Source organism: Heteronotia binoei, chromosome 2 (genome assembly GCF_032191835.1).
Source record: "Heteronotia binoei isolate CCM8104 ecotype False Entrance Well chromosome 2, APGP_CSIRO_Hbin_v1, whole genome shotgun sequence".
NCBI classification, from domain to species: domain Eukaryota; kingdom Metazoa; phylum Chordata; class Lepidosauria; order Squamata; family Gekkonidae; genus Heteronotia; species Heteronotia binoei.
In genome coordinates this window covers 203,179,882-203,239,517 of record NC_083224.1, presented here as the reverse complement: position 1 = coordinate 203,239,517, position 59,636 = coordinate 203,179,882, and the positions used below count along the sequence as shown (strand labels likewise).

Sequence of the window (59,636 nt, the reverse complement as noted above, 5' to 3'; positions counted from 1 at the left end):
TTTAGTCGCCTCAGGTTGAACAGGCTGCCATCGGTGCGATAGCGGATGTAGACACCATCGTCCTCATCTAGATCTACTGCGGCTCTTTGAAGCATCATGCTAAAGAAGATCGTAAAGAGAGTTGGCGCGAGAACGCAGCCTTGCTTTACACCTGTGCCTATTGGGAAGGGCTCCGAGAGGTCGTTGCAGTGTCTGACTTGGCCTCGCTGGTCTTCGTGTAGCTGGATGATCATGCTGAGGAACCTTGGGGGACATCCTAAACGTTCCAAGATTTGCCACAGGCCTTTCCTGCTAACGGTATCGAAAGCTTTGGTAAGGTCGACAAAAGTCACATACAGACCCTTGTTCTGTTCCCTGCATTTCTCTTGGAGCTGCCTGAGAACAAATACCATGTCGGTGGTGCTCCTGTTAGCTCTGAAGCCGCACTGGCTCTCTGGGAGGAGTTCTTCTGCAATGGTGGGCACCAGTCTGTTCAGGAGTATTCTGGCAAGGATTTTGCCTGCGATGGAGAGCAGGGTTATCCCCCGGTAGTTGGAGCAGTCTGACTTTTCCCCTTTGTTCTTGTATAGGGTGATGATGATTGCATCGCGAAAGTCCTGTGGTAATTTGCCTTGTTCCCAGCAGGTGACAAGTACTTTGTGAAGTGAGCTATGTAGTACTGTGCCCCCATGCTTCCAGATCTCTGGTGGAATTCCATCAACTCCTGCTGCCTTGCCACTTTTCAGTTGCTTGATGGCTTTAACAGTCTCTTCTAGGGTGGGGATCTCATCCAACTCTGTTTTCACCGGTTGAAGTGGGGTGAGGTGGATTGCTGAATCTTGAACTACGCGGTTGGCACTGAAGAGAACCTGAAAATACTCCGACCACCGGTTCAGTATGGATGCCTTGTCTGTGAGGAGCACTTGGCCGTCTGCACTATGCAAGGGACTCTGAGCCTGATATGATGGACCATATACTGCCTTCAGGGCTTCGTAGAACCCTCTTAAATCACCAGTGTCTGCACACAGCTGGGTTCTCTCTGCAAGCTTGGTCCACCACTCGTTCTGAATGTCTCGAAGCTTGCGCTGGAGGTTGCTACATGCAGCGCGAAAGGTTGCTTTTTTCCCAGGACAGGAGGGCTGAGCAAGATGTGCTTGGTAGGCAGATCTCTTTTTTGCCAGTAATTCTTGGATCTCTTGATTGTTCTCATCAAACCAGTCCTTGTTCTTCCTTGTGGAGAACCCGAGGACTTCTTCAGAGATCTGCAGGACGGTAGTTTTTAGGTGTTCCCAGAGCGCTTCTGGAGAAGGGTCTGTGGGGCAACTGAGGTCCTCAATTCTTGACTGGAGTTTTGCCTGGAAGGCAGCTTTAACTTCGGCTGACTGGAGGCTGCCAACCTGAAACTTCCTCCGAGGGATACCTCCTCTCCTGGGTGTGGGTTTAAAGTGAAGACGGAGATTGCAGCGTACAAGACGATGATCCGTATGACATTCTGCGCTGGGCATTACTCGGGTGTGTAAGACATCTCGAAGGTCTCTCTGGCGCACCAGAATGTAGTCGATAAGGTGCCAATGCTTCCTCAGGTGAGAATCTCTATCTGAAGAGTTGGAACAGATGTAGTTCCAACATGGCTGTATACAATGGCTAAAACAGAACATGGCTGTATACAATGAATTATTGTATCCTAACCTTTCTTATACATTAATATATTAAAGATCACAGCAGTGTTCTACGTCTGGCCTTTATTGATTTCCAGGCTGCATTCGACAAGATACCACATTAAAAAAAAAACATGGTCTAAACTTCAAAGATATACTATGGATCCTAGACTTTGATTTGTACTTCAGTTGATCATATAACACAATGTGACGAAAGTGTGTTGTAATCAGTTTGATCATCTCACTTCAGATGTCCAGAATGTGTAAAGGAGTTCAACAAGATTGTGAGTAGGCTCCCCTGTTATCTAACATGGATTTAAGTGATGTAACAAATATACATACTTCTGCATTGGGCAATATTTAATTTACATAACTCATTTGTACGTCACCTTTCCCCCCAGCAGGGACCCAAAGCAGCTGACATCGTTCTCCTCTCCTCCGTTTTATCCTCACAACAACCCGGTGAGGTAGAGTGAGGCTGAGAGTGTATGACTGGCCCAAGGTCACCCAGCCGACTTCCATGGCAGAAGTGGGGATTCGAACCTGGGGCTTCCCAGAATCCTAGTCCAACATTGTTAACCACTACACCACACTGGCTCATTATTTCATTAACAAATGTGAGACTAAAGAGAGCTTTTCAGGCAATCTTTTAGGTATATTTAAAAGCCCTGTGGTGCAGAGTGTTAAAGCTGTAGTACTGCTCACAACCTGAGTTCAATCCCCGGTGGAAGCTGGGTTTTCAGGTAGCCGGCTTGAGGTTGACTCAGACTTCCATCCTTCTGAGGTCGGTAAAATGAGTCCCCAGCTTGCTGGGGGGAAAGTGTAGATGACTGGGGAAGGCAATGGCAAACCACCCCATAAAAAGTCTGCCCTGAAAACCTTGTGAAAGCAACGTCACCCCAGAGTGGTTCACACAGAGAAGTGTGAGAATGGGAGATGCTTTTAATAGCCTAAATTCCTTAGTAATAAAAGAGATAGTGTTTAGTAACCTTTGAACCCGTGACTCAAATATGCATCTGTAATGTAACCTTTTAAGATATCCTATATAGCAATTGCGTGACCCTATATATGTCATTACTCCCAAGGCTTGTGTCCTTGGTACAACTTCTGAATTTCTAACAATAAAACAGCTTTGATTTGGAACAAAAGACTGCTTATTGAGAAATATCGGCGCTTGATACTGGTGCTTGCACAGGGGACCTTTCCTTTCCTTTAGATATATGGCCTGGGCCCTGCTTCCCCACAAGTGCCTCAGAGAGCACTGCGCTCAGGACCTCAGAATGATCCCTGGACTGAAGGAAGCCCAGCTTCCACCATGAGCAGGGCTTTCTCTAGAGCTGGACCTACCACAGTTCTGCAGGGCTTGCAAAACTGAACTTTTTCGTATGGCATTTAACAAGAAAGGGGAGACAACTGCGACTCTTAAGAGCGACAATATCACCTGAAGCCACAGCACCAGCATTATGAGCGCCATGACCACCAAAGATTAGTTAAATTTATAATTTATTGATTTTATTGAATATTGTTTTACATTTTCTTATTTTATTGGGCAGGATATAAATCAAAAATAAATAAATGTCTTTAACATCCGATCAGGAGACAGCCAAACACAAGAGATTGATCTCTGGATGCAATTTCGAGTAACTGAATCAAGTCTCAATTGTGAGAGAGAAAAAACAGCTTCCACACAGAAAAATCCATGCCCTGGTTAAATCAGGGCAGAACATTTTTTCGCCTTTCTGGCCCATACCTTGCCATCAGCTGTAACCTAATACATTTACCTAGACCAACAACCATATCAGAAGATGTCTGCATGCACACGAAAGCTGATATCCAGAATTTAACTTTGTTGGTATTCAGGCCTTGAATGCAGCAGGAGTGCACAGGAGCACAGCTCCTGAACCTTTCTGATGGGGCCCCCTCCTCCTCCTCACCTTGTCCATTGAATAGGAGGTGCAGCTGCATAACAATCCCTGGATTAGGAGAGCGGGCAGCCAGCCAGCCACCAGGGGCTTTGCCACACCCCCAGCAGCCTTCATTAACCCCTGGAGAAGCCCACACCACCCTTTCTCCGCTCCTTATGTGATTTTGGGCAGCAGGTGGCTTGCTGGCCTTTTGACTGGGGAGGGGAAGCCCAGGAGAGCCCCAGGTGAGCGAGGCCTGCTTGGGCTGCTTAGATCTCTGGCTAGCCCAAGCAGCCCTCACTCATCTGGGGCTCTCCTTTCTTGCATTGGGTTGCTTTTGGCTGGTGGGGGGCAGCATATGCTAATGAGTTATGCTAATGAGCTTCACCACCTATTTTTTTACAAAACAACCTATGTTGGTATTAGAGGTGCAACTGGATTCAAATTGTGTTCTATGGTTCAAGATGGGTGGCTGTGTGAGGCTGCCTGTAGCCATAGAAAAGAGCAAGAGTCCAAGAGCACCTTCAAGACTAAAACAATTTGTGGCAGGGGAGGAGCTCTGTTATCTGAAGAGGAGAGCAGTGAGTCACGAAAGCGCCTGTCCTCCCACATTATAATTTATGGTATGGCAGAGTTACACACAGGAAATATAAAATATGCAATCAACTTGATGCAGCGGGTATACAGAACAATTGGGCAATCTCCCTAAATACAAATATCTAAGCTTTCAATCCACTCTCTGAAACAGCTGGGAAGAGTTCAAAGAGCTCTGTCACATTTCCCTGGAAAGCACGACACTCACATTCCTGGGACAGATGGGAAATGGTATGGCGGGCTGCACCACAGTCACATTTGGGTCCTGATATTTTGCTCCATTGAAACACCAGGTCTGCACAACTGCTAGAGCCTGTTAGTTCCTATTAGCCTTCTTTCTTTCTTTCTTTCTTTCTTTCTTTCTTTCTTTCTTTCTTTCTTTCTTTCTTTCTTTCTTTCTTTCTTTCTTTCTCTCTCTCTTTCTCTCTCTCTTTCTTTCTCTTCCTTTCCTTTCCTTTCCTTTCCCTTCTTTCTTTCTTTCTTTCTTTCTTTCTTTCTTTCTTTCTTTTTCCCTTCCTTTCCCTTCCTTCCTTCCTTCCTTCTTTCTTTCTTTCTCTTTCTCTCTCTCTCTTTCTTTCTTTCTTTTTCTTTCTTTCTCTCTCTCTTTCTCTCTCTCTTCCTTTCTCTCTTCCTTTCCATTCCTTTCCTTCCTTTCTCTCTTCCTTTCCATTCCTTTCCTTCCTTCCTTCCTTCCTTCCTTCCTTCCTTCCTTCCTTCCTTCCTTCCTTCCTTCTTTCTCTCTTTCTTTCTCTTCCTTTCCCTTCCTTCCTTCTTTCTTTCTTAATTTCTTTCTTTCTCTCTTTTTCTCTTCCTTTCCCTTTCTTTCTCTCTTTCTTTCTCTCTTTCTCTCTCTCTCTCTCTTTTCCTTTCCTTTCCTTTCCTTTCCTTTCCTTTCCTTTCCTTTCTTTCTTTCTTTCTTTCTTTCTTTCTTTCTTTCTTTCTTTCTTTCTTTCTTTCTTTCTTTCTTTCTTTCTTTCTTTCTTTCTTTCTTTCGCCTGCCCTTCCCATAGGACAGCCTCAGGGCAGGCTACATCATAAAAACAATCAACAGTAAAAACAATAAAAGACCAATTTAAAATATATAAAATCTAAAACTACAGAGTGACAGTAGAGACTAAAATGGCAGGTTCTGTCTCAGAGACATGGCCTATTGTCCAGGTCCAGCAGATCTCATAGCACTGTGATGGAATGAAGGGAGGCGGTCGATAACAAGTGACATTCACTGCTGGGAAAGACAGAAGGCAAAAGAAGAAGGGGACAGCAAAAGATGAGATGGCTGGGCAGCGTTATTGATGTAACAACCACAAATTTGAGCAGACTTCGGAGGATGGTGGAAGACAGGAGGGATTGGATACATTACATACATCTTCCATACATTACATGACAAGTCAAATCCTGCAGGCCTTTTAGGTTTTCAGGTTATGGATATCAGGTGGAACTAGGGTTGCCAGCCTCCAGGTGGGACCTGCAGATCTGCTTTTATAACTGATCTCCAGTTGGCAGTGATCAGCTCCCCTGGAGAAAATGGCTTTTTTGGAGAATGGACTCTGTGGCATTGTACCATACTGAGGCCCCCACCCTCACCAAACCCCACCCTTTCCCAGCTCCAGGTATTTTCCAACCCAGACCTGGCAACCCTAATCCAGACTAAGATCCCAACACCCAGCAACAAGATCTGCACAAATCTTAAGACCACAGAATTTTGATTGAAGGGAATGAATGGTTGTGAACAGGATGCAAACAGTTCCACCTAATATCCATAATCTGAAAACCTGAGAGGCCTGCAGGATTTGACTTGCCACGTAAAGTAAGGAAAGGAAAGGTCTCCTGTGCAAGCACCAGTCGTTTCCGACTCTGGGGTGACGTTACTTTCACAACGTTTTCACGGCAGACTTTTTACGGGGTGGTTTGCCATTGCCTTCCCCATTATCTACACTTCCCCCCAGCAAGCTGGGTACTCATTTTACTGACCTCAGAAGGATGGAAGGCTGAGTCAACCCTTGGCCCAGCTACCTGAACCAGCTTTCGCTGGGATAGAACTCAAGTCGTGAGCAGAGCGTTCAGACCATAGTACTGCAGTACTGCTGCTTTACCAGTCTGCACCACGGGGCTGCTCACGTAAAGTAAGGAAGATGGCTAATAGGATACAAACAAGCTTCAGCAGTTGTGCAGCCCTGTTGTTTAAATGGAGTAAAATATCACAACCTGAATCTGATTGTGGAGCAGCCTGCCAAACTACTCTCCATCTGTCACAGGAATGCAAGTGCCTTGCTTTCCAGGGAGATGTGACAGAGCTCTTTAACCTCTCCCCAGCTGTGACTGAACTTCTGCTCTTTTGTACTAATACATTTACAGTAGTGCAAGTTTTTAAGAGCTACTGATCACTGGCTCAAATGCACAGGAATAAAAAATGCATTCTCATTTTTTAAAAAGCCCACACTGGCAGAAACAAAGGCGGTGGTGTTGTTCAGTCGCACAGTCGAGTCCAACTCTTTGTGACCCCATGGATCAAGTCATGCCAGGCCCTCCTGTCTTCCACTATCCTCTGAAGCCTGCTCAAATTCATGCTAGTTATATCAGTGATGCTGTCCAGCCATCTCGTCTTTTGCCGTCCCCTTCTTCTTTTGCCTTCTGTCTTTCCCAGCATCAGGATCTCCTCCAGTGAGTGCTCCCTTCTCATTGGGTGGCCAAAGTCTTTGAGCTTCAGCTTCAGCATCTGACCTTCCAGGGAACAGTCTGGGTTGATTTCCCTTAGGACTGACTGATTGATCTTCTTGCAGTCCAAGGGACTCTCAAGTTTCTTCTCCAGCACCACAGCTCAAAAGCATCTAATCTTCTGTGCTCACCCTTCCTTATGGTCCAGCTCTCACAACCATACATTACCACTGGGAATACCATCACTTTGACTATACGGACTTTTGTTGGCAGGGTGATGTCTACTTTTACACTGCCCAAGTTTGGAGCAAACGTCTTTTAATTTCATGGCTGCAGTCACCATCTGCAGTGACCTTGGATCCCAGAAATGTGAAGTCTGTCACTACTTCCATGTCTTCCCCTTCTATTTGCCAAGGTGTGATGGGGTCGTATGCCATGATCTTAGTTTTTTTGATGTTGAGTTTCAAGTCTATTTTTGTGCTCTCCTCTTTCACCCTCAGCAAGAGGTTCTTTAGGTCCTCCTCACTTTCTGCCATCAGAGTGGTGTCATCTGCATATCTGAGGTTGTTGATGTTTTTCCCAGTAATCTTAATTCCAGCTTCTGCTTCATCCAGGCCGGCATTCCGCATGATGTACTCTGCATATAAATTAAATAAGCAGGGTGACAATATACATCCTTGTCAAACTCCTTTTCTATTCTAAACCAATCAGCTGTTCCATATCCCGTTCTGACAGTTGCTTCTTGACCCTTATACAAGTTTCTCAGGAGACATGTGAGGTGGTCTGGTACTCCCATCTCTTTAAGAACTTGCCACAGTTTGTTGTGATCCACACAATCAAAGGTTTTAGAGTAGTCAATGAGGCAGAAATAGACGTTTTTCTGGTACTCCCGTGCTTTCTCCATAATCCAGTGAATGTTGACAATTTGATCTCTAGTACATAGGTGGAATAAGAAGAAACACATGGGATAACAATAGGTGACCCAAAAACCAGATGTGCCCCCTGACCCAGCATAGATGGAATCAAGGTCAGGACAAAAGAGTAATTGATCTAATCACAGAGGGTGTGGCCCTCTCCAAGAGCAAGGATGAATTGGTGAAGGAAGACAACTAGCATGTTAACTTAAGTGGTCTACAGGGAAACAATTAATTCAACCATTCACTGTTGCTATTCATGCCCAAAATGATAGTCCCCAGATATTTCTTGAAATGGACCTGGCAACCCTACCCCAAATCCTTGTTAAAACATTAGAGGAACTCAGCCTAATTCACAGGTCCTGACTGGGTAGAGACTGACTTTGGGAAGAACTCATGCAGAGAAACAACAGGCACTCTTTTCCTCTGCTACCACTCTGCTTGGAATGATCCAGTCAGATCTAGTCCAGTGGTGCTGCCCGCACTGGAGATGGCCCATAACAGAAGTGACGAAGAAGATGACTGCAGATTTATACCCCATCCTTCTTTCCGAATCAGAGACTCAGAGTGGCTTACAATCGCCTATATCTTCTCCCCCCTGTGAGGTGGGTGGGGCTGAGAGAGCTCTCACAGCAGCTGCCCTTTCAAGGACAACTCCTGCAATAGGCTATGGCTGCCCCAAGGCCATTCCAGCAGCTGCAAGTGGAGGAGTGGGGATTCAAACCCGGTTCTCCCAGATAAGAGTCCGCACCCTTCACCACTACACCAAACTGGCTCTCTTGCATGGGGAGCAGAGCAGAGCAGCAAATCCGTCAGGCTCTTGTCAGCAGACTCCTCATAATTATTCAATAGATAAAATTAATTCCTCATTGTGCACAATTTGGAAACAGCTGACTGGATGACAGATGAGCCTGGCTTCCTATTTTCTGGCAAGGGATTCTCCAGTCTCACAGCTGTGCCAGAGCTAGCCTACATCCTCATACCTCCCTCCTGATAGAACTGGTTGCTGCCCTGGCTCAGTGGGGGCCCTGGAGCTCCTTGCCCCCCTCCTCACCCTGCTGACCTACCCCTTTTTGAAGCACACCCACTATGATGTCACAAATCTTCTGACATCACCCCAGTGCAGACCGACATCATCCCTGCAAGGGATTCCAGGGCTTGAGAGGGAATCAGCCTCTGTCTCATGAGTCCATTCATGTCTGTGGTGAAGTCCATTGAGCTGGTGGTGCCACGGGATGTCTACGTGTCTGGGTCAGAGGTGGACGGGCAGGTGGTGCTGAGCCTCCACAGCACCCTGGTCAATCCCCTGGTGAAGGTGGAGTTGATCGGAAGGGGCTACCTGGAGTGGATGGAAGAAACCAATGCCCACAAAGATTATAGCCAGGCCTCCAGCTGCGTCAACCGGGCAGATTACGTCCACAAGACAAAAACATTTGAAATCCAAGGTGAGAGGGGAGGGATCCATTTTGATTGGCATGTTATGGTAATGTGAGAGGTAGCAGAGCAACTCCAGATGGCCCGCCCACCTATGAAATTGGGCTCTGCCCCAAAGACTGTGGCACAAGAAGCAATGATCGGAGCGAGTGTGTCTTTGAGCATGAACTGAGTGCCATTCCTTCATTGATCACAACCAGGTGACAACAGATGCAGGGATGCCAACTCTTTGCCTGGGACAGTCCTTGAAAATTTGAGGGTGGTGCCTGTGGATTTGAGGAGGGATTCTTACCTGGCATCTATAGTATACTATAAAGTTTGCCCCGTGACCTGCCATTTTGTTCAGGGGGACTCATCTTGCATGGAAATCAGTTGTAATTCTGGGAGATCTCCCGGCCCCACCTGGGGGTTGGTCCTACAGTAGAGAGAAGAGCTTTCAGAAACATCCAAAATTCTCAGCTGAATTCGATTCCAGTAATTCAGGTCTCTGTTATGCATATCTCAAGGTGAATTGGACTGGATGCCATTAAGTTAAGGACAGCAGAGATCTGGCCCATTAGATGCTCTCTGTCTGACAAATATTGCTTTTTCTCCGGAATCTGACCATCTAAGGTCTTTCACATGTATGGTTTATTTCAGAAATTTCCACAGAATAAGTAGGAAGAAATGACCTTTTGGGTTACCTCAAGCAATATAATATTTTGGGTCAGGTTCTGGATTATTATTGATTGGATTTTTAAAAAAAAATATCTCCCATTAAGTAGTTCTAGAGAATGGAAATTTAGGGTCCTTCAGAATTTGATTATAAAACAATATTAAGAAAGCTAGTGTTGTATAGTTGCTGGAGTGCTGGATGAATCCAGGAGACACAAGTTCAAATCTGTACCTTGCCATAGAAGCTTTCTGGGCAACCTTGGGCTAGTCACACATTCTCAACCTAGCCTACCTCACAGGGCTGTTGTGAGGATAATATGGAGGAAAATTGTGTAAGCTGTGTTGGGTTCTCATTGGAGATAAAGACGAGGTATAGATGAAGTGAAATATTTTTAGAAGACGATGACATTGGATTTATATCCTGCCCTCCACTCTGAATCTCAGAGTCTCAGAGTGGCTCACAATCTCCTTTCCCTTCCTCCCCCACAACAGGCACCCTGTTAGGTGGGTGGGGCTAAGAGAGCTCTCCCAGAAGCTGCCTTTTCAAGGACAACTCCTATGAGAGCAATGGCTGACCCAAGGCCATTCCAGCAGCTGCAAGTGGAGGAGTGGGGCATCAAATCCGGTTCTTCCAGATAAGAGTCCACACACTTAACCACTACATCAAACTGGCTTACAATTATGAAAACAATTTTAAACAATTTAAAAAACAGTTATGTCTTTTCCCAACAGTGTTCTATTTTGAGGAATTGAGCACCTGACTTTTCATACAAAACCCCCCAGAATTCATCTCCAGTTCAAAGTGTCTTAGGTGCAGTCGCTGAAGCAGAATCACTAAGGCAATGACTTAGAATGACTAAGGCAAGAAGTCCTGGGTTCAAATCTCTTCTCTGCCAAGTGTGCCCCGAGGCGGCCTTGTTAACCTCACTAGGCTGGGCTTTCACACTGTTTATGTTGTACATCATGTTAATTTGGGTGCTTCCGAAATAATAACTATGACAAAGATGATTAACAAAGATTCCTGGGGCACCTTAAAGTGGTATTCATCATTCCAGGACCAAGAAAGCACATTACGTGGCCACTGGCCACAAGTTCCCACAAGGCTCCATTGCTCTGGCTGCAAAGGACTAGGACAGCTAGCCCTTTGGAAAACACTGCAGTGTCACCATTGTTGTTATATGTTCAGTTTCTAGTGCCAGGGGCAGAATCTTCTCTAGTGTGCAAGTGCAGAATCATCTGTGCATGGGCATTATGGGATGGGCTGCCTGAGGGGATCAGGAGGGGCCCCATTCTCCTGACTTTCTGCAAACTGAATCATTCCAGAGGGCATTTCTGCCCAGGTAACAGGGCTCTACTGGACAAAATGATTCACAAACCGACTTGGATAAATGATCAGTAGCTGTAGTTTACTCTGCTGTGTACAGCGTGCTGTAAGTAAGATCTCATTATGTAAATTCTGCACCACTTAATGCCTCGTGTTCATACTTAAGCTGTGCTTCAGTTTCTTCTGGTTGGTTCCCAACTTCTACAACCCTAATGCTCTTGGTTACTGAAAGTCCCATTTTGTTGACTCACTCTGCTATCCGCCTCGAGTTCTTGGGAGAAAGCCAGCAAGCCTAGGGTTGCCAAGTCCAATTCAAGAAATATCTGGGGACTTTGGGGGTGGAGCCAGGAGACATTGGGGTGGAGCCAGGAGTAAGGGTGGGACAAGCCCAATTGAACTCCAAAGGGAGTTCTGGCCATCACATCTAAAAGGACCATGCTCCTTTTAAATGCTTTCCCTCTATTGGAAATAATGGAGAATAGGGGCACCTTCCTTTGGGGCTCATAGAATTGGACCCCATGGTCCAATCTTTTTGAAACTTGAAGGGTATTTTGCAGAGAGGCACCAGATGCTATGCTGCAAATTTGGTGCCTCTACCTAAAAAAACAACCTCCCCCTCCCAAAGCCCCAGATACCCACAGATCAGTTCTCCATTATAGCCTGATTCTTCTTCTGGCTGCAGCTTAGATCAGATTTATCTGTATTTGTTTAAGACTTTATTCATTGTGTATTATGTACAAAGAGGAGAGCTTCAACAGCTAGTAATTAGATGCATGGTTACCTGCAGCTGAGGCTTTAGTGGAAAGAATACGTAAGTAGAGACGCTGCGCAGTAGTGACTTGAGAACTGATCGTGCCGATGGATTGACTGGGAGTCCAATTCTATGAGCCCCAAAGGAAGGTGCCCCTATTCTCCATTATTTCCAATAGAGGGAAGGCATTTAAAAGGAGCATGGTCCTTTTAGATGTGATGGCCAGAACTCCCTTTGGAGTTCAATTGGGCTTGTCACACCCTTACTCCTGGCTCCACCCCAATGTCTCCTGGCTCCACCCCCAAAGTCCCCAGATATTTCCTGAGTCGGACGTGGCAACCCTAGGCTTATTCCAGGGCTCTAGAAGTATGGGAAGTAAGAGGCATCTCCTTCTGGCTCACAGGGAACTGGCTGGGCCCCGGCGTCCACAGGTTCAACTTCAGCTTCATCCTGCCTCCCAGAATCCCCTCAACCTTCACCAGTCGGGTCGGGCGCATCTGCTACTTTTTGGAAGCCGTCTGTGCTACACGTGAGCTCATCCTAGCCAAACAGAAGAAATACTTGATGGTGCAAGGGACCTCTGTCTACAGACAAGACACCATAGAATCTAAAGTAAGTGTTGGGTCTCAGTATTAGGGCTGCCAACCTCTGCCAACCTGGTGGCTGGAGATCTCCTGCCATTACAACTGATCTCCAAGCAACAGAAATCAGTTCAGCTGGAGAAAATGGCCACTTTGGAAGGTGGACCCCATGGCTTTATACCCCACTGAAGTCTCTCTCCTCCACAAACCCCACCCTCCTCAGGCTCCACCCCCCAAATCTCTAAGTCTCTGCATGAGTTCCTGTTCTTGGATTCTCTCCTTCTATGTAGCAGGCACATCCCAATTGTGTTTGATTTTTTAAACTAAATGTTTGATTTTATTTAAAAAAGCAAAAAAGACAGACAAACAATACAAACTTAAAAAATACCACCACATCTTGCCATAGAATCATAGTGTTGGAAGGTGTCTCCAGGGTCATCTAGTCCAACCCCCTGCACATGATGAAAGCCTCATCCGAAAGTATTTGAGCTTCAGCATCTGACCTTCCAGGGAACAGTCAGGGTTGATTTGCCTTAGGACTGACTGATTTGATCTTCTTGCAGTCCAAGGGACTCTCAAGAGTCTTCTCCAGCACCACAATTTGAAAGCATCTATTCTTCTGTGCTCAGCGTTCCAGCTCTCACAGCCATGCATTACTACTGGGAATACCATTGCTTTGACTATATGGACTTTGGTTGGCAGGGTGATGTCTCTGCTTTTCATTATATTGCCTAGGTTTACCATAACCACTACCCACTAGCTATAGGGGTGTCAAACATGTAGTTTGGAGGCCGCATCAAGCCCCCAGAGGGCTCCTATCAGGCCCCTGAGCAACTAACTGTCATCTGCTTCCTTCTCCCTCTCTCTTGCTTCCTTCTGCATAACAGCTTGCTTTGCCAGGCTTGCTCAATTGCACAGGAGCTACAGAGCAAAACCTCTATTTTCTCCATTGGCTGAGGCTCCTCCCTTGGGGAGGAAGGGGGGAGGGAGAGCTTGCTTTGCCAGGCTCTCTCAATCGCACAGCACAGCTACTGAGCCAAACCTCTCTTCCTTCTATTGACTGAGGCTTCTCACCCACTCCAGTCCCTGGGGAAGGAAGGAAAGAGCCAGAGCTTCCTTTGCCCAGTTCCCTGGATCCCATGGGTGAAATACAAAGAAAGCACTTTAAAGTCCAATGAATGCTAATGTTTTAAGCATGTTTTAAGTTTTTTTAAAAATATATATTTGTGTTTGTCTGTGTTCTTTATAAAATTTACGGTATATCTCTGCTACCTAATCATAAATAGATTAGGCCCAGCCCAACATGGCTTGGCCCAACCCGACATGTCCCGACCCCTCAAAGTCTCATTTATGTCAGATCCGGCCCTCATAACAAATGAGTTCGACACCCCTGAGCTATATGAAAGTTCTACTCACTTTACCCTGTTCCCTCGTCTAAAGAAGTCTGCCTGCATACGGAAGCTTACATTCTGAATAAAACTTTGTTGGTCTTAAAGGTGCTACTGGACTCCTACTTTGTTTCTCATCCCACTTGCAAGAGAATTTAGCAGATTCAGTAACGTTTCAATCAGACTACATAATTTTAAGAGAGATTATTCCTGATGCTGTATAATTAGATTTTCAAAGCCATTCAGTTGCCTTAAAGGGTAATTGTTTTACGAGGAAGATTCTCATCTGCATATAACCAAAGCAAGATATTTGATCATTAGTGATTGTTCTCACCTTATCAAAATGAGTGATATCGCTCTGGGAAATCAAGTTCATATAACAGTCTAAATTACTGGTTTCCCATTTGCCTAGAGCAGAAAACTGAAACTTTTGACACAACATCTAAGCCTCTCACAGCTGATCCCAGGGTGTATCTGGAACCTGCATATCTCAGGGACCTTCTCTCCCCACATGTGCCCCACTGAGCCTTGCGCTCGACCAGTATCTTCTGGTTCTCCCTGGCCCAAAAGATGTCCAGCTAGTAGATTCCCAGCCTGTTGAGATGAGGGCCCTGTGGTACTTACTGCAGTTCTGCAGGGCCTGTAAAATGGAGCTATTCCACTGGGCTTTTCATTGAGGCAGTGGGGTCCAAAGTTCCTTCTCAGCCTTCCCTGCTGATAACCGTAGCCTAGTGGTCAGTGGCTCAATACTCCACGGCACCACGGCTTTTTTGTAGCAGGAACTCCTTTGCATATTAGGCCCTGATGTAGAGCTTACAAGGGCTGTTAGTACAGGGCCTACTTTAAGCTCCAGGAGGATTGGCTACATCTGGGGTGTGTGGCCTAATATGCAAAGGAGTTCTTGCTACAAAAAAAGCCCTGCAGGCCGCTACTTTGGTCCTTGTTATAGGAAATTTCTGAAACATTTTAATTGTTTAAAGTTTTCTATTTTAAATTTTTAACTGAATTTTGTATTATTTTGTCACAATACCTGTGTGACCTTGTAAGCTACCCTGAGCCCACTCATGGGTAGGGCAGGATATAAATAGAAGAAAGCAGGGCTTTTTTTGTAGCAGGAACTCCTTTGCATATTAGGCCACACACCCCTGATGTAGCCAATCCTCCTGGAGCTCACAGTAGGCCCTGTAAGAAGAGCCCTGTAAGCTCTTGGAGGATTGGCTACATCTAGGCTTCCCAATCCCCAGGTCCCAGCGGGGGATCCCCTGGTTTTACAGGCTTCCCCCCTCCCCCAGCCAGCTGGCCGGCGGGGGAAGCTCCACCCCCACAGCCATTATGCACCTCCAGGAACGATTCCCATAGGGAATGATGAGGAATTGATCCGCGGGTGTCAGGGGCTCTGAGGGGGCTGTTCTTTGAGGTAGAGGTGCCAAATTTTCCATATAGCATCTACTGCCTCTCCCCAAAATACCTCCCAAGTTTCAAAAGGATTGGACCAGGGGGTCCCATTCTATGAGCCCCAAAAGAAGGTGCCCCTATCCTTCATTATTTTCTATAGAAGGAAGGCATTCTAAAAGGTGTGCTGTCCCTTTAAATGTGATGGCCAGAACTCCCTTGGAGTTCAATTATGCTTTTCACACCCTTGCTACTGGCTCCGCCCCAGGTGTCTCCTGGCTCCACCCCCAAAGTCTCCTGGCTCCACCCCCAAAGTCCCCAGATATTTCTTGAATTGGACTTGGCAACCCTAGCTACATCAGGGGTGTGTGGCCTAATATGCAAAGGAGTTCCTGCTACAAAAAACAGCCCTGGAAGAAAAGAAAAGAAAACACCTAGAATTTCCTTTTATACTTATCCCAAGCTAGCAATACATTAGTAATTGCAACATTATCACTTTTTATGAATTCTCTTCCTTGTGACGTTTACCAGAGAAAAGTTCTAAGTGGAATTTTAAAGATGCTTTGCTCAGTTATTGGTTCTGATGACCTGCTATCAACATTTAACTATTGACAGATTGGTATTAGTTTAGCAGCGTCATGGAAAGCTTTGATATTAGGAATAGCAACAGCCTGTTACTTAAGTTTGTTTTACTTCCAAATGAATTCATGAAACATTCCTTGCCACTTTTTAAGAATCTTCTTGCTAATAGCATGCAGAACATTCACCAAAGGATACATGGACACAAATCTGACATCAGGAACCACAAGACTGAGAAACCTGTAGGAGAACACTTCACCCTTCCAGGACATTCAATGGGTGATCTCAAAGTAGCTAATTTATTGCAAAGGAACTTCGGGAACGGACTGGAAAGGAAAATGGCTGAACTATAAGTTATTGCAAAATTTGGAACAATCTTGCCCCCCAACTTAACAGGAATATTGGTTTCTTATCTCATTGCATATGCTAAACTCATTCAATCCTTACAAAAAGGGCTAAACAACCTTTGTATGTTGTTATATTTCTTTTTTGGAATAGTATATTGGAACAGTGAATGTATTATAATGTGATGAATACTGGAATGCATTCTTCTTGACATAAGACAGCACCCCACCTTAAAGGAAAGAATGCTGTTAGCTAACTCTGTGCTTGAGAGGAGATGAATGGAACATAACAACAGTCTCAATTACTCTTTAACAATTAAGTAGGATACTTTTACATGTTAGTCTCCTACTTTGACATATTTATTGCTCCACTGTTTGTTCCCTGTAATTAAATCCAAACATAATGTGACCTATAAACTTAGGTTGTTATTACTATTTAGTCTTTGCATACGTCAAAACATCCTCGTTAAGTTGTATGCTAATTTGCTGTTTGCCTTTGTAGAGGAAACCACAATTTTCTGGTTAGGCTTAGAGAGAAAGCCACCTCAATACTCCTTTATACTGACAACACACTACTTATATCCCATTCACAAGTTGGTCCCAGAAGGCTTTTAAAACAGTTTAGCCTTTCTTGTAAAAACAATTTCTTAAAAGTCAATTATGATAAAACTAAAACAATCATTTTTAGCAAAAGGCCTCAATTTCATGAATAGACAATGGACGGGAAATTATTAGAGCAAGTGTTCTCATTTAGATATCTTGGGTTAAATTTTCATAGCTCTGGTTAGCACATATTAAACATACGAAGAGGAAATCTGAAGAGGTTATATTTGGTATCTTCAGGTTCTACAGAACCAGGGGAGGCTGTTTGGTACCTCCAGTATTAGAAACAGATAGGACCAAGGTATTGCTGCAACTGGCAATATTAAGGCTTTTTTATAGTCAGAGTTGTGCAGCATTGGAATCAGCTCCTGAGGGAGGTGGGGAGCTCCCCCTGACCGGCAGCCTTCAAGCAGCAGCTGGACAAACCCGGTCAGGGATGCTCTCGGCTGATCCTGCACTGAGCAGGGGGTATGGACTAGATGACCTCTATGGACCTTCCAACTCCATGATTCTAGGATTCTAAGAGATCGTTATAATTGGATCCCATACAAAGAACATGTCTGCACTTGTGACCAGAAATCTATAGAGGAACTGGTCATGTGGCCCTCTATCGTCTACGATTTGCATTAGAGCATGAAAGATATCTCAGGAATATTTTCTTACAATATCCAGGGAGAGTGGACAGTGATGGACGAATTATATTGCTTGTTGATTAAAAAAATGGGTGACACTGCAAATGGCAAAGTTTGTTGCACAGGTGATAAAGACCTTGTCAAACACAACCACTGTTAATGCAGCCGATGGATTAATCTTTGTATTATGTCTGAATGATTGAATTCTTATTGGTTTTAACATGATTTTAAAGCTGTAACAGATATTAAGAATTTAATTGTTGTGATTGCTGTATTGTGGTTTTTATGTTGCTTCTGGCATTTTGGTGATATTTGCTAAGGCTTTGGGCCAATGCAATAAAATTTACAGCAGATGGTTAACTTCCATTTCTATGGATCTAAGGAAGTGTGGGTGCACATGAAAGCTCTAACCCAAAAAAAGGTAGTTCCCTATGCAAGCACCAGTCGTTTCTGAGTCTGAGGTTACGTTGCTTTTTATGGAGTGGTTTGCCATTGCCTTCCCCAGTCATCTACACTTCCCCACCCCACCCCAGCAAGCACCTCATTTTGCCGACCTTGGAAGGATGGAAGGCTGAGTCAACCTTGAGCCGGCTATCAGAACCAGCTTCTGCTGGGATCAAACTCAGGTTGTGAGCAGAGCTTAGGACTGCAGTACTGCAACTTTACCACTCTGCATCACGGGGCTCTCCTGAGTAAACTTTAGTTGGTCTTAAAAATGCCACTGGACTCAAAATTTGTTATGCAGAATATTCAATAGCAGACAAATCAGTTTTGGTATTAGCATTATCTTAATGGCATTGATACGCCCTCAAATAGAAAAATTGAATGATTTCCAAAGGGCAATAAAACAAAGTTTATAAGGAAGATGAAAATTATTACTAAAACATTAGCTGTTTGGGCTTAAAGATAAATCAAGACAATGTCAGTGTCTTAGAGGATAATGTCAAACCAATGATACTTGCATTAAACAAAAACTTGCCCTTTAAAAATAGATTCAGTTGGGCTGAAGCAGCAGAACGAAGTTTGAGTCCAGTGGCACCTTCAAGACCAACAAAGTTTAATTCTGGGTAGAAGCTTTCTTCTTCAAAGAAGTGTGGCTGCACATGAGAGCTGATTTTCACCTTCCTTATAAATTTGATAAATCAGTTTCTTGCAAGGCATTATTGAAAGGCAATAAAACTTTTTTTTTCAACATTTAGCTCAAGGATCTCTAACCTTTTTGAGCCTATAGGACTTCTGACAGCATGGTTGGCACAGGCACAAAATGGCTGCCATAAAATGGCTGCCATGGGAGTTGGAGTCAGATGCAACCTTCAGTTGGGGACTCCTCATTTATCCTGACCAGGGGTGGAATTCTAGCAGGAGCTTCTTTGCATATTAGGCCACACCACCTCTGATGTAGACAATCCTCCAAGAACTTACTAAAAAGAGCCTTGTTAGCTCTTTAAGGATTGGCTACATCAGAGGTGTGTGGCCTAATATGCAAAGGAGCTCCTGCTAGAATTCCACCCCTAATCCTGACATTAATGAAAAAGACTGAAGACACTGTTCTTGGAGAGGCACCCTGATTGTGTCTGATGCAGAAACACAGGCTGTGGAATCCAGAAAGGATGACTAAACCTTAACTTGTTTGGGGTCTTAGAGTGTTGCATAGACTTTGGTCTGTGCTCAGTGGACTAACGCCATGATGGGAGTCCTTCTGTCTCTTAAACTCTCACCCTGTGACCTCTCTCCCCTCTCCCGCCTCATTCCAGTACCCTTTGGTGGTAGAAGTAGAGAAGGAACTCAATCACAGCTGCTGCTTCAAGAGCGCTCCCATCACATTACGCCTCTCTCTGTGCAAGAATATCTTCTCACCAGGGGACAACATTGCCTTCACCACCGAGATCACAAACCAGACAGGCAAGTCTATCAGGAAAGTGGTCTTCATCCTCCACTCGGTCGTCCTGTACAAGGGCTTCAACCTGAGGGCCGAGCACCGCACCTTGGAAGAGCGTAATGACTTGCTGCGCTTGGAGTCGCACCTGGAGGCGGGGTCCTGCGTGGACACCAAGATCCACAGCACCCTCCTGCTGCCCAAGGTCATGATGGTCACCAGCTCTCACAAGTCCGATGACATCATGGACATAGGGTACGACTTGACAGGAACCGTCTACTTCCCCTGCATGAGCTCTGTGGAAGCCCGGATCCCCATCATTATACGGAACGAAATTCAAGACTGAAAAGCATAGGAAAGAGAGCAGTTCACCCCACCCCACCCCACTCCATCCTTTTATCCAAAGTTGTTCATAGTTTTTTCCAGTGGATCTTGTATATAAAGAAATACATCCTTTTGTGTGCAAGAGTCCGGTTCCCTTAAAGGTTACCTCTAAACACATCGGCAACTTTTTCTCCTCCAGTTCCATCACCTGTGGTCATCCAGAGACCTCTGTACTTTCTCCTGTGCTGGCCCTTACACCTAGAATTCTGCCCCACAGACACAAAAACCACCACAAACAACAATAAAGCCCCTCACACAATCCCTCTCCTCCATCAAATCCCTCCTCAAATCCATCTTTTCCAGGAAGCCTTTTGGCTCAAACCCTTAGTCCACACCCCCCCCCCCCCCACACACACACTGAATCAGGGAATTTTAAAAGGAAACTATGGAACTGCACCCTGGTACCTGGCTTGGAGGTATCCATGGATTTTTTTTCTTTTGTAGCAGGAACTCCTTTGCATATTAGGTGACACACCCTGGGGCCTGATGTAGCCAATCCTCCAAGAGCTTACAGTAGGCCCTGTACTAAAAGCCCCATAAGCTCTTGGAAGAACTCCATGGCACAGAGTGGTAAAGCTGCAGTACTGCACTCGGAACCCTCTGCTCACGACCTGAGTTCGATCCCAGCGGAAACTGGTTCAGGTATCCGGCTCCAGGTTGACTCAGCCTTCCATCCTTCCGAGGTCTGTCAAATGAGTACCCAGCTTGCTGGGGGGGAAATGTAGATGACTGGGGAAGGCAATGGCAAACCACCCCATAAAAAGTCTGCCGTGAAAACATTGTGAAAGCAACGTCACCCCAGAGTCGAAAACAACTGGTGCTTGCACAGGGGACTATCTTTACCTTTTTAAGCTCTTGGAGGATTGGCAACATCAGGAGTGTGTGGCCTAATATGCAAAGGAGTTCCTGCTACAAAGAAAGCCCTGGAAGTATCCATCACTGCAATATGCTTATGTGCTTCTCTTGTGTGTTCCGAAACACTTTGTGTCACATTCCACAATACTGAGGAGGGGAAAATCCTCAGAAGTGGGAATTTGACAGCTCTTTGTGCAGAGATTGTTCTGTTCAAAATAACACAGTACAAACGTTGTGTGGCTTGAATTTCTGATCTGTGCAATGCTGTGTTCCTAGCTGCATGTCTTTTGGTCCCCAAGCAGCCGTGGATCTAAAGCTTGATTGAAATGTGACGCAGATGAGGCATTTCAGGAGGGTGTCATTTCACCAGCAGCCTCCTCCCTGTGTGATGAGCATCAGCTCAAGGAACTAGAATGAAACTCTATTCCTTCCTCAGTCACCTATTGTTACCTTTTAAATATCCCATTTTAGATGGTGAACTCCTTGGGGAATTAGTCCTTTCCTAGAGAGCCATGAACGTCAGAGGCACTGCATAAAGAATATAAAGACATGGTTGTTACTTTTATAACAAATAGCAATACCCTCACTTCACACTGTCAGCCAAGGTTGCCCTGTTTGCTCTGTCTTCGGCCTCACATGTTTTCTCCCACAATTGCTTCCCTCAACAGAAGAAACCTGCATTTTCACCTTTGCTACTCCATGAGAGCCTGGCACGGCTTTACAAAGGTGACCAACATTGATCATAATGATGCTTATTGTAATATCCTGGGTTCGGAGACGTTCAACCGGAGCCAGGCTTGATTCAAGAACAACTAACAAGACAACGTGGCGGGGTCGGGTCCCCGCTTAGATGCATTTCCCAGATCAAGCTCCCCCCAGCCCAATCCTGGTGCTTAGGAATCCATGTGCTAGTCGCCCATTGGTTTTTAGGTACAGTACAGTCCGTGTCAGGTGACCAGCAGTTTCCCACGGTTCCTCCAAGTGCACGAAGCCATATGGAGCTGTAAATTCAGTGCATCAAATGCAATACACAACACTTATCATCAGGTCTTGACTTCAGCAGGAGCTCACAGGAGCACAGCTCCTGAACCTGAGGGTTTCCCCTCTTCCTCTCCACTTACCTTGTCCATTGAATAATCCCAAGATAAGGAGAGCGGGCAGCCAGCTTTGCCACACCCCCAGCAACCCTCATTAACCTCTGGAGAAGCCCACACCACCCTTTCTCCACTTCTTATGTGATTTTGGGGGTGGGTGGCTTGCTGGCCTTTTGACTGGGGTGGGGGGACCAAGGAGAGTCCCAAGTGAATGAGGCCTGCTTGGGCTGGTTGGATCTCTAGCTAGCCCAAGCAGGTCTCACACACCTGGGGCTCTCCTTTCTTGCGCTTGGTTGTAGGGGGGGCAGCATATGCTAATGAGTTATGCTAATGAGCTCCACCACGTATTTTTCTACAAAATGACCCCTGCTTATCATGACATTCTTATGCAAGAATGGATGCCTGAATAATGAGAGAAATATTATACCATCCTTAGCAGTTGCCAATCTCCAGGTAGGGCCTGAAGACCTGCTATTACAACTGATCTCCACACTATTGAGATCTGTCCCCTGGAGAAAATGATTGCTTTGGAGGGTGGATTCTATGGTGTTATATGCCACTGAGGTCCCTCCCCTTCCCAGCCTTTCCAGGTCCCCCCCCCCCCACCAAAAAAACCCCCAACAACCTGATCTAAGAATTCTCAGCCCAGAGTTGGCAATTCTGTGTGCTCCGGTATCCCATTCGGGACTCAGACTTCTGGGCTTGAAACTCAACTCTTGTTTCAACCATGTGTATGTGTGATCTCCCCCTGCTGGCAACTAGCAAGGATGACACCTTGCCTCTCACCTAGTTCCAGGTAGCAGGTAATCACCAGTGCAGTAGATAGCTGAGCTTGTGGAACAACAGGTTACGGTTCCTGAGGATTGCAACAGGCCGCCCATGCAGTGCTCTGCGATTGGAGAACTTCTTGGCTAAGATTCCTCCTGTCACATGTTTGGCAGTTCCCTATATTAGAAGGCAAGCCAAGTAATATTTGTACCGAAGCGTCTCCAGGAGCCCAGGGAAGGATTGCAAAGAGATCAGAAGGGGAAGGATGAGTGAAGGTAAGTCTAGCAGGACTTGTCTTGGGACACAGCAGAAGGGGATCAGTTTTGATTGCTCCAAAGCTCAAGCAGGTGTACTCAAGGGCCAAGATGCTGCTGTTCCCTGTGAAAAACCGAGAGGAGCACCATCGTCTGGTTGGGATCAGCTGCTCCCATTTGGTGACTTGCTAGCCATTTTGGTGTAGTGGTGAAGTGCGCAGACTCTTATCTGGGAGAACCGGGTTTGATTCCCCACTCCTCTGCTTGCAGCTGCTGGAATGGCCTTGGGTCAGCCATAGTTCTTGCAAGAGTTGTCCTTGAAAGGGCAGCTTCTGGGAGAGCTCTCCCAGCTCCACCCACCTCACAGGGTGTCTGTTGTGGGGGGAGAAGATATAGGAGATTGTGAGCCGCTCTGAGTCTCTGATTCAGAGAGAAGGGCGGGGTATAAATCTGCAATCTTCTTCTCCTTCTTCTGTTCTGACTTTGTCAATCTGACCTTTCTCTGCCTGCCCTTCCGACTCCTTAGTGCTTGGTTTGTTTGGGGTTTGTAAGCCAGAGATCAAAACCTGAGTCTTAGTTTCATTTCTATGTAGTGCCAGAAACTGATCCACATCGATAGCAGCTTTGGTTTTGTCTAGAAACCAGATAAAAACTGCAATCAGCCCACGCACAGCAATTTAACTTCTAGAGACCCCCCAAGGGGGGAAAGCTGAAAGTTTGAAGAAATTAAATATGTTGGGGGGGGGGAATGCTAACAAACATTAGGGAAATCCTTAAAAGTCTCCCCCAAAGGGCCACTGGGACACAGCAATGGGTACCATAAGCAAACAGGACCAAGGCAGCCAATGATGCCCACATTCTGAAACTGCTCTCTGGCACAAAGGCTCAGGTGGGAGGACAGGTGATGCCCACGACTTCCGAAGCCATCTCTGCATTCTGATCTTGGCAGCCGACTCCCATCTTTGCAAGCTGTCATTATCCTGCCAGAGCAAACACAGAGATGACTCAACTTGTTTGTAGTAATCTGAGAAGAATGTTTCAAAATTGCGTTATCCATTCCACTGTTCAAAGCTCTGGGTTGCTTTGTCTTCTTGCCATCAAGTCACAGCTGACTTTGACAAGGATTTACAAGGGATGGTGGCTCAGTGGAATAGCATCTGCTTGGTAAGCAGAAGGTCCAAGGTTCAATCCTCAGCATCTCCAACTAAAAGGGGTCCAGACAAATAGGTGTGAAAAACCTCAGCTTGAGGCCCCAGAGAGCCGCCGCCAGTCTGAGTAGACAAGACTGACTTTGATGGACCGAGGGTCTGATTCAGTAGAAGGCAGCTTCATATGTTCAAGAGAGGAGCAGAGGAGGTTGGCCATCGCCTGCCTCTGTGGATCAGCTCTGGAATTCCTTGGTGGTCCCCCATCCAAAGACGAAGCAGGGCCAGTCCTGCTTAGCTTTTGAGAGCTAAACCCAAGGCGGGGCCATGAAGAATATTGGGAGATCCCCCCCCCCAGCTCAAATCTCCCCTTCCAAGAAGCAAACCTGTTTTCTTTCCCCTAACTAACTCCCCTCTGCATTTTGTGTCTCCTAAAGCATGCTCAGGCTGCTTTAATTTTTTGGGGGGAGGGGGGGGGGAGGCAGGCCCCGATTAACCATTAGGCAAAGTAGACACTGGCCTATGGGCCCCCATGCCAGCTTTTCCCCGTGGTTTCTCCCTGCTTGCAGCCCTCCCAGCCTGCACACACAGCCAGCAACTGAGCCGCTCTTTGTCCAACTTGAATGGTGGAGCTGCTGCTGGCGTTGTTGCCAAGTTTGCCTCTCTCTGCCTCTCCCCTGCAGCTTTGTCAAAGGGGCTTTTGAGAAGGTGCCTGAAGGCTGCAGTGGGGGCCGTGGGCAGTGGGGTGGGTTGACTCTGAGATAATTTGTGAGGAGGTCCCCAAGATTATGACTGCCTAGGGGCCTCCACAGAGTTTCGTACCGCACTGGGGAGCAGTGGTTGGGTTTTTTTTAAATTACAAAGTAATTTTCCACATCCCTAGATAGTTGCTCAGCTGCACAGACACCCTCAGAGTCCCTAAGAACTGTCAAACCTGCTATTCCCAAGAGTGGCTCTGTGGATGGAGGGGTCCTCTACATGACAACGGCAGAATTTGAACAAGGGACTTTAGAGGGTTCTTTTCTGTATCCTTCCCGGACAGAAGGAATAGGATGCTTTGCTGAATCAGGCAGTGGGGTGGTTATAAAATCATAGAATTGGAAGGGACCCCCAGGGCCATCTAGTCCAACCCCCTGAACAATGCAGGAAATTCATAAATACCCCCCCACACACCCCCAGTGACACTTGCTCCATCCCCAGAAGATGGCAAAAGACTCCTCCGGACTGGCCTGGAGAAAACTTGCTGACTGACCCCAAAGCGGTGATCAGCATTTCCCTGGGTGTGAAAGAACTAAGCACTGATGCAGCCCTTCCTGCCTCTCATGATCTGCCTGAGTTCACACAATCAGCATTGCTGGAAACTGCCCCAAAAGCCCATCTCCTCCTGATAGGGTGGCCAAGTCCAATTCAAGGAATACCTGGAGACACTGGAGGTGGAGCCAGGAGACACTGGAGGTGGAGCCAGGAGACACTGGAGGCGGATCCAGGAGCAAGGTTGTGACAAGCACAACTGATCTCCAAAGGGAGCTGTGGCCATCACATTTAAAGGGACCGCACACCTTTTAAATGCCTTCCCTCCATTTGGAAATAATGAAGGATAGGGGCACTTTCTTTGGGGGCTCACAGAATTGGACACCTTGGTCCAATCCTTTTGAAACTTGGAGGGTGTTTTGAGGAGAGACATTGGATGCTATGCTGAAAAGGTGGTGCCTCTACCTCAAAAAACAGCACCCCCAAGCCCCAGATACCTGCAAATGATTTTACTCTATGGGAATCAGTCTCCATAGGGAATAATGGAGTGGCCAGCAGACATTTCCCTCCCTCCCCCGCTTTCTGATGACCCTGAAGCAGGGGGAGGGCCTCCGAATTGGGAGATCCCCTGCCTCCACCTGGGGATTGGCAGCCCTACCTCCTGACTCAGCCTTCCAGCCTTCCGAGGTTAGTAAAATGAGTACCCAACTTGCTGCAGCGGAAATGTAGATGACTGGGGAAGGCAATGGCAAACCACCCTGTAAAAAGTTGCCGTGAAAATGTTGTGATGCAGGTCACTTCAGGGTCAGAAACGACTGGGGCTTGCACAGGGGATGACTTTTTTTAAAAAAAAATGGGACTACCAAGTTAAAAGACAATTTGCCTCTGGATGTTGAGAGTTGAGTGGCAGAGGGGTCTTACCTTCATGTTTTGTGTGTGAGATGGCTACTGTAGAACTGGCCTATTAGCCATAGTGACTTTCTCAAAGCCTTCATGGTCAGAGGCCGTATACCTTTAACACCAGTTCTTGTGGGTTTCCTATTGGACCAACTGGCCGCTGGCTACTTGTTGGAGACAGAGTCAAGGGACGGAAAGAGGTCTGTCTATTATATTTGGTCTTCCTCCCAGATGTTCAGCAATGTACACACAGTTTTCCTTCCCCTTTATGTCCTCCCAATAGCCCTGTGAGGTAAATTAGGTTAATTAATTTTCATATGGCATTGTGCGTAGTATAGCCAGGAGATCCTAAGATTGTCTAGCAGTCAGAAGTTCTAGCTCCTATAGCGTTATGAACCAGTCAGTTTGGTGTAGTGGTTAAGTGCATGGACTCTTATCTGGAAGAACCGGGTTTGATTCCCCACTCCTTTGCATGCAACTGCTGGAGTGACCTTGGGTCAGTCATAAATCTCTCAAAGCTGTTCCTCTCGAGAGCAGTTTCTACCAGAGCTCTCTCAGCCCCACCTACCTCTCAGGGTGTCTGTTGTGGGGAGGGAAAGGAGACTGTAAGCTGCTGAGACTCCGGTAGTGAAGGGTAGAGGATAAATCTAATTGTTCTGCCGGCTATTTTGTTCATCTGAATACTGTAATTGACTTTTATTATAATATGATTTTATTGCGATTTTATTATTATGTTGTGCTCTGCCCTAAGCCCCTACGGGGGAATGGGCGGAATATAAACCAATCAATAATAATAATCTCCTCTTCATGGCAAGGGACTTTTCAAGTGCTGGTTTGCTATTGCCTGCCTCTGCGTCCCCACCCTGGTATTCCTTGGAGGTCGCGCTTCCAGATACCAGCCAGGGCTGACCTTGTTTCGCTTCCGAGGTCTGATGGGATCCGGCCAGCCTGAGCTGTCAGGGCTGAAAGAGAGGCTGGCTCAAGCCCAGACAAACCATCACCCTCCCGGCTTATAAATCACGGTGTGGATGTCACGTGACTTCGAGTCACCTCTGGCTTATGGAGACCTCAAAAACGTCCTCTTGTTAACAGCCTTGCTCAGGTCTTGCAAACGGGGAGCCCTCGTGGCTTCCCTGGCTGAGTTGGTCCTTCCACTTTCCTAGCATTATTGTCTTTTCCAGTCAGCCTTGTCTTCTCATAATGTGACCAAAGTAGCCTCAGTTGAGGTCATTTTAGCTTCTAGGGGGAGCTCAGGGCTGACTTGATCTAGAGCAGGAGTGGCCAGACTTCCCTAACATAAGAGCCACGTAAAATAAATATCAGATATTTGAGAGCCACAAGAAGGCAGGCAGGCAGGCAGGAAGGAAGGAAGGAAGGAAGGAAAAAAGGAAGGAAGGAAGGAAGGAAGGAAGGAAGGAAGGAAGGAAGGAAGGAAGGAAGGAAGGAAGGAAGGAAGGAAGGAAGGAAGGAAGGAAGGAAGGAAGGAAGGAAGGAAAATAGATGGGGAGAGAGAGGTGGAAAGAAAGCAACTTTAACTGTAAATGCATTTTCCAAGCGCTGGCTGGCTTAGTGAAGTGGTTTAAAGAGGCAAATGCCTTCTCCAAGTTCGCCAACCGGGTGGTGGAGGCTTCGAGAGCCACACAACATGTGTGAAAGAGCCACATGTGGCTCCCAAGCCACAGTTTGGCCTTCACTTATCTAGAGCCTACTTCTTTGTCTTTTTGGCCCTCCATGGTATTCGTAAAACTCTCCACATTTCAAAGGAATCCACTACAGGGCCAGGGCTTGTGTGTGGCAGGGAGGTGTGGCTCAACGATTCATGCTCCCCAGGACCACTGGGAGTTTCACACGCAGCTTTTCTGCCCACCAAGTATTGCAAGACCTGCTGTACTTGATCAAAAGTCTACCTGGCCTAGAAAATGAGATCTTTGCACCATCCTGTTCACTGGAGTGCTGCTGTGGGAGTCTTGCAGGGGTGGAGAGCCAAACGTTGCCACAGGTTGAATGTTGCGACGGCAACGCCTACTTTCCCTCTGCCCACCTTTTCCATGCTGATGGCAAAAACCTCATTAACACAATTAGGTTACACAACAAGGGAGCCTCTTGCACTGCCTGTATTGCCAAATATCAAACTGGGAGGTGGAGACCAAATCTCAAAGAGAAGGTGAGGGATGTCCAGAGCACTGCTGGATTAAACCCTGGGGAGGCCCCTAGGCAGTCAAAATCTTGGGGGCCCCCTCGCAAATTATCTCAGAGTCGGAGCACCTGCCACCTGCAGGCTTCTCAGCAGCCCCTTTGACAAAGCTGCAGGGGAGAGGCAGAGAGAGGCAAACTTGGCGACTACACCAGCAGCCACTGCACCAGGCAGGTCAGGCATAGAGCAGCACAGTTGCTGGCTGTGTGTGCAGGCTGGGAGGGCTGCAAGCAGGGGGGAAACAGGGGGCAGCCAACCCTAAAGGCATAGGGACCCATAGGCCGGTGTCTACTTGGCCTAATTGTTAATCTGGTCCTGGTCCAGGGTGGATAATCTGTGAGTCAGAGACAAGGTAGTGCCATGGGTACCAAGCCAAACTGGCAGCGACTCTCCGTGGTCCACAGCAGAGATCTAGCCAGCTTTACTAAAACTTGCAATGACAAAACTTGAAATTATTTCCTTTCATCAAAAACACAGAGTGGGTGAGTTCCAGAGAGCGGCCAGGTCTGCCAATTAAATTGGAGTCCGTAGAGTCTGAGAAGAGTTTCAGGGTGTCGGCTCCCACTTGACTCTCAGACGTTTACACCCTGAAATGCCTGCTGGGCTCTGCTCCTGGACTCAAGTCTATCAGGATAAGTGATTTACATGCAAATAGAATTCGGTCTCTCAAGTACATGAATATCCCACCCTTTGTCCGAGGATGGTAATATGACCACCATCTTCAAGTACCTGAAGGCCTGTCATCTAGAGGATGGTGTGGAATTATTTTCTGTGGCCCCAGAAGGTAGGACTAGAACCAAAGGGTTGAAATTAAATCAAAAGTGGTTTTGGGGCTCAACATTAGGAAGAACTTCCTGACCGTTAGAGCGGTTCCTCAGTGGAACAGGCTTCCTCGGAAGGTGGTGGGCTTTCCTTCCTTGGGTTTTTTTAAACAGATGGCCATCTGACAGCAATGAGGATCCTGTAAATTTAGGGGGAGGTATTTCTGAGTTTCCTGCATTGTGCAGGGGTTGGACTAGATGACCTGGAGGTCCCTTCCAACTCTAGTATGATTCTATGATCTCAGGACAGTATATCTGGTTTCCCTTTTCCTCTGTTTTATTCTCACAACAGCCCTAAGAGATGGGTTAGAGGCTGAATGACAGTGACCAGCCAAAGGTCACCCTTGGGTTGCCATGTCTGTGTTGGAAAATACCTGGAGACTTTGGGGGTGGAGCCAGGAGAGGGTGGGGTTTGGGGAGGGGAGGGCCCTCAGCAGGGTACAAGGCCATAGAGTCCCCCCTTCCAAGCAGCCATTTTCTCCAGGGGAGCTGATCTCTGCCATCTGGGGATCAGTTGTAAAAGCAGGGCATCTCCAGGCTCCACCTGGAGGCTGGCAACCCTGTGCCACCCAGAGAGATTCATGGTGGAATAAGGATTTGGACTCACCACACTGGCTTGGAACACTAGTTCATAAAATGAAAAAAAAATCTTGTTCTTTAATAACATAAAAACACACCTTTGTTAGTCTGATGTAGTACAGTATTGATATGTAGTACACTAGCTATACACACTACCAAAAAATAGATCCATAAACCATTTCTCAATCAGTGTTAATCTGAGATTTAAAACATCATCCTGATCGAATCCCATGAAGATGTCCACTTGAGCAACCGTCTTTGGGCAAAGGGAAGCACCGAAATTATCCCTGCTGTCACGAAGTGAAAGCAACTATATCCCCCTATTCTTTCAGTGTGCGCAAGAGACAGCATAAGATATTCCTTCTGACACAGTTTCAAAACCAAATCATATGCAGCCCTGTGTTCCTTCTGCAGGGCATTCAGTTGCTCCAGAGACACATTGTGATTTCATTAAAAACTGTAGGAAAGCATTCCTTGTGCTGCTGCATGTGCTTGTGCAAACTGCCTGGCACGTTTTCCTTGCTGCTCCCACATTGCTGGATCCAACCCCCCCTCGTCCCATATAGGAGGACTGGCATTAAAAATGGCCTGTGCTAGTTTTAGAAGACAGTCAAGAAACAGCTCACAGCATTGTCGGTTCTAAAACTGCAGAATGACAGATGCACTAAGCATTATAATTCCACAGGAGTACAATAAAGCCCACAGGGCAGTCTTGTGGCTAGGGTTGCCGATCCCCAGGTGGGGGCAGGGGATCCCCCGGTTTGGAGACCCTCCCCCGCTTCAGGGTCATCAGAAAGCGGGGGGGGAGGGGAATGTCTTCTGGGCACTCCATTATTCCCTATGGGGAGCAATTCCCATGGGCTATAATGGAGAATTGATCTCTGGATATCTGGGACTCTGTGGATATCTGGGGGGTCTGTTTTTAGAGACAGAGGCACTGAATTTGCAGTATAGCATCCAATGCCTCTTCTCAAAACACTCACCAAGTTTCAAAAAGATTGGACCAAACAAGAAGGTGCCCCTACCCTTCATTATTTCCTATGGAGGGAAGGCATTTAAAAGTTGTGCGGTCCCTTTAAACATGATGGCCAGAACTTCCTCTGGAGTTCAATTCTGCTTGTCACACCCTTGCTCCTGGCTCCGCCCCCAAAGTCTCCTGGCTCCACTCCCAAAGTCCCCAGATATGTCTTCAATTGGACCTGGCAACCCTTCTTGTGACAAGATCTTATTCCGTAGGGCTCTAACTAACAAGAACTCTCGCTCAAAAGAAATCTTATTAGTCTGCGCAGTCCTAAAAGGCTCCTCTTCGTTGAGGGTTGTTAGTAGGGTTGCCAAGTCCAATTCAAGAAATATCTGGGGACTTTGGGGGTGGAGCCAGGAGACTTTGGGGGTGGAGCCAGGAGACATTGGGGGCGGAGCCAGGAGCAAGGGTGTGACAAGCATAATTGAACTCTAAGGGAGTTCTGGCCATCACATTGAAAGGGACAGCACACCTTTTAGAATGCCTTCCTTCCATAGAAAATAATGAAGGATAGGGGCACCTTCTTTTGGGGCTCATAAAAATGGACCCCCTGGTCCAATCCTTTTGAAACTTGGGAGGTATTTTGGGGAGAGGCACTAGATGCTATACAGAAAATTTGGCACCTCTACCTCAAAAAACAGCCCCCCCCCAGAGCCCCAGACACCTGCAGATCAATTCCCCATCATTCCCTATGGGAATCGTTCCTGGAGGTGCACAATGGCTGTGGGGGTGGAGCTTCCCCCGCCGGGCAGCTGGCTGGGGGAGGGGGGAAGCCTGTAAAACCAGGGGATCCCCCGCTGGGACCTGGGGATTGGGAAGCCTAGTTGTTAGATCCAGGCGGGCAGCCGCTTTGGTCTGAAGCAGTAGAACAAAGTAGGAGTCAAGTGCACCTTTAAGACCAACAAAGTTTTATTCAGAATGTAAGTTTTCGTGTGAGAGTTGTGTTTGTCATTAATATAGTTTGGAAATCATGATAGCAAATAGCAAGCCTTTATTGGCATAAAACAGATTTAGCAATAGAATAGCAATATAAATAATATAAAATCCTAGATTATAAAGTACATAGGGAGCTAAAATACATAAAATAAGTAAAATATATATGAGTCGAGTTTAGCCAAATTAAATAATTAAAAGATAAAATGTGGTCATTCAAGAACCATTCTCTGTCGTATTTCCATGGCCTGTTGGAGAAATCTAGCCACCATTAAAGTTACCTCAGCGCAAGTGTCATTTAAACGTTTGTGGACTTTGCCTGAATCAGCACAGCCCAACATATCTGCTAAGGTATCATAAAGAGGACAGTTCAGTAGTACATGGGAAATAGTTTCAATACCCTTGGAATTACAAAGACAATGTCTATTAGAGTACTCAATCCTGTTAAATCTACCAAATAGGATAGCAGATGGTAATGCATTACATCTCATTAACGAGAACGCACGCCGTTGCTGTGGAGCTTGCAGAGAGGAGAAATACGACGCTAATTTCCCTACTGAAGGAGGAAGTTTGAAATTCAGCGGGGAGCAGGACTTGTTGGCCAGGCTATATAACGTTTGCATTTCAATATCTAAAATTCTGAGGTTAAGTTTCAAAAAAGCTTCTTTTAAGGATAGCATAAGAAGTGAATCTAAATCAATGCCCATAGATTTTATTTTCCTCTCAATAAATACTAGCCAATTTGACAAATTAGATTCTGAGAACAGTTGATATAAAAGGCTCTCTGAGTCAGAGTGGAAATGTAGCCGAAGCCAGTATTTAAGTGACATTAGCCATGCTTGTGTTTCCACAAGATTCGTCTCTGTTTCTAAACATAAAACTGCATATGGTACGCACTTTGGAAATCCCAGAATTTTCCGTAGGAATTTTGATTGGACACCTTCAATGTTATTATCCAAGGCTGTGATCCACACTGGGACCCCATATAAAAGCTGCGGTGTCACTTTAGCCTTAAAGATTTTTAGCGCGGCTGGGATAAACTGATTGCCTCTGCTGTAAAAGAAGCGCTGGATAGCTGCAACGCTAACATTGACTGACTTAATTATTCAGTTACGATGATTAGTCCAAAGTGTGTTATATTGAAAATGAATTCCTAGGTATTTGTAGTATTTTACCTGTTCTATCTCTTTGCCGCCTATTGACCATTTAGTTGGTTTCCAAGATTTGGAAAAAACAACAATTTTAGATTTGTCATAGTTCAATAGGAGCTTATTGTTATCAAGGAAGGTGATACAGCGAACAAGCAAACGCTTTAATCGAATTCTGGAACAAGATAGTAAGACTGTATCGTCCGCATATAACAGTAAGGGAACGTGTCTGGCACCAAGTTTTGGACTATGATGGTCAGTATCTGACAAAAAGGGAGCAAGATCATTAAGAAAGAGGTTAAACAAAAAGGGGGCCAACACACAACCTTGTTTAACCCCCTTTCTTAACGGGATTTTTGACGTAAGATTGCCTGATAAAGAGCATTTGACTTGACAAAAGTTGAAAGTATATAATTTTTTAATGAGCATAAGGAGTCTTTTATCAATACTTGTTTGTTCCAGTTTATCCCACAACAGGTCTCTGTCAATTGAATCAAATGCTCCCTTTACGTCTAAAAAGGCTACATACAATTTCATCTTTTCCCCAATAGTGTATTTAGAAATTAGATGGGACAAAGTATTGCAATGATCGAGAGTAGTTTTGCCTTTGTGGAACTCTATGCAACTATCCAAATCATGAAATGCAAGACAGAATAGACAGCGGGCATCGCAACTGGAATTGCACTTCCTGAGCTCCATCCCCAGGCTACCAGTTTAGGCCAGTAAGGGGGCTGCTACACCCTCCTCTAAGAGCCCCATGACACAGGGTGGTAAAGTTGCAGTACCACAGTCCAAGTTCTCTGCTCACAACCTAAGTTCAATCCCAGCGGAAGCTGGGTTGAGATAGCTAGCTCCAGGTTGATTCAGCCTTCCATCCTTCCAAGGTCAGTAAAATGAGTACCCAGCTCACTGGGGGGAAAGTGTAGACAACTGGGGAAGGCAAGGGCAAACCACCCCATTAAAAGTCTGCCAAGAAAGCATCCTGATGCGACATCACCCCAGAGTCGGAAATGACTGGTGCTTTACCTTTTTATACCTTCCTCTGAATTCCAGTGGCATTCCGCCTTGTCTGGATGTGAGAGGAGATGCCTTCGGGCTCCCTTTTCCAAGCAGATGTCCATCCTTCTGGAGTTGCTGCCCAAAATTCAGGTGGGGGGGGGGAGGGAATGAATCTCCTTTGTGAGGGAGGCCCCTGACTTAAGAGCCATTGTTGAGCAGCGCCTGGCTCTGGTGGTTGCCCTCTGCCTCTGCCTCCCACAGGAGTCCGCAATGCCCCTGCAACACCTTTCCCGGCACCACCTTTGGGAACTGGAGAGTGCCAAGTGGGGTCTTTGCCCAGCAAGGCTTCTGATTGGCCACTGGATTTGGTGCAGATTTTTAAAAATGTTGCTTTGGCAGCAGCTGCCACAAAAGAACAGAGTTGCCAAGTCCAGTTCAAGATACCGTATATCTGAGGATTTTGGGGGTGGAGCTAGGAGACTTTGGGGGTGGAACCAGGAAATGTTGGGGTGGAGCCAGGAGACATTGGGCGTGGAGTCAGGAGCAAGCATAATTGAACTCCATAGGGAGTTCTGTCCATCCAGAGAGCAAGGTTGTGACAAGCACAACTGATCTCCAAAGGGAGCTGTGGCCATCACATTTAAAGGGACTGCACAACTTTTAAATGACTTCCCTCCATTGGAAATAATGAAGGATAGGGGCACCTTCTTTTGGGGCTCATAGAATTGGTCCAAACTTTTTGAAACTTGGAGGGTGTTTTGAGGAGAGGCACTGGATGCTATGCTGCAAATTTGGTGCCTCTACCTCAAAGAACAGCCCCCCAGAACCCCAGATACTCATGGATCAATTCTCCATTATACCCTATGGGAATCGGTCTCCACGGGAAATAATGGAGTGTCCAGCAGACCCCCTCCTGCTTTCTGATGACACTAAAGTGGGGGGAGGGCCTCCAAACTGGGGGATTCCCCTGCCCCCACCTGGGGATTGGCAACCCTACAACAGAAGTCTGCTTGGAGGTAAGCTGCAGCAGCCATTTTGTGGCTGGCTCCATCTCCTGCAACAGCCATTTTGAGGCTGTGCCCACCAGAATTCCAAAGGTGCCCCCAGGCTGAAAAAGGTTGGCCTCCATGATGTTCTGAGAGACGGACTGGCTTTTCTGCTAAATGCCCTGCCAGATATTTCAGTATCTGGAGTGTGTGGGAGTAAAAAGTGGGGCACAAAACCAGTTTGGCACTCTCTGTCAAAACAAATGGGTGCACCAAGACCTTGCAATACGCACGGGGTGCAAACAGGTTGCCAAACAACCTGTGTGGGCAATTCAAGCCACGATCAGTTCATGAGATACGAAGTGTAGGAAGGCGGACCTTTGTCAGCCAGTGGCCTTTGTCTGTTCCCATGGGACTTCCCACAGTCTACAGGTGAAAAGATGAACATGGCCTGAAGCAGCTTACGGGAAGCACAAGAATCATTTGTGAAAGAGCATCGTCCTCTCCATACCCAAAAGCACTAAATGGAGCCTCCTTGTGCAGAGGCAGTATATTTCTAAACCCTAGAATACTCGAAATGCTTTATTAATTAAACATATATGAACATATGAAGCTGCCTTATACTGAATCAGCCCCTTGGTCCATCAAAGTCAGTATTGTCTACTCAGACTGGCAGCAGCTCTCCAGGGTCTCAAGCTGAGGTTTTTCATACCAATTTGCCTGGAGCCTTTTTTAGTGGAGATGCCAGGGATTGAACCTGGGGCCTTCTGCTTACCAAGCAGGGTGAAAGCAAGGGAAATGGTCATGCATGAAGGGCGATAGAGAACTTTTTCTCCCTCCCTTTACACAGTCAGTAATAAAAATATAGAATTTGTTGCCAGAGGTTACAGTAATGGTCACGGCCACAGATGGCTTTCATAAGGGATTAGACAGATTCATGGAGGACAAGTCCACTGGTGGCTACTAGCTATGGTGACTAAGGTGAACCTCCACATTCAGAGGCAGTCAACCTCTGAATATCAGTGTGAGGAGACAATATCAGGGGAAGGCCTTGGCTTCTCTGTCCTGGTGCTGGCTATCTAGAGGTACTGGCTGGCCATTGTGTGAAACAGGATGTTGGACTAGATGGACCACTGGTCGGACCCATCAGGGCTCTTCCTGGTTGCCAAGTCCCCTGCCACTGCCAGAGGGGGACTTTTTTCCACACACAGCATGATGACATCACTTGGAAGTGATGTATCATGCCGGGCACGTTGCACAGGGACACTCTAGGAATTCGCAGGAAACTCTATGGTTTCACACGAGGGACGCTCTAGTAATGTGGGAGGAACTATAGAGTTTTTCCCCACATTGCTAGAGCATCCCTTGCATAAAACCATAGAGTTTCCCACAGATTCTTATAGCGTCCCTGTGTGATGCGCCCAGCACGATATGTCACTTCTTGCCGCCTCACAATCTGCATGGCAACAGGACTCTTTGGAGGAGGAAGATTCCCCCAGTAGCCTCCTCCCAGCTGGTGGGTTAGGGCCCGCCAAAGCGGGGGATCCCCTGCCCCCCAGTGGGAACTTGACAGCCCCACCACGTACCTCTCATATCTTTAATGAGAAACTCAGCCATTTTCTCCCATGCAGGTGAGAAGCAACAGGGGCAAAGAGCTTTTAATCTGAGCTTCTCTTCACAGACATTAGCAAAAGAGGGTTTGAGATTTCAGTTTATATATGTTAGCTGCTCACTGGCCTGTACCAGAAAGGAGTCACAGAAACACTAGAAGGGCTCCCAGAAGGGCTCCCACGAAACCTCCGCTGCTGATCACACTGGGCAGGAAGGGGTTAAACAGCCCTTTGCTTGGACATCCCAAGTGGGCCGTAATTATGGAAGGGCCAAAGGGCTAGCTCCTCAAAACTACCTCTCTTAGGGTTGCCAGCCTCCAGGTGGGGCTTGGAGGTCTCCCAGTTTTACAACTGATCTCCAGCTGGCAGAGATCAGCTCCCCTGGAGAAAATGGCTGCTTTCAAGGGTGGGCTCTATGGCCTTGTACCCTGCTGAGGCCCCTCCCCTCCCCAAACCCCACCCTCTCCTGGATCTGCCCCCAAAGTCTCCAGGTATTTTCCAACCCAGACCTGCCAAACCTAGCCTCTCTGAATGAATATTACTGACCAACATCCCGTTTTCTTGCTCCCCCTCTCATTACAGACACGTCCACCAGTGAGGCAGCCACGGATGTCAAAGGAGACAATCCTGAAGTGCTCATGAAGGAGGTAGGTAAACCCATGCACTGCACTCATGACCATCTGGCCCCCAAATGCAGGAAGTGCTGCTATCCGGACAGGTCCAGGTTTCAGGATTAAGTGGGAGAGAAGGGGCTCCACCCCCCGCCCCGGGAATAGGGCTGCCAGGTTCCCCCAGCCACCGATGGGAGATGGAGGGTGGGGCTGCCAGATCCAGGTTGGGAGACTCCTGGAGATTTGGAGGTGGAGCCAGCGGGGGAAGACAGTGGAGTACAGTGCTACAGAGTTCACCCTCCAGAGCACTTTCTCCGGGGAACTGATCTCCGTTTTAAGGTTGTCAAGTCCAATTCAAGAAAAATCTGGGGACTTTGGGGGTGGAGCCAGGAGAAAGATTGTGACAAGCATGATTGAACTCCAAAGGGAATTCTGGCCATCACATTTAAAGGGCCGCACACATTTTAAATGCCCTCCCTCCGCTGGAAATTATGAAGGATAGGGGAACCTTCTTTTAGGGCTCATACCCCAGGGGGTACAATTCTTTTGAAACTTGGAGGGTATTTTGGAGAGAGGCACCAGTTGCTATATTGCTATTCTCAAAAAACAGGCCCCCCAGAGCCCCAGATACCCACAGATCAATTCTCCATTATACTCTATGGGAATTGATCTCCATAGGGAATAATGGAGTGTGCAGCAGACATTTTCCTCCCCCCCCCTTTCTGATGACCCTGAAATGGAGGGGGAGCCTCCAAACTGGGGGATCCCCTGCCCCCACCTGGGGACTGCCAACCCTACTCCGTTTTCTGGAGATGCCGTGTAATTCTGGGGGATCCCCAGCTTTCTCCTGAAGGTTGCTATCCATACCTGGGAAGCAGATGATGCATGCCCTTGTGAAATACACAAGGCCAGCATATTTCCTAAGAATCTTTTAAAAATCAAGTTTCTGGTCAATAACAGTATGCAGGCGGAAGTGTGAGGGAATTCCCTGGAGAAATCCAGCTGCCATTAGATGAAGAGCAAAAAGAACTATCAGTTTTATGGGATTTTCAGTGAGATTTATAAATCCCCCCCCCAAAAAAAATTAAATTTGACTCCTGGAAGTCTCTTTGAGACCCAATTTTTGGCAGCAAATTTGGATTAAGATCAAGAATATGTATAATATATATTTTAGAAATCTCAAGCTGGCTGGTGGTGCATAGGGCTGGCATATGGCTTCGCGGCCTCCAGAATCGGAATGCACAGTACATGTAAATGTGCTTTATTTACAGATGGGCTTCATTTCTTTTGTATAAATACTCCAGGAAGTGCAGACCACTCTGCCACTCCACACCTAGGATTACCAGCTCTGGGTTGAGAAATACCTGGAGACTTTGGGGGTGGATCTGGGAGAGGGATGGGTTTGGGGAGGGGAGGGATACACCAAAGAGAGGACATCTGGTAACCAATACTCCTTCTAAACCAGTGATCCCCAACCTTTTTGGCACCAGGGACTGGTTTTGTGGAAGACAATTTTTTCACGGACTGGGGGGCAAGATGGTACAATTGTGCACTTTATTTCTATTAGTTTGGTGTGGTGGTTAAGTGCACAAACTCTTCTGGAAGAACCAGGTTTGATTCCCCACTCCTTCACTTGCAGCTGCTGGAATGGCCTTGGGTCAGCCATAGCTCTCGCAGAGTTGTCCTTGGAAGGGCAGCTTCTGTCAGAGCTCTCTCAGCCCCACCTACCTCACAGGTTGTCTGTTGTGGGGGAGGAAGATAAAGGAGATTGTGAGCCACTCTGAGACTCTGAAATTCAGAGTGGAGGGCAGGTATAAATCCAATGTTGTTGTTTTTGCCATTATTATTATTATTATCTTGTAATGTATAATGAATAATTATACAACTCAAAGCCCTGTTGCTAACAGGCCACAGACTGCTCTACATTGTGGAATCTTGTGAGCAAAAATTCTATTTTGCGAGCTGCTGGCATCAAAGTTGTGAGCTACTGCATCAATTACTTTGCTCTGGGGTCATTTTTCCTGAGCTCAGACAAAAATGTGTGAGCCAGTGGCTAAAAATCAGCCAGCTCACACTAACTCACCCTAGTTCTTATGACCTGGATGCCCCAGGCTAGCCTGATCTCATCAGATCTCAGAAGCGAAGCTCTGGATGATTCTTGGACGGGAGACCTCCCGGGAAGTCCAGGGTCACTAGGCAGCGGCAGGCAATGGCACGCCACCTCAAACATCTCTTGCCTTGAAAACCCTACCGGGCAGCGGCAGGCAATGGCACGCCACCTCAAACATCTCTTGCCTTGAAAACCCTACCGGGTCAGCATGAGCCAGCTGTGACTTGATGCCCCTTTCTATCATCAACAATTTGCAGCAAAATCAATAAGGATATTCAAGCCAAAAGAGAAGCAGCTATTTAAAATACCATAAAACACATGAAAACCTGGCTCACAAATCATAAATATCCTAAGAACAGCATGACGGGAACCTTTGAAAACCAGAGTCTAAAAAGAACTAACGACAAGGAAGAGGGTTGACAGAATAAAAATGGCTTTGCTGGCACCAAAAGGGTTAATGACAGCACCAGGCGAGCCTCTGTGGGGAGTTCCAGAGCAAAGGTGATACCACTAGGAAGGCCTCGTCATTTGTGCTCATCCACTTGGCCTTGGAATATGGGGGTGAACAGAGCAAGTCCCTGATGGTGACCCCAATCAGATGGCAGGTGCACGTGAGAAAAGGTAACCCTCTAGGAAACCTGGCCTCAGGTCATCTCTACACCCATAAAGATCAGCATCAGCAATCTGAGCTTTGCTCAGAATACCAGCACTCATTAAAAAGCCTGTAAAAATGGCAAGGTGTGCTCTCTTTAAGTCACACCTGCTAGCGATTAAATTGGCTGAAACGTAATCCAATTAAGATGGAGGCCCTGTACTTGAGCCATGGGGAGTTAGAGTTGGGCATGCAGCTCCCAACCCTGGACGGTGCATCTCTTGTGCTGGTCCAGAAGGTGAAGAGCCTGGGAGTGATACTGGATGCCTCACTTCCACGGAGGCCCAGATCACAACAGTTGCTCGATCTGCCTTTTCCTATCTTTGGCAGATTAGACAACTAGCGCCCTACCTGTCCTCCCAGGCCATAGCTACAGCGATCCATGCAAGGGTCACTTCCAGGCTGGACTACTGCAACTCACTCTACACAGGCTTGCCCTTGAGGCTGACCCAGAAACTCCAGCTGGTGCAAAATGCGGCAGCACGGCTGGTAACTTCATTGCCTTTAGGGGCAAGCATTCGGCCAGTACTGCACCAATTGCACTGGCTACCACGAGAGTACTGGATCCGCTTCATTGTTTTGGTCTTAACATTTAAAGCCTTATTTAAGGCCTGGGACCGACACACCTGCGGGACCGCCTCTCCACATATGCGCCCCACAGATCGCTGCATTCTGCTTTGCAACATCTCCTGACCGCCCCTGACCCAAAGGACGTCCCACTTGCCTCAACCAGGGCCAGCGCCTAGTCGGCCTCGGCCCCGGCCCGGTGGAATCAGCTCCCTGTTGAGATCCGGGCCCTGCAAGACGGAGCTGTTCCGCTGGGCCTTCAGTTGAGCCAGTGGACAGCCTTATTTCCATCTGCTTGGCCTCCCTTGCCTGTCAGGATGTTATCTTATTTTAATCTATTATTCCATCTCTGAGCCTACTGTTGTATTGATATATATAAGGTGCCCAATTGGAAACCGCTGTCTGTGACATATATGTTGTTTGTTTTATTGTATCCTATGGTTTCAGCTTGGAGTTTTTAATTGTTTTAACTTTTGTTGTTATCTGCCCTGAGCCCACTTGTGGGAAAGGGTGGAATACAAATTAACAATAACAGACAGACAGACAGACAGACAGACAGACAGACAGACAGACAGACAGACAGACAGACAGACAGACAGACAGACAGACAGACAGACAGACAGACAGACAGATAGATAGATAGATAGATAGATAGATAGATAGATAGATAGATAGATAGATAGCAAGCAAGCAAGCAGCTGGACAGACACATTTTGAACTAGCTGAAGCCTCTCGGTTGTCCTCATGGGTTGCCCTATGATGGATACATTGCAGTAGTCCAGCCATTATTCTACTCAAACAATGAAGCCCCTGCTGGGTGCTAGGTGCTGTACAAGACTCCACAGAATACTTTGAGTAAGAGTGCACCCCAAGCCCTCTGCAAACAAACAGAGGGGAAGGGCCACCAAGATCAGCACTAGGGACTGCACTGAAATGTTGCATTGGTGGGCATCAAAAGCTGGAAGCTTTGGGTTCGAATCTTGATAGTCTCACCATCTCCCTCCTCCAGAACGTCGTGACCCGAGTGATCAGCTTACCCTTGATCAGCGCCATGTACAGCCTCTGTGCCTCTTTATATAACCAGGCCAAAGAAAGGCATCCGTATTTCAACAAGGCTGCCCATGTGCTGGAGACGGTGACTGCAGTGGCCGTGGGGATTGTCATTGGAGGCACAAAGCCCGTTCTCAACCACGTCGTGCCCCGCAGTGAGTAATAAGGTCACCCACTGGGTGAAGGGAGGGGGGATGTCAATCGGTTGGGGCAGTTTCACATTCCACACCACTCAGAGCTTTTTTGTAGAAAAAGTCGAGAAAGAGCTCATTTGCATATTAGGACACCCCCCTGACACCACCATTGCTTCACACAGGACTTTTTTTGTAGAAACAGCCCAGCAGGAACTTATTTGCCTATTAGGCCACACCCCTGACACCGTCAACCAGAGCTTTGTGCATTCCTGCTCAAAAAAAGCCCTGCAGGTACTAAATTACTTCATTCAAGTCCGGTAGCACCTTTTGAGGCTGACCAGATTTTTTTTGGGGAGGGGGGTATGAGCTTTTGAGAGCCAACGCTTGGTCAGGTATCTGAAGAAGGGACCTTTGTCTCTTGAGATTTCATTCTCCAAAAATCTTGTCAGGTCTCTACGGTGTTCCTGGATTCGAATCTGGCTCTTCTACTGCAGACTATGGCTATCCTCTGAAACTAAATTGCTTAATGTTTCAGATCTCTTCACTTTGGGTCACTTAAGGTTACATTTTGGGGTGTGGGGCGGGTTTATTACATTTTTATCCTGTATTTCAGAGAGAATCTGTTTTGCAGAGGGTTGGACAACTTTATAATCCTCATAGCTAGCTCCAAGATGTTTGCAAACAAATATGCCACAGGTGGAGTCTAGGGGTTTGCCATATCTTTGAACAACAGTGCCCCAGTTTGAAGGCCATTTTCCTCCCTTCAGCAGCCTGATAGCCCAGCCTAGCCTGATCGTATCAGAGCCTTGGAAGCTAAGCAGGATCAGTCACAGGGCTTTTTCTGTGACAGGAACTCCTTTGCATATTAGGCCACTCCCCCTGGCAGCCAATCCTCCAAGGGCTCTTAGTATAGGGCCTACAGTAAGCTCTTTGAGGATTGGCTACATTGGGAGGGGGGTAGCCTAATATGCAGAGGAGTTCCTGCTCCCAAAAACACCCTGAATGGGAGACTACCAAGGAAGACCAGACTTTCCATGCAGAGGAAGGCAACAGCCACCCACCTCTGTTCTTCTCCTGCCTTGAAAACCCCAGGATCCCTTTTTGTTAAGGGAAACTCCTTTTAGATTGGTTGACTCCTCTAAGCTCTTGAAAAGAATGCCTTGCAGTACCTGAGTTGTACAGCCTCAGCTGCTTGGCAAGTGATAAACTTGACTAAACATGCAGTTCCTGTCTGGTCTTGCAAGGCCTTTCTTGAAATGAAGGCAGAACAATAAAGCCAGAACATCTCTTCATCTTTATGGATCTCAATTTCTGTTCTGGCATGACTGGAGTCCTTATTGTTCTAGAACTGCTGATCTAACTTGGTGTCTCCAAAGGAACTGCTCAGAGTTCATGCACCACACCCAGAGACTTCAGGCATTTAGATAAACGGTAAAACACACATGAAGGGTCCTGTGGCACAGAGTGGTAAAGCTGCAGTACTGCAGTCTGAGCTCTCTACTCATGACCTGAGTTTGAACCTGGCAGAAGCTGGGTTCAGGTAGCCAGCTTGAGGTTGACTCAGCCTTCCATCCTTCTGAGGTCGGTAAAATGAGTCCCCAGCTTGCTGGGGAAGAAGTGTAGATGACTGGGGAGGCAATGGCAAACCACCCCGTAAAAGGTCTGCCATGAAAACGTCGTGATGCGACGTCACCCCAGAGCCAGAAACAACTGGTGCTTGCACAGGGGATTACCTTTTTAAAACACATACACTCATACAAACCCAACATTACCAAAACTCAAAGCAAAGAGAAGTCATTATACTTTCAGTCTGTTTCAAAGCTGGGAGTTTTAAATCACGTGAATATCCATTTCTGCCTAGTTTCAGCAGTGAACAAGTATGTGAACCAGGGGCTGGACAGAATAGAGGAGACCTTGCCCTGCCTTCACCAGCAGCCCACTCAGGTAAGCACAACTTTTCTCTCTACACCTATACCTGGTTTTATCTTCAAGAAACACCACAGGTCAGTATAACCGCCCCACTGTTTTGTCCTCACAACATCTCTTTAAGATAGGCTAGGCTGAGAACCTGCTTCCAGATTTCTCACAGATGATTCTTGATTAAATTAATTAATTTCCCAAAAATCTTCCTTCCTTCCAGGGCTTTTTTTGTAGCAGGACCTCCTTTGCCTATTAGGCCACACACCCCTGATGTAGCCAATCCTCCAAGAGCTTACAGTAGGCCCTGTACGAAGAGCCCTGTAAGCTCTTGGAGGATTGGCTACATCAGGGATGTGTTACCTAAAATGCCGTGGTACCTGACTCAGAGGTATCCAGGGACATTTTTTGTAGCAGGAACTCCTTTGCATATTAGGCCACACTTCTGATGTAGCTAATTCTCCAAGAGCCTATAGGGCTCTTAGTACAGGACCTACTGTAAGCTCCAGTAGATTAGCTACATCAAGGGATGTGGCCTAATATGCAAATAAATTCCTGCTACAAAAAGCCTTCCTTCCTTCCTTCCTTCCTTCCTTCCTTCCTTCCTTCCTTCCTTCCTTCCTTCCTTCCTTCCTTCCTTCCTTCCTTCCTTCCTTCCTTCCCTCCTTCCTTCCTTCCTCCCTTCCTTCCTTCCCTCCTTCCTTCCCTCCTTCCTTCCTTCCTCCCTCCCTTCCTTCCCTCCTTCCTTCCTTCCTTCCTCCCTCCCTTCCTTCCTTCCTTCCTTCCTCCCTCCTCCCTCCCTTCCTTCCTTCCTTCCTTCCTTCCTTCCTTCCTTCCTTCCTTCCTTCCTCCCTCCCTCCCTCCCTTCCTTGTAGATACGAGCTTAGTAGCACCTTAGAGACCAACAACATTTAAAAGAGGTATGACCTCTGACTCCTGAAAGCTCACACCCCAAAATCCAAATTGGTCTCTTAAGTTGCTTCTGGCTGTTTTACTGCAGACGAGCACAGATGCCCTCCAAAACTCTTTCTACATGTATCATTCAGCCTTGTACATCAGACATTAAGAAGGGCTGGAGGTTACCAGAGTAAATTATACACAAGAAGGCATTTTCTTAGCCCATATTTTAATATCAGAGGGCAGAAATTTAGCTACATGTACAGTTATTCTTTGGTCCACCCTGGCCAGGAACAGGTTAAGAATCTTTTGGTTTGAATTCTGGTCTCCTGAGTCCTCATCCAACGCTTTCTGGAGAGGGCAGGGTTTGGGGAGGGGCCTCATCAGGGTACAAGGCCACAGAGTCCACCCTCCAAAGCAGCCATTTTCTCTGCCAGCTGGAGATCAGTTGTAACAGCAGATCTCCTGGTCCCACCTTCAGGCTAAGCAACAAGTCTCTCTCTCAGCTTGACTTCGCGAACGAAGATTTAAGAAAGGTGCAGTAGTCCACGTCTGCTGCAGGCTCGCTGGTGGCTGACAAGACCAATGCGGGACAGGCAGGTCCGGCCACAGTGGCTGCAGGGAAAAGTCTGATTTGGGGTTGGTGCTGTAGCAGTACGATTCTTCCTCAATCTCCTTTTGTCCTCAAGACCAGCTATGCGTGCGTTCTCAAAGGAAGAGGCAGCCTGGTGGATGGTGTGCCTCCATGCTTTTCGATCTGAGGCTAGGTCAGACCACTGGTGATGGTTAATGCAACAGGTACCAAGGGATTTCTTCATTCCACCTGCCATTTCGCCCCTTGCCCATTGCTGCAGGACTTGGTATGTTGTGGGTTGTGGATGTGGATACCCTTCAGGCCTGTGCAGAGGAATTTTTAGGTGAAGCACAGTGTGCGCAGTACTGGCTCCACCCTTTCACCATGGGGTCATCTGCCATGGCCCAGTAAGCCGGGACGCCGGCAGCGAGTCCTCCAGGTGGTAGATGTTACATTAACAAGCTCTGTCTGCCCAGGCTTGATGTTAAGAGTTTTCCTTCTCTTGGCTGGCAAGGTTGGTGAGCCCAGCCTGCCCATCCGGTTATACCGCCGGACAATTCGGTCGCACCATGACGTGGCAAACTCTGTGAAAACGGGGAGGGGGGGGGGGAAACCAGCGAGAAGGTGTTGCCATGGATGCAGTAATGTAGGAGAGGCCATTGCAGTGACCATCTGCCAAGCATAGCCAGACAGTGACCACGCAGCGTTCACTACACCGGGAAAGGAGAGGTGATGTATTGCGCATGCACTTTTCCTGGGGGGGCAGGACACCCAGAGGGAGCCCACCCCCCCACCCCACCCAAGCAACAAGTAACACAGATGAAATGAAACAAATAAATCAAGAAGCCTCCATGTAACAAAGTCTCAATGCACACAAATTATGAAACCAGTCAAATATTCTATTATAAACTGTGCAAATGATCAAGAGTAGTTAATTCCACAATATATTGTTATATAAGTGCATAGAAATGAACATCCACCATTAATATAACGAGGAACAGAGAATCCACATCAGTTCAACTGGTAAGTCTTTTTGTCCTTGAACCCAGTCAATAACTTCTTTACAAGTGGATCTCTGCCATCCTAAGTCATGTGGTGAATATAGAAGACAGTCAATCCAACTCGATCCAAACTTTAATCCAACTCAATTCCAGCAGTACAGCTAACAAGCGAAACTGGTATTCAGTGCATTGTTTCACTGAGGCCTTATCCAAGCTTTACAATAATCCAAAATAAATTCTCAGATGGGAATGTTCAAAAATCTGTCTACTTCCTCAAGGTTACAATTAGTTGGGCTGAAGTTCCTCTGCTCCTTGTTATATGAATGGTAGGTGTTCTTTTCTGTGCACTTGCTTATATAGAATATACTGTGGAATTAACTACTCTCAATCATTTGCACGATTTATAATAGAATATTTGACTGGCTTTGTAGCCCGTGTGCATTGAGACTTCATTACAAGGAGGCTTTTTGCCTTATTGGTCCCATTTTAATAGTAGAAGACAGAAATTTAGCTACATTTACAGTTTTTCTTTGGTCCACCCTGGCCAGGAACAGGTTAAGAATCTTCCAGTTTGAATTCTGGTCTCCTGAGTCCTAGTCCTGGTCTCCTGAGTCCTAGGCAACATTTGGGGCAACCCCACCTCCTCTCCAGAGATTTGATGAAGGCAGCTAATAGAATAGAATAGTTCAACAATGAAACTGTTTAGAGCAGGGGGCCCCAACCCCCTGAGCTGTGGACTGGTACCAGTCTATGGCCTGTTAGCAACTGGGCCAAGGAGTAAGGCAAAGACCTTCACCTGATCCTTATTTAAATACCCCCCCGGGGGGGGGAAGGGATGGGGTGTGGGCTTGGGGGCAGCCTGGGGCAGCAAAAAACCCAGCACCACCCTCCCCACACACACCGGTCCATGGAAAAATTGTCTTCCATAAAACTGGTCCCTGGTGCCAAAAAGGCTGGGAGCCACTGGGAAAAATACACAAAACATAAACTCCATTAACAATAAAATCAACACTAAAAGATGCTCCAAGAACACCACCACACACACAAAAAGCCAAAGCACTGTATAAATTAAAGTCAAAGCATTGCAGAGGTCTTGAAGCAGAAGTTATCAAAGAATGTGCTGGGAGAATATAGTCCATAAAAACAGTGCCCCAGAATGTGATTTCATTGGGATTTCTTGTTTCCCCCAGCCAAGAGGATTCTGGGTTATGGTAATACCCTGGGCTTTTTTTGTAGCAGGAACTTCTTTGCATATTAGGCCATACACCCCTGATGTAGCCAATCCTCCTGGAGCTTACAGTAGGCCCTGTACTAAGAGCCCTGTAAGCTCTTGGAGGATTGGCTACATCAGGGGTGTGTGGCCTAATATGCAAAGGAGTTCCTGCTACCACAATGTGAAGTAGCTTGTAATTCCATCTTCTAATTATTAGCCTTGGGGGCTCAGTGGCAGGGCGACAGAGCTCAATCTATCCGTCTCCTGATTTTCAAAGGGCCCCAGACAGCCCTGCAAAACTATAAGGCCTTTTCTTCCTTCCACTTGAGTTGTGTTCTGTGGTTTCTCTTCCTCCCACAACATATAGCTGTATGAAGACGGCCGCAACTTAACCAAAACAGTGGTTTCTTCCACGGTCAGCACAGCCAAGGACGCTGCTGTTGGAGCCAAAGGTATCTTAACCCAAAGAGTGGCAGAAGCTGCAGACATCACCAAGGATATTGTGCATGACAGTGTTGGCTTAACCAAGACAGTAGTGGCTTCCACACTCAACACTGCCAGGGAGGCTGCATTTGGGGCGACAGATCTCATGGCCCATCGAGTGTTCGATGCTGTCAACTTGACCAAAGGGACCGTTCAGGACACTGTTGACTTGACCAAGTCAGTGATGTCTTCCTCTATGAACACAGCAAAGGACGCTGCATTCAGGGCCACAGACCTCGTGGCCAATCGAATGGGCGACATCATTAACTTGACCAAAGGGACAGTCCTAGATGGTGTTGACTTGACCATTTCAATGATGAATTCCACAGCTGACACCACCAAGGATGCCACGTTCGGGGCCACGGATCTTGTGACAAATAGAGTAAATGATATTGTCAACCTGACCAAAGGGACCGTTCAGGACAGTGTCGACTTGACCAAGTCGGTGGTAACGTCCTCGGTCAACACCGCAAAAGATGCTGCATTTGGGGCCACAGATCTTGTGTCCCACCGAGTGGCTGACATCGTCAACCTGACCAAAGGGACCGTTCAGGACAGTGTTGGCTTGACCAAGATGGTGGTGAATTCCACAGTGAATACTGCAAAGGATGTCGCATTTGGGGCCAAAGATATTGTGACCAACAGAGTGGGCGAAATCATCAACTTGACCAAAGGGACTGTTCAAGACAGTGTTGACTTGACCAAGTCGGTGGTGTCCTCTACAGTGAGCACCGCTCTCCAAGCTGCCCAGGGAACGAGGGATATCATGGCTGGCCGGCCATACAAACCTGCAGAGAACAGCAGTGACCAAGTTGTTGAGCTGACCAACTTCCTGAAGCAGATGTTAGCAAGTGGAGTGGACGCTATGCTGGAGAAGTCAGAGAGAATGCTGGACCAGTTCCTGCCCGTGACGCAGGAAGAGCTGGGTAAGGAAAGAGCCAGTTCCTTTGTAGTGCTGCCCATGTAAGAGTCTTTCAGACACTGCTTTTTATCTGCCTTTCAGAACTGAGACTGCCCTGTCTTTCTTTTGCAGAAATGCTGGCCACAGAAGTACCGGATTCAAAGAAGGCTTCCACAAAGGATGGGCAGCAAAGTTACTTCATCCGCTTGGGATCCCTCTCCAACAAAGTACGCCATCGGGCCTATATGCATTCCATCAGCAAGCTCCATATCCTTAAGGAAAGCACTCAAAATATACTTTTGCAGCTCCAGATGGTCCTTAACTTGGTAAGTCCAATTTTAGCTATCCTCGCCACACCGACAAAGGGTAGGTGGCATGGTATAGCCCAGTCTCATCAGATGCTGGAAACTAAGCAGGGTCGGTACTTGGGTGGGTGACCACCAAGGAAGATTCTTCAAAGGAAGGCAACCACTTCTGCTTCTCATAAGAACATCAGAAGAGCACTGCTGGATCAGACCCATGGTGTATCTAGTTCAGCATCCTGTCTCACACAGTGATCATCCAGTTCCTCTGGAGGCCATTGATAGACTTATCCTCCATTGATCTATTTAATCTCCCTTTAAAGCTGCTTATTCCTGTGGCCATCACTATATCCTCTGGCAGCAGATTCCACATTTTAATCACTCTTAAGCAGTATTTCCTCTTGTCCATCCTGAACCTATTGCCCGCCAGCTTCATTGGATGCCTTCATTCTAGTCTTCTGGGAGAGGGGGGGAAAGTTCTGCATCAACTCTCTCCACCCGATGCATAATTTTAGAAACTTCTAACAGTCATCTCTTTTCTAAATGGGAAAGTCCCAGACTCTTTGGCCTTTCCTCCTAGGCAGGGGTGAAATTCTAGCAGGAGATCCTTTACATATTAGGCCCCACCCCCCTGATGTAGCCAATCCTCCAAGAGCTTACAGGGCTCTTAGGACAGGGCCTACTGTAAGCTCCAGGAGGATTGGCTACATCTAGGGCTGCCAACCCCCCTGGTCCGGGTGGGAAATCTTCTGCCCGGGAGATTCTCAATCCGCTGGAACCTCCCCCTGCAATGATATCACCCAGAAGTGACATCATCAAAATGGCGGCGCCTGTGCAGGACTGCTCTAGCCATTTCCAGGAAAAATCTATGGTTTTCCCAGACGCTCTAGCCATTTGGGAGGTTAAAACTCCATGGTACTTTTGTAGCATAGAGTTTTAACCTCCCAAATGGCTAGAGCATGCTGTAACTAATAAACCATAGCGTTTTCCCAGAAACGCCTAGAGTGGCACCGCATGGGCGCCACCATTTTGATGACGTCACTTCCGGGTGATGTCATTTGTCTCCCCCGCTTGAGGATGAAGAGGACTTGGCAACCCAAGCTACATCAGGGGTGTGTGGCCTAATATGCAGAGGAGTTCCTGCTACCAAAAAAGTCCTGCTTCTTCTACTGCTACCCATTTTGATTTAACAGCCTTGTTTTTTCTTGTGATGTGCTTTTCCCCTCCTGCATGTTACTTGGGGTATTTCTACAGAAAGGCCATTCAGGTAGCCATTTCAGAATGTAGACAGATGAAGCTGCCTGCTACCAAACTGGAGCTTTGCACATCGTCTGAAGCAGAGTTGCCCCCTTCTCAGTCTCAGGGCTTAGAAAGGCATAACTCTTCTTAGGATGGCACTGATTGCGAGCTAGTGGGGAGTAATTGGGCTGGCAAATCTCTCCAAGGCCTACAGCGAAGAAGGGCCTTTCCTTATACCAGAGCTCTTTTCAGCTGGAAAGGTGAGGGGCTGGACCTGGGAACATTGCCTTAGAAGAAGGTGTCCTAGTCCCACATGGAGTGGTTAACATTGGACCAGGGCTTTTTTTGTAGCAGGAACTCCTTTACATACTAGGCCACTGTTGTGTATGCAAACTAATGAGACTATTACAAGTGTTCCTGCCTGGTTCATTGGCGCCTTTAGGACTGAGCTTGGGGATTCAGGAGCAATGGGCAGGAGGATCCAAATCCCTGCAGCCCTGCTCCAATCACGGGCCCCCTGCTGGTTTGAATGATCCAATGGCATCCTAGCACGGAAACCTTGAACTTCATATAGTTGGCCCCCTTGGCCCGGTTAGGCAGTCTTCTGATTCAGCTAGGCTTCCCAACCCTCCCGCCCTGGTGGGGGACCCCAGGATTTCCAGCCTCTTCCCCCGCTCCCCAAAAAAACGGAAACGGGGGGAGGGGGGGAAACGGCGCCAAGGAGCGTGGCGAGCTGCCCCATCTCAGAGCGGGCGACGCCGCTGCGCGGCTGCCGCCTCTTCTCCGCTTCACCGTAGCTGCTCCTCCGAGATGCTCAGGCTGAGCCCATCTCGGAGGAGCAGCTAAGATGAAGCAGAGAAGAGGCGGCGGCAGCGCAGCGGCATCGCCCACTCCGCCTCTGAGGTAAAATCAGAGAAGGGGAGGGTGGAGGCAGGCCAGGAGCATGGCGAGCCGTGAATCTGGGTCCTTCTAGGTCCCGGACTCACGGCTCGCCACGCTCCTGGCCTGCCTCCACCCTCCCCTTCTCTGATTTCACCTCAGAGGCGGAGCGGAGCGGGCTACGCCGCTGCGCTGCCGCCTCTTCTCCGCTTCACCGTAGCTGCTCCTCCAGGCTGAGCCCATCTTGGAGGAGCAGCTATGGTGAAGCGGAGAAGAGGTGGCAGCCGCGCAGCGGCGTCGCCTGCTCCGCTCTGCCTCTGAGGTGAAATCAGAGAAGGGGAGGGTGAAAGGAAGGAAGGCATTTAAAAAGTTGTGAGGTCCCTTTAATTGTGATGGACAGAACTCCCTTTGGAGTTCAATTGTGCTTGTCACACCCTTGCTCCTAGCTCCACCCCAGTGTCTCCTGGCTCCACCCCCAAAGTCTCCTGGCTCCACCCCCAAAGTCCCCAGATATTTCTGGAATTGGACTTGGCAACCCTAGATTCAGCCATTACCATGCTGTAACTAATAAAAAGAGCTATGATCACTGCAATCATGTCCTCCTTGCGTTGAACCCACTATATTATAGCCACACACCCCTGATGTAGCCAGTCCTCCTGGAGCTTACAGTAGGCCCTGCACTAAGAGCCCTGTAAGCTCTTGGAGGATTGGCTACATCAGGGGTCTGTGCGCAAAGGAGTATGCAAAGGAGTTCCTACTACAAAAAAAAAAGCCCTGGGACACCTGAAGATGATTTCTACAGAGTCAGACTATTGGTCCATCTAGTCTTGTACTATCCATGGACCATGTTTCTTGCTAAGTCTTGGGCAAAGGTCTTTCTTTCCAAATCATCTCCTTGAAAGTGAACTCAGGGGCTTTCTGTATGCCAAAAGAATGAAGTCTTCTACCAAGACTTGACCAGCTATGTGAGCCCTCGAAACCACTGAAGTTATTTCAGCCATGAAACTTCCACCAAATCACCTATGTTGCGGAACCTTGAGCATATGAAGATATCTTATTAAACTGTCAGGCCTCTGAAGACGCAAATTCTCTCTTCTGCCTAGCAGTGCTTCTCCAAGATTTCCATCAGAGAAAGGTCTTTGCAGGTCCTGCTAACCAAGATCCTGGACCTGGGATCTGCCAGTCTGCTTTAGGCCTTCTTTTCTGAACGCACTGCAAACATTCTTAGTTATCTAAATGAGCCCCTTTTGTGCTTTGGTAGGTCGAGAATGTGAAACAAGGTGTTGGACAGCGGTTCCACGAGGCCCAGCAGAAACTTCACCAGGTCTTGTCGGAGTGGGTCCAGATGCAGCCCGGAGGGAGCCAGACCCAAGGAGACGCGTCGATGGAGGTATATCTCACTTCTGTACTGCTTAATCCAGGGGTGTCAAAGTCATTTGTTATGAGGGCCAGATCTGATATAAATGAGACCTTGTTGGGCTGGGCCATCTGTATAGCTATTTAAGATTAAGCAGCAATTTCTAAACACTATTAAAGATTTTTTTAAAACAAAAAAAACACCCTTAAAACATGCTTAAAACATTAGCACTTGTTGATATTAAAGGTGCTTTCTTTGTATCTCTCCCATGGGATCCAGGGAACTAGGCAAAGGAAGCTCTGGCTCTTTCCTTCCTTCCTTTCTTCCCCAGGGGATCAGGAGGGGGAAGGAAGAGAGTCTTGGCTCAGTAGCTCTGCTGTGCGATTGAGAGAGACTGGAAAAACAAACTCTGCTGTCCCCTCTTCCTCCCCAAGGGAGGAGCCTCAGCCAGTGGAGAAAATAGAGGTTTTGCTCTGTAGCTCCTATGCAATTAAGCAAGCCTGGCAAAGCAAGCTGTGATGCAGAAGGAAGCAAGAGAAAGGGAGAAGGAAGCAGATGACAGTCAGTTGCTTGGGGACCTGATAGGAGCCCTCCGGGGGCCTGATTTGGCTATGGGAGGGCTATGGGAAAGGAGGGAAGGCTGCATGATGGATCCTTTTATCCTCACAACAGCACTGTGAGGTATGTTAGGCTGAGAGTGCATGACTGGCCAAAGGTCACCCAGCAAGCTTCCAAGGCACAAGTGTGGATTTGAACCTGGGTCTCCCAGATCCTAGTTCAACACTAGTCTAACCACTACACCACATGGGCTAACATTGCTGAGGACCCTCCTGCTGAGGGAATAACAAGGAATGGACATCTTCCATTACGCCTCCCCTTTATGAGGCCACTTCTTCGCTGCTGCTTTCTCACACACAAAGCCAGTAGGCAAAGGGCTCTTTCAGCCAGTCTCCCTACTGTGAAGAGCCATGGAGGCTCTGGCAGAATTTGCCTCTTACCCAGGGGCAGGGCCGTAGCCAGGATTTGGAAGGTCGGGGGGGGGGGGCATTTACATTTTTCGAGGGGCACTGATGCCCCCCCAGCGCCCCACACGACCTTCCCTCTAGTTACAGGCATGAGTAGCCCTGCGAGTAGGCAGCAGGCATGGGGCTACTCGCGGGAACAGGCAGGGGGAGAGGCAGGGGGAGAGGCAGGCAGCAGAGGCGAGAAGAAGCAGTGGCAATCGGGGCTGGGAGGGAAGGGGCGAGGAGAAGCCGCTGCGATCAGGGCTGGGTGGGAGGGGAAGGGGCAAGTGGCTGCAAAGGAAGGGAGGGTGGTGGCGGGGAAAGCAGCAGGGAAAGGAGGGAAGGGAAGCTCTTCCTTGCCTGCCCCTCACCACCACCCTCCCTTCCTTCCCCACCATCAATATAGTGTGGGGTGGGGGCAGAAGCAGCCCCAGCCCCCCTGCTAGTTAAAGGGCCCACGAAACCGCTGATCGTCGGGCCCTTTAACTAGCGCAGGGAGGTGGGCAGCTGCTTCTGCCCCGCCGGCACAGCTATTTTAATGGCGAGGAAGGGAGGGCAACCAAGATAGCAGGGAGGGAAGAGAAGACCCTTCTTTTCCCTCCCTGTTACTCTGGTCACAATCCTCCCTTCCTTCCCAGCCGGTGGAGCCTCAGCAAAAGCAACCTCCAGCATCTACCTTAAAATTATTCTTGAATTATAATTGCCTTACTCCCATTTTTTAGATTACCTTCTCCTGCATCAGGGGTGGGGAACCTTTTTTCTGCCAAGGGCCATATGAATATTTATAACATCATTCGTGGGCCATAAAACATTATCAACTTAAAAAACAGTGCTCCGCCAAGGGAGAATGATTCAGGCTAGCAAAATTAATGCAAATAACTGTTTTTCTATTTGAAATCATGTGGGGAGAGCTTAATCTGGCACACGCACACACGGGACCCTCTGCCCTAGGCAAATACATAGATCCAGGGAAAAAGCCCAGCAGGAACTCAGTAGCATATTAGACCACATCCCCTAATATTAGCATATTAGGCCACACCCTCTGGGATAATCAAGTGCAAACTGAACTGTGACAGTAATTTTTCCAGGCCCTGCAGTAATTCTGGCCGGCCAGCCAGACCCCAGGGAGGCTGCTGCACAGTACATCTGGGCCCTGTGATCCTTGCCTGGCCCTGGGGAAGCTGCTGTACAGCGCGGCTGGGCCCCACGATCCTTGCTGGCCAGCCAGGCCCCAGGGAGGCTGCCACATGGCTCGGTTTGGCCCAGCAATCCCCGAGGGCCACACCAAGTGACCTCGAGAGCCGCATAGGGCCCTTAGGTTGAAGGTTCCCCACCCCTGTCCTACATGGCCACAGTAGCATGAGGAAGATTTCCATCTGTCTGCTTTATATGTTTTGGTTATTTCCCCATTTTTTTGTGGGGAATTATTAGAAAGTTTGTCAAATCGTAGAGTTCAGCAAAATTCTCACAGGAGGTTTGAACAATGGAGCCCTGAAGCAGTATTTGGTGAGGGGGAAAGCAAGAAAGAGCACAATAAAATTTAGAGGTTCTGGAGCTCAGCTTCTGTGAGCTCCTGCCCAAAATGAGGCCTGCTCTTACCTCACTCAGAGGTGCATAGCGGAAGAATTCGGACTAAGTCTTCTCTGTTATTTACAGTTGGGGAGTTGGAGCCCTTTCCCTCTGCCGGAAGTGAGTCGGTGGGGTGAGGTGGGCCTTTTCTGGTAGATGAGATAATGAAGCGTCTCCCACTTCATGGGCTATGGGAGAGATGGTGATGGCACCCAGACTGAACCCCAAAGCCTCAGTTAATACTCAGACTGCAGAGGAGAAAGAGGCCTTTGCCAGCTTAAGGCCAGTGGGTGCAGCCAATATTCCTGGCCTATCTACCTACCTGTCCATCACAGCTTTATCCCACCTTTCCACCAAGGAGCTCAGTGCAGTGTACATGGTCCTCCCCAGGCTTGCCAAACTCCAATTGGGGCCTGAAGATCTACTAGACAGGGGTGGGATTCCAGCAGGAGTTCTTTTGCATATTAGGCCCCACCCCCTGATGTAGCCAATCCTCCAAGAGCTTACAAAAAATAGCCTTGTAAGCTCTTGGAGGATTGGCTACATCAGGGGTGTGGCCTAATATGCATAGGAGCTCCTGCTAGAATTCCACCCATGGAGGGAATCCTAACTTTAGTGGGCCACAGACGTCATTCCTCCTGCCCATGACCTCTGCCGCTCTGCCTTCTCTCTGCAGGTGGAATCACGCACTCTGACTTTACTTCGCTTGATCACCCAAGACCTGGGCCCAGCCTACCTTCGGCTGATGTCGAGCATCGAAGGCCTCCCTGGCAACGTCCAGGAGAAAGTGGACCGCGCCGTCAGCAACGTCCGCCAGCTCCAAGCTTCTTTCTCATCTGCCACGTCTTTCCGAGACTTGTCCTCCCGCATCCTGGTTCAGGGCCGCGAGCAGATCGCCAAGGCGCGTGAGGCTCTGGACATGCTGGTGGAGTACGTGGCGCTGAACATGCCTCTGAACTGGATCGTGGGGCCTTTCCGGGCACTGCCAGCTGGTGCTGAGGAGGTCACAATGGCGGAAACGCCTGCATCAGGCGGCCCAGAGAGAGCAAGGAAGGCACCAAAGGATGCAGGCGAGACCGCCAGGTTGAGTGGGGCTCAGAAGGAGACGATGTTGCCCTCCCAGCCGCTGAGGGCTGTGCCCAAAACGGCAAAGATGCCAGAGCGAGCCAGGGAGCCAGGAAAGGTGAAAGAAGCGGCCAAGACTCAGGAGGCAGAAGAAGCCACTTTTGAAATGCCAAAGAGGGCAAAGAGAGAGGCCGAGGGGAGGGAAGGGGAAACCAAAAAGGCAGGGAAAAGTGCTCTGAATGAGGCCGCTGAAGCTCCTGAGAAGAAGCCATAAAGTTTCCAATATTTTTCCTGAAGCTGTTGGAGAAGTTCTCTTGGCTGGCCTTGCTGTCTTGCACCACCCCTGACAGAAAACTCTTCTCAGCCGAGCCCAGCCGCCTCTCAAGCAAATACATTATTTATTGGCCTTTCAAAAGAAGTTCCTTGCAGTGCCTCTGTATGACCCTCTGGGTTCTGCCTCCTTCTGATCTCTGCGCCAGTTAAGAGTTGCCCACTGCTGCAGACATGCAAAGGGATTCCTCCTCAACTCCTCTGCGATGGGGCAGGCTGCTGCTTCTCTGTATGATTTGTCATGCTGGTCTAAAATAGCTGCTTCTGATTCTGCATCAGCATCATCCTTTCTCAGAATTATTCTCTTTCAGCAGAATTGTCAGCTTTTAGTGGAGGCTCTCCCTTGAACTTCTGTAGCGATCCCTGCTCAGAATTAACCTCCTTTTTATAGAAGGCTTGCCCTGAAAAAGAGGCTCATGGAGAAATAAAGGAGGGGGTTTCTCTCGATGTGAAGCAGGCTTTTAGAACCAAAATTGCCTCTGCTTTTGGCATTGGGAGAGCTTGGCTTGGCTAGAGTGAGCTCTGTTTTGCAGGTGGGATGTCCCTACGCTGGCCAACTTGTATCTGAATAAAACCGACTGCTGATACCCCTTTCTTCTTACATGTAATGTGATAGCTCTTTTGTTTTTGGAACAAAATAAAGTTCGTGGTCTTGACAGCGGAAGAGATTTTGTTTGACCCCAGTGGTGATGAGGATGGAGGGCTTTCAGAAAGGTGGGTTTTAGAAGCGGGATTTTTAAAATTGGTGGGGAGCAGTACTCCCTCTAAACTGTGAAGCCTTGTGAGCAAAAATTCTACTTTATGAGCTCCTGGCATTAAAGTTGTGAGCTCCTGCATAAATTAGTTTGCTCTGGGGCCATTTTTCCTGAGCTGAGACAAAAAAAGTGTGAGCCAGAGGCTAAAGAACTGTGAGATAGCTCACACTAACTTAGCTTAGAGGGAACACTGGTGGGGAGTAAAAAAGTGGTAGTGTGCAGGTTTTGTGGAAGGACATGGGCAGCGGGGATGGGGGGGTGGGGGAGGGACCTAAAATGGGCTGAAATGGGAGATCTTTCAGAGGCCAGTGAGGGGCTACACTGAACTTCCATGAGCTGCCTGAACACACATATGAAACTGCCCTTTGGTAAACCAGACCCTGGATCATCAAGGTCAGTACTGTCTACTCAGACTGGCAGCCGCTCTCCGAGGTCTCAGGTCCTTATTCATCACCCCGTTTGATCCCTTTAACCAGATACCTGTCAGCAAAGGGTTCGTTGAAGTTTCAAAAATGATCAGACTTGTCTTTGTTCAAAACTAAATTTCATTTATTGATTACAACAATGCTACTCTCTACATGGATTCATTGAAACTGATAACGGACTGAAAACTATTGGCATTTATGAATACACTTCAAAGGCTTGGGCTTTAAACTATTTCTCATAATAAAACTACAGTTGGCCCTGCAAGTAACTCCTTCACACGCCTGCTTATCTGTTACCGGTGATGGCTCCACTCTCCCCCTGGTGATGTCCTTGCTTCGCTTGGGAGGCGCCAGAGAGGCGAGCTTCACACTCTGCACTTCAAAGGCTTTGCTGGCCTTTGGAGTTCTAGCGACTTCCATTCCCACCCCTCCTCCTTCTCTTGCAGGGCACAGATATTAGTGGCCTAGTATTTTATTCAGCTATGGAGTTAGTAAGCATGAAATAAACATGATCAGAAAGCATCAGTAACTTCAATGACACATTGCCTGACAATACCAGAAATTCACAAATCCCTCCTGTTTGTTCCCTTTAACCAGAAATGTCATGGATTGAACCTGGGACTTCTGCATGCCAAGCAGATCATAGAATTGGAAGGGACCTCCAGGGTCATCTAGTCCAACCCTCTGCACAATGCAGGAAATTCACAGATACCTCCCCCTAAGTTCACAGGATCAGTATTGGTGTCAGATGGCCACCTAGCCTCCAAGGTCATCCAAATCCAACCCCCTGCACAATGCAGGAGACTCACAAATACCTACCCCTAAATTCACAGGATCTTCATTGCTATCAGATGATCATCTAGCCTCTTTTTAAAAACCTCCAAGGAAGGAGAGCCCACCACCTCCCAAGGGAGCCTGTTCCACTGAGGAACCATTCTGACTGTCAGGAAGTTCTTCCTAATGTCGAGCTGGAAACTCTTTTGATTGAATTTCAACCCATTGGTTCTGATCCTACTTTCTGGGGCAACAGAAAACAATTCTGCACCATCCTCTATAGGACAGCTCTTCAAGTACCTGAAGATGGTGATCATATCACCTCTCAGCCGCCTCCTCTCCAGATGCTCTACCACTGAGTCATGCCCCTACCAAACGGCAGACAGTGTGCTGCAAGCCGTGTCACTGTTCATGCGCTACAAGTCACATTACTATTCATGTGCGCTGTGGTCCCAAGCATGCACATTGCAATGAAGATGTATTCTTCCTGCCGCCAACATTTAATTCCCTTGTTTACTGCCAGCGTCCACTGGACACATGAAGCTGCCATCTACTGAATGAGACCTTTTGGTCAATCAAGGCCAGTACTGTCTTTTCAGACTGGCAGCAACTCTCCAGGGTCTCAAGCAGAGGTCTTTTACTCCACTTGCTGCCTGGTCCTTTTTAACTTGAAATGGTGGGGATTGAACCTGGGACCTTCTTATGTGCAAGGCAGAGACTCTTTCACTGAGCCCCAGTCATAGGGGGTAGTTGATCTTTATCTTTCTTCTGCAATCCTGCTTAGTACAGAATTGGGGTTCTATAGAGGTACATAGCTATTAGCCATAATCAGGGCTTTTTTGGTAGAAAAAGCCCAGCAGGAACTCATTTGCATTTGAGGCCACACCCCATGCCACCAAGCCAGCTGGAACTGTGTTCCTGCTGAAAAAAAGCCCTGGCCATAACGAATAGATGGGACGCTGAGGCAGGGATGCTCTGTATTCTTGATGCTTGGGGGGGGGGCAACAGTCCGAGGGCTTCTGGAGTTCTGGCCCTGCTGGTGGACCCTCTGACAGCACCTGGGTTTGGGGCACTGTGTGACATAGAATTCTGAACCGGATGGGCTGTTGGCCTGATTCGGCAGGACTTTTCTTATGTTCTCATATCCATGCTTCTAGCTATAACAGCTTTGCAAACGGAGCTGTAAAAGTTATTAACTTGTAGAAAGACTGTCTGCCAAAAGCCATTCTTTGTGGTTTGCATGCATAAAAGGCCCAAAAGGAAACACAAGAAGAACTTATTTAAACTTCCCTGTTCAGAACATGTTTCCTAATCACTGTAAGAAATCAAGGAAGTGTGCATGCAAAAGCTAAGCCCAAAGCAGGTACCACATAGGGATTGGGACCATTAGCAGGGCTTTTTTTGAGCAGGAATGCATAGGAATGAAGTTCGGGCTGGCTTGGCATCAGGGGGTGTGGCCTAATATGCAAATGAGTTCCTGCTGGGCTTTTTCTACAAAAAAAGTCCTGACCATTAGTATGCAAGGAAAACAGGTCTCCTCCTCCATTCTCTTTCCCTAACCCAAAATGTCCCCTTTGAGGCCTGCATTGATGAGCCACACACAAGCATCTCCTGGAAGTCGAACAC

The 59,636-nt window shown here is 47.6% G+C and overlaps 2 protein-coding genes across 2 annotated transcripts; both read left to right on the top strand.

The window, feature by feature from the left end:
• The first annotated feature begins 8,879 nt into the window (after nt 1-8,879).
• On the top strand, nt 8,880-19,624 carry ARRDC5 (arrestin domain containing 5). Its single transcript, XM_060233454.1, has 3 exons — nt 8,880-9,149; nt 12,271-12,479; nt 19,141-19,624. The coding sequence occupies exons 1-3, from the start codon at nt 8,888-8,890 to the stop codon at nt 19,606-19,608; spliced, it is 939 nt and encodes a 312-aa protein (XP_060089437.1). The 5' UTR covers nt 8,880-8,887; the 3' UTR covers nt 19,609-19,624.
• Nucleotides 19,625-22,430: 2,806 nt separating this feature from the next.
• LOC132567204 (perilipin-3-like) lies at nt 22,431-56,720 on the top strand. Its single transcript, XM_060232872.1, has 8 exons — nt 22,431-22,638; nt 36,784-36,848; nt 41,151-41,346; nt 43,187-43,269; nt 47,295-48,336; nt 48,444-48,637; nt 51,993-52,121; nt 55,338-56,720. Exons 1-8 carry the CDS (start codon nt 22,629-22,631, stop codon nt 55,998-56,000), a joined length of 2,382 nt encoding a protein of 793 aa, XP_060088855.1. The 5' UTR covers nt 22,431-22,628; the 3' UTR covers nt 56,001-56,720.
• Nucleotides 56,721-59,636: the final 2,916 nt, after the last annotated feature.

Bases quoted from the DNA above. Each gene is read 5' to 3' on its own strand.
- ARRDC5 (XM_060233454.1), top strand. From the start codon at position 8,888: ATGAGTCCATTCATGTCTGTGGTGAAGTCCATTGAGCTGGTGGTGCCA. The intron at 9,150-12,270 runs GTGAGAGGGGAG...TCTGGCTCACAG, and splicing joins AAAAACATTTGAAATCCAAG to GGAACTGGCTGGGCCCCGGC. The intron at 12,480-19,140 runs GTAAGTGTTGGG...GCCTCATTCCAG, and splicing joins AAGACACCATAGAATCTAAA to TACCCTTTGGTGGTAGAAGT.
- LOC132567204 (XM_060232872.1), top strand. The intron at 43,270-47,294 runs GTAAGCACAACT...CACAACATATAG, and splicing joins TTCACCAGCAGCCCACTCAG to CTGTATGAAGACGGCCGCAA. The intron at 48,638-51,992 runs GTAAGTCCAATT...GTGCTTTGGTAG, and splicing joins TCCAGATGGTCCTTAACTTG to GTCGAGAATGTGAAACAAGG.